The sequence below is a fragment of the Diospyros lotus genome, chromosome 1, assembly GCF_014633365.1.
Source record: "Diospyros lotus cultivar Yz01 chromosome 1, ASM1463336v1, whole genome shotgun sequence".
Classification (NCBI taxonomy): Eukaryota; Viridiplantae; Streptophyta; class Magnoliopsida; order Ericales; family Ebenaceae; genus Diospyros; species Diospyros lotus.
The window spans coordinates 31,134,719-31,203,173 of NC_068338.1; the positions used below are offsets into that span (position 1 = coordinate 31,134,719).

The 68,455-nt window shown below is 33.7% G+C and overlaps 6 protein-coding genes and 1 pseudogene across 17 annotated transcripts; 3 read left to right on the plus strand and 4 right to left on the minus strand.

Annotated features, from left to right (window-relative positions):
* Positions 1 to 12,054: 12,054 nt before the first annotated feature.
* LOC127788346 (scarecrow-like protein 33) lies at positions 12,055 to 15,100 on the plus strand. Its single transcript, XM_052316506.1, has 2 exons — positions 12,055 to 12,258; positions 12,408 to 15,100. The coding sequence occupies exon 2, from the start codon at positions 12,551 to 12,553 to the stop codon at positions 14,870 to 14,872; it is 2,322 nt and encodes a 773-aa protein (XP_052172466.1). The 5' UTR covers positions 12,055 to 12,258; positions 12,408 to 12,550; the 3' UTR covers positions 14,873 to 15,100.
* Positions 15,101 to 16,158: 1,058 nt separating this feature from the next.
* On the minus strand, positions 16,159 to 25,196 carry LOC127788356 (uncharacterized). Of its 3 annotated transcripts, XR_008020337.1 has the most exons (7): positions 24,958 to 25,196; positions 24,696 to 24,793; positions 21,405 to 21,486; positions 21,228 to 21,304; positions 20,060 to 20,302; positions 17,954 to 18,387; positions 16,159 to 17,851 (listed from the first exon to the last, which is right to left on the minus strand). XR_008020337.1 is itself a non-coding variant. In XM_052316534.1 (6 exons), the coding sequence occupies exons 1-6, from the start codon at positions 24,997 to 24,999 to the stop codon at positions 18,345 to 18,347; spliced, it is 585 nt and encodes a 194-aa protein (XP_052172494.1). In that variant the 5' UTR covers positions 25,000 to 25,196; the 3' UTR covers positions 16,159 to 18,344. The 3 variants fall into 3 exon arrangements, 1 of the variants encoding a protein (XP_052172494.1); XR_008020338.1 differs by having other exon boundaries at positions 17,954 to 20,302; positions 24,958 to 25,195; XM_052316534.1 differs by having other exon boundaries at positions 16,159 to 18,387.
* Positions 16,840 to 18,456, plus strand: LOC127788350 (scarecrow-like protein 14; annotated as a pseudogene).
* Positions 25,197 to 26,631: 1,435 nt separating the features above from the next.
* On the minus strand, positions 26,632 to 32,676 carry LOC127790035 (uncharacterized protein C24B11.05-like). Of its 2 annotated transcripts, none has more exons than XM_052319276.1 (9): positions 32,510 to 32,676; positions 30,831 to 30,967; positions 30,671 to 30,736; positions 30,478 to 30,575; positions 30,345 to 30,382; positions 30,077 to 30,164; positions 29,689 to 29,997; positions 27,110 to 27,175; positions 26,632 to 26,938 (listed from the first exon to the last, which is right to left on the minus strand). In XM_052319276.1, the coding sequence occupies exons 2-9, from the start codon at positions 30,889 to 30,891 to the stop codon at positions 26,780 to 26,782; spliced, it is 885 nt and encodes a 294-aa protein (XP_052175236.1). In that variant the 5' UTR covers positions 30,892 to 30,967; positions 32,510 to 32,676; the 3' UTR covers positions 26,632 to 26,779. The 2 variants fall into 2 exon arrangements, with proteins under 2 accessions (XP_052175236.1, XP_052175245.1); XM_052319285.1 differs by having other exon boundaries at positions 30,831 to 30,937; positions 32,510 to 32,674.
* Positions 32,677 to 34,211: 1,535 nt separating this feature from the next.
* Positions 34,212 to 36,371, minus strand: LOC127810594 (uncharacterized protein C24B11.05-like). Of its 3 annotated transcripts, none has more exons than XM_052350146.1 (9): positions 36,215 to 36,371; positions 35,907 to 35,973; positions 35,760 to 35,825; positions 35,566 to 35,663; positions 35,434 to 35,471; positions 35,265 to 35,355; positions 34,876 to 35,169; positions 34,679 to 34,744; positions 34,212 to 34,542 (listed from the first exon to the last, which is right to left on the minus strand). In XM_052350146.1, exons 2-9 carry the CDS (start codon positions 35,965 to 35,967, stop codon positions 34,387 to 34,389), a joined length of 870 nt encoding a protein of 289 aa, XP_052206106.1. In that variant the 5' UTR covers positions 35,968 to 35,973; positions 36,215 to 36,371; the 3' UTR covers positions 34,212 to 34,386. The 3 variants fall into 3 exon arrangements, with proteins under 3 accessions (XP_052206106.1, XP_052206115.1, XP_052206125.1); XM_052350155.1 differs by having other exon boundaries at positions 35,907 to 35,969; positions 36,215 to 36,363; XM_052350165.1 differs by lacking the exons at positions 35,907 to 35,973; positions 36,215 to 36,371 and having other exon boundaries at positions 35,434 to 35,484; positions 35,760 to 35,810.
* Positions 36,372 to 37,980: 1,609 nt separating this feature from the next.
* Positions 37,981 to 47,658, plus strand: LOC127811924 (uncharacterized). 5 transcript variants are annotated; one of them, XM_052352168.1, is made up of 2 exons: positions 37,981 to 39,358; positions 47,429 to 47,658. In XM_052352168.1, the coding sequence occupies exon 1, from the start codon at positions 38,115 to 38,117 to the stop codon at positions 39,345 to 39,347; it is 1,233 nt and encodes a 410-aa protein (XP_052208128.1). In that variant the 5' UTR covers positions 37,981 to 38,114; the 3' UTR covers positions 39,348 to 39,358; positions 47,429 to 47,658. The 5 variants fall into 5 exon arrangements, with proteins under 5 accessions (XP_052208128.1, XP_052208118.1, XP_052208102.1 ...); XM_052352158.1 differs by lacking the exon at positions 47,429 to 47,658 and adding an exon at positions 47,086 to 47,403; XM_052352142.1 differs by lacking the exon at positions 47,429 to 47,658 and adding an exon at positions 46,741 to 47,037.
* A 124-nt stretch (positions 47,659 to 47,782) lies between these two features.
* LOC127811908 (abscisic acid 8'-hydroxylase 2-like) lies at positions 47,783 to 51,766 on the minus strand. Of its 3 annotated transcripts, none has more exons than XM_052352108.1 (8): positions 51,442 to 51,764; positions 50,983 to 51,301; positions 50,738 to 50,887; positions 50,221 to 50,472; positions 50,011 to 50,127; positions 49,715 to 49,900; positions 49,218 to 49,336; positions 47,783 to 48,059 (listed from the first exon to the last, which is right to left on the minus strand). In XM_052352108.1, exons 1-8 carry the CDS (start codon positions 51,684 to 51,686, stop codon positions 47,945 to 47,947), a joined length of 1,503 nt encoding a protein of 500 aa, XP_052208068.1. In that variant the 5' UTR covers positions 51,687 to 51,764; the 3' UTR covers positions 47,783 to 47,944. The 3 variants fall into 3 exon arrangements, with proteins under 3 accessions (XP_052208068.1, XP_052208074.1, XP_052208083.1); XM_052352114.1 differs by having other exon boundaries at positions 50,011 to 50,100; positions 51,442 to 51,763; XM_052352123.1 differs by lacking the exons at positions 47,783 to 48,059; positions 49,218 to 49,336 and adding an exon at positions 49,345 to 49,545 and having other exon boundaries at positions 51,442 to 51,766.
* Positions 51,767 to 68,455: the final 16,689 nt, after the last annotated feature.

Consider the following 68,455-nt stretch of genomic DNA (forward strand, 5'->3'; position numbering starts at 1 on the left):
GTTTTACTAACTTGTTTATTAGGTTCATACTAGCATGCCCTAACCTATTATGCCACAGCCAAGAATATTGAGATGACTTTGTAACTAAACAGTTTTCCATTTTAGGAGATTCTAGGAATGTGAGATAGATGTTCCCTACTCTATTTCCTTTTAATTTTATTTCTTTTGACTTAGAGCACACAACTTTACAAGAGTTAGCATCAAAACAAACTTCATAGTTTAAATCACACAGTTGACTAATGCTAATCAAATTATGTTTAAGACCATCAACAAGAAACACATTCTCTAAAGTAATATTTTCAAAAGAAATAGAACCCATACCTATAATCTTACCTTGAGAATTATCACCATAGAAAACCTTACCTCCTTCCTTGAGAACAATATTGCTGAGAAGATCTTGATCTCCTGTCATGTGCCTTGAGCAGCCACTATCAAGGAACCACTTGCTCCTTGGATCATTTGAAACCAATGCAGCCTACACAAGAAATCATTCACGTTGTTCCCTTTGGTACCCACATCTTCTTGGGTCCATTCTTGTTAGAAGATACTACATCTTTAGGAACCCAAACTTGTTTGAATTTTTGAGGAAAATTTCGTATGAAACATTTGTTAATTGAGTGACCATCTTTTCCACAGTAATGACAGGTAATACCTCTTTTTGAAAACTTTGGTTTGAAAAATGGTTTTCTTTGAATAAATTTTTGGTTTACTGCTTTAACAAACACTGTTTTACTAGAGCTTACTTGGAATGGATCAAATCCAATTCCTTGTTTATTTCCAAAATTTCTTTGAGCTCCAAGTATCATTTCTAGTTTATTTTTACCTTCAACCAACTTTTCTAACGATTCCTTCATGTCTTTGTTTTCTTTCAAAAGATTTTCCTTTTCAGCACTTAAACTGTTTCTTTCATTTTCTAACAGTTCTATTTTAACATTCAGATTTTTTACCCCATTTTCTAAGGAATTTAATTCTCTTCTTAAATCAATATTTTTCTCATTCATATGCTCACATTCACATAGCAAGTCATTAAATGCATCATGAAGTTCTTCAAAAGTAAAGTCAGATGATAGATTAGGATGCTGAGAGTTTACCTCATCCTCAATATTGGCCATAAAGCAAATGTTGGCAACTTCATCATCTTGAGACTCATCACTTGATGAGAGATCTTCTTCACCCCATGCAGCTAGAGCCTTTTTCTTCATTTTCCTTTCCTTGCGATCCATCTTTTTCAGTTGGGGGCAGTCACTTCTAATGTGACCTAGCTTCTTACATTCAAAACATCGAAGCTCATTAGATGGATTAGACTCTTTTTGATCTTTTTCTTTCCGAAATGTCTTCCTTTGATTAAACCTACCTTTCTTCATAAATTTCTTAAATTTTCTAGCTAACAGAGCAAAATCATCATCTTCACTGTCCTGAGAGTCTTTTTCTTCCTTTTCAACTTTAAAGGCTACATTCTTATCTTTCTTTGGTTCAGCATTATCACTTCGTTTCATCATGATTTCATGAGTCATTAGTGATCCTAGTAGATTATCAAATTCAAGTTTGTCTAAATCTTTTGCCTCAGTAATAGCAGTGACTTTAGGATCCCATGATCTAGGTAAGCTTCTTAGAATCTTCCTAACTTTTTCACCATTTGTAAAAGTTTTTCCTAGAGACTCTAAAGTTGAAACAATATCATTAAATCTGGTGTACATGTCTTTAATGGATTCATCTTCTTTCATAGTAAATAATTCATAGTCATGAACCAGAATATTTATTTTTGTTTCTTTTACCTGGTTTGTACCCTCATGAGTTACCTCTAGTTTATCCCAAATTTCCTTTGCTGTTTTGCATGTTGATATTCGGTTGAATTCCTCTGGGCATAGTGCACAAATCAATGTGTTCATTGCTTTTGCATTTGTCTCCATGTTCATTCTCTCTTCAGCTGTCCATTTGTCCATCTTTTCCATGTCAGCCAAGGTGACTCCTTTCTTAATAGCTTGCATAAGACTTGAGTCCTGCATAAGATAGATATTCATTCTAGCTTTCCAGTAATTGTAGTTAGTACCATCAAAATAAGGTGGACGAGAAGTACTCTGTCCTTCATGATGAGAGGAGCTAGGAAAGTATGCCATTATGTGGATCTTGACCCTAGGTTGTTAGACCTAATTGAAAACAATGGGAACCACGCTCTGATACCAATTGATAGAATTGAGCTGATGTGATATCCACCAAGAGGGGGGGTGAATTGGTAAAAAAAATTTCTTTTGGAAAGTGAAAGTATTTATTTTTTTTTGTAAAGAGGAATAATAATGTGGTCTTATTGAAGAATACACAAAGTCAAAAGTGCAACGATGCAAGCTTAAAGGAGAAAGTATGAAGAGCAGTGAAGACACAGATTTATAGTGGTTCAGCCTTCCAAGCTTAATCCACTACCTTAGTTATCCACTAAGGATTTTTAAAACCAATATCACTATCAACCCCCTACTCAATATGAGTAGGTCCTCTAGTCCTTGACTAGGCAATGTACAACCTCCCAATTTAATGGGCCCTCTAGCTACTGCTAGGAAGAAATACAGACAATGAATTAGAGAGGCTAAGAGTACAACTCTTAGTTACAGATTTCTCTCTTTAAATAAATAAACGAGGCTTAAAAGAAATAGAACAGTATATATCAAAGCCTCTTAAATGAGAGTACAGAGAGAAAAGAAGTAAAAATCGATGTAACAGTGAAGGCACGATCGTTCAAGATATTCAATAGTTTCTCAACAGCCTTTAATGCATCTTCAACCACCTATTTATAGTTGATGGTGGGTATGTTTGAAATTTGGACCGTTGTGGGTGGTTGGCGAGCATTTAATGCACCAAAAACTAGCCGTTGTAAAATCTGAGAAACAAAATAGTCGACAGAAGAAAAGATTAGTCAACTATTTTTACAAGTAAAACTAAGAATAGTCGACAGACATATACTGATAGTCGACTATTTTTAATACAAAAATCCAATAGTCGACAGACATACTTGAATAGTCGACAGTTGCTGAAATGTGAAGAAATTTTTGAATTTCATGAACAAAAATAGTCGACAGATCAAAAGGCATAGTCGACTATTTTTACTCAATAGTCGACAGATGTTAAAATAGTCGACAGATACTTAAATAGTCGACAGAACAATAAAAACAGTCGACTATTTTGAAACATAGTCAACAGAATAAACCTGATAGTCGACTATTCTTTTAGAAAAACTTAATTTTCAAAACAACCTTATTCGATTCTTTAAAAACTCATTTTGATTATCTTTAAAACAAGTTGAGATTATCAAAAGTATGATTTTGAAACAAATCACTCTTAACAAATCAATCTTTCATCCATACTCAATATTTCATATCTTGCTTTAAGATTTATGTACTAAAAATGCATTTTCTCATTCACAAAATCCATATAGATTGATTTTCATATATTGATTTTCATATAGACATTCATCAAAACCATTTCATTACTCAAGAGTAAAATATCAGTAAGTTACCCTAATCTCGTCAGATTGCATTCTTCTTTCTCTCTGAAACCCTAAGTCGGCGATTTCTTGAAGCGAGACACATCCTGTGAATCCTTCATTCTGATTTCTGTTTCAATCGGTTGGTTGGTTGTTTCCATGGTAAGATCGTATGGTAAGTGGCTTTATTACTTAATCTCTATGTTGTTTTAAACGTCTGAGACGTGAGAAATTGGTTGACTGAAATAACAGATACTTAGCCTTGATCGCGAGATTGGTATAGAATAGATCTACTCTTGTTCTTGTTTTTGGTTTCTGTTTCAGTTGTATTTCTGCAATATTGTTTTACTTCCGTTTGATATCTTGTAACCGATTGTAAAACTTAAGATCTAGTGGATTGACTAGAAGCGGAGTTTCTGCCGTGAGTAGGATCTATTGACCCGAACACGTATATTGTTGTGTTTTTGTTTGTGTGTGTGAGTTGTGGTTGGAATTTTTCGTTTTTTGTTTACTGTGCTTGATCTGTGTTTGGCCGAGAAAATAGGTTGGTTAAAACCTACAAGGGTGTTTGGCTTCCCGATTTGATCACTTATAAGTTATTGATTTAGTTTATAAGTTATGTAATTTATTTTTTGAAATGTTTGACAATATCCAATAACTTAAAAACTATTAACCTTAAAAGCTAATACACCAACATTTGGCAAAAGCTTCCCTCCAACTATTCCAAAAACGATGCTAAGAGCTTTTTGAGCTGGTCGATTAAATTACTCATTTATCCTCAAACATTCTATACATCTACAACTCCTCCCATCTCTTTCTCTGCCTCCTCCACTATCGACATTATAGCAACGTCGCCTCTTACTTGCAGATTGGTCGTCTACCATCTCCTTGTCTGGATTTCTTCATACTTGCAAATTGCCCGTCGCGTAGATCATCATCACTGTCATCTCTTATCGCGTCCATTGCTGTCTCTTTCCGTCGCACATCTCCTTCTTTGTTGCCTCAATTGTCGACTCCTTTCATTGTCACAGACCACTCTTCACTATATATATAATATATATTGACTTTAATAAAATATTATATTAAAATATTTTTTTTAATTATTATATATAATTTATCAATATCTAATAGTAAAATTTTATCAATTAGATATTAATTTATAATTTATTTTTATTAAAAAATAATATTTTATATATTTTATTTATATTATTTAACAACATATCTATTTTTGTCTTTTTATTAATTTTCTGATAACTTATCAGCTCTTTCAAATCAAACACATAACTATTAACTAATATCTTAAAAATATATTTATCCAAATACGTTATTAGCTTAAATACTACATAACTTTTAAACTTTACACAACTTAAAAACTACTTTTAAAAACAATAAGCCAAGTACCCTCTTAATCTTATTATGCATAATCTCTCTTCCCTTCTCTATTTTCTAATTGCATAACTTTTCTTTTTTTACATTTTCTAATTGCATAACTTTTCTTTTTTTACATTGTCCTTTCTTTTATATGGTTATGGGTATACCATAATATCATATTTTAGTATACTCTTATGTTTTACATATATTAATATTTAATTATCCAACATTTTTAGACATCCAGTAAGGATATATATTGTTGTTATTTGATATAACTTTTCATTTAACTATAAAGAAATGGTTCTCCCTCCACTTGTCAATCTCTTTCTTCTTATAAATGAGAGACTCCTCTTCTAATAAATATACACTCATAACCCTAATCAGACTATAACTCTACTTATTTTTTGCATTCTACACACTCGTTCAAAAATTGATTTGAGCATCGAAGAACCCACGCGGGAGGTCACCCGCACCCCTAACCATTTTCTTCCTTGTAGGCCACTCACCCCTCACATATCACTCTCAAATATTAATTGAGACATTTTCTTGTATAAAAAAATATATTATTATATTTAGGTAACAATAAATGTATTAAAGTTATTTTAAATAGTTAATAAAAAAAGTTATTTTTAAATAAAATTTTATATTCAACTTTTTTATTATTTGTTTTTAAGGTTTTTTTTAGGACGAGATTATTTGAAATATTCATTTGTCAGTTAAATTTGAAACATCAAATCTAACTTTGACCCAAAATGAGAGGATTTTAAATAACTATAAAAATATATCATTTGGACTCAACTCAAGACACGCATATATATATGTATGTATATACATGTGTATGTAGAAATATACGTATCCCAACAACATAGGTAGGTACATATACTTACAGATATTAACATATATAGACATATATGTATATATATATACTTTTTATACATATATATTTTAGTTTTACTTTTTTCACATTTTTTACAATAATTAGAATGATTAAATTTAAAATTTCCATATACAATTTTTATTCAAACACTAATAAATGTGTTTTGAGTTTTGAGTTTGTTTTGAATAAAAACACTTAAAATAATTTTTTTTTGTTTTGAGTTTTCTTTACAATTTTTTTTTTTGTTTTCAAAAATACATTTTTAAAAACAGTAAAGAGAACGAGTTTTTATTATTTTAAAAAATTAAAAACTAAAAATGATTTGAAAACAACAAAGAGAACATAACCTTAAATTTTAAATAATATTAGTTTGAATAACATAATTCAAAATTATTTTTTTTCCAAACGTAACTTTAATGAACTTGATAAATTTTAATATAATGATAAAATTATTTAAAAAATAATTATTAGTCAGACACACGATGAGTTTAAATTTTTATTAATGTATTTTAATTTTTGTTTTTAAATAAAATACATAAAATATATATTTTTTAAAAAAATACTTTATTAAGAAGCACGTCAAACATGACACGAAATGCCTACTTATTATAGTAATAGTATAGATAAAATAAAGAAAATAAAGATTTAGAATGCTAGATTAAATAAATCCTTATAAGAAAGAAAGAAAGAAATCTATATCTATATCTATATATATATATATATATATTATAACAAAACAACCGTCAAATTTTTTTCCGCCCATCTCCAGTTACTATTTTGATATTTTATTATGTTTTTTAATTTTTTTTACTTACCTGAAATAGAATTTGTATAGGTCATTAATTAAGTTTTGAAGATGTAGTTCTTGGAACATATAATTCTTGAAACATGTAAATAGTTTTTTCATAACTAAATAGTGTTTGGAGAATGTGTAATCATGCTGGTATATGAAGAGCCAAGATAAATATTATTAATTTATTCATATTATTAATTTTTAAATATTAGCATAAAATTTTAATTGAAATAAATTACAGAAAAATGAGACTTTTTTAAATCGGGAGAAATCTGGAGATAATAGGTAATACTGTTGAATACCGACTGTCAAGTAAATTTTTTATTTTATTTTTATTTATATATAGTTTAATTAATTTAAATTTATTTTTTTATAATTTTAAATGTTATAATTTTATATATAAATTAAATGTTATAATTTTATTTTTTAACTTTATTTTTTTTGTTGCTTTTTAAAAAATGTGACATGTGTTAAATGTGATAATTGATTGCTAAGAGAAATATGTAAAGCCATGTATGGATAATTAATTTTAAAATTTTGATTATTATTATTTATATAATTAATTAATTATTTAAATTGTCTTTATTTTATATATAGTTTAATTATTTTAAATTTATTTTTTTATAATTTTAAATGTTATAATTTTATATATAACTTAAATGTTATAATTTTATTTTTTAACTTTATTTTTGTTTGTTGCTTTCTTAAAAATGTGACATGTCTTAAATGTAGTAATTGATTGCGAGGAGAAATATGTAAAGTCATATATGTATAATTAATTTTGAAAAATTGATTATTATTATTTATATAATTAATTAATTATTTAAATTATCTTTATTTTATATAGTTTAATTAATTTAAATTTAATTAAATTATAATTTTAAATGTTATAATTTTATATATAACTTAAATATTATAATTTTATTTTTTAACTTTATTTTTTTTGTTTTCTTAAAAATTTGATCTGTCTTAAATATGATAATTGATTGTTAGAAGAAATATGTAAAGTCATGTATGGATAATCAATTTTGAAATTTTGATTATTATCATTTATATAATTAATTGATTATTTAAATTATTTTTATTTTATATATAGTTTAATTAATTTAAATTTATTTTTTAAATTTTTAAATGTTATAATTTTATATATAATTTAAATATTATAATTTTATTTTTTTAAATTTTTTTTTTTTACTTTCTTAAAAATTTGATCTGTCTTAAATGTGGTAATTGATTGCCAGGAGAAATATGTAAAGTCATGGATAATCAATTTTGAAAATTTGATTATTATCATTTATATAATTAATTGATTATTTAAATTATCTTTATTTTATATATAGTTTAATTAATTTAAATTATTTTTCTTATAATTTTAAATATTATAATTTTATTTTTAAATTTTTTTTTTACTTAAAAATTTGACATGTCTTAAATGTGATAATTAATTGCTAGGAGAAATATGTAAATTCATGTATGGATAATCAATTTTGAAAATTTGATTATTATTATTTTATATAATTAATTGATTATTTAAATTATCTTTATTTTACATATAATTTAATTAATTTAAATTTATTTTTTATAATTTTAAATGTCATAATTTTATTTTTCAACTTAATTGATTATTGTCATTTATTTAATTTTCCTTTTTCCCATTAGTCTACACTAAAGATGTGTTATTTGTTGGACTTGGAGAAATTAAATACAAATTAAATTTGTGTTTTGAAAATTATGTTAAGTGAGTAAGATTCAAATTGTGTGGCAAAGCGAGGGAAAAAAAGAGAAACTTAATGGTGGCATGTGATTTGATAAATTGAGAGAAATAGGAGAATTTGAATGAAGAGAAATTAATAAAAGAAAGTAAATGTTTCTCTCTCTTCTTCATCTCCATTCTCATTCAACCCTTCAATTTCTTCTCTTCTCATTTATCGATTATTCTTCTCAAATTTTCTCTTCTTCTTTACTTTTATTTAGTAAATTTTAACCATATTTTTTATCCAGTTTGTTATTCTGGTATTACATAGCACCACTATTCTGTCAAGTGAGTGATGTGAATGCAACTAAGAAAAATTAGACCTTAAGAGTTCGTGTGATATGCATATATGAGACAAATACACATAAAAATCACCCCCAAAAAAGTCTACCCTCGAATGTATATTTCAAAATAAAGAAGTTGGTTATCGTTTATTTTTTTTCCTGTTATTGTGTAATTTTTTTTATTTTTTTACGCATTGTTTGTTGTATTACATATTAATTTAAGTTTATTTTTACATGGTTTCGGGATAGAGTTATGTACTTTTAATTGTTTGTCTATCCTTGAATGCATATAAGGAAATCTTTCAAAATCTATAATCTTTTTGTTGTATTTTCATGATTGTAACATGGTTATTTTATTTATTTTTTACTTCTTTATTGTGATTTTCATTTATTATAACTACTAAATTATATAATTTTTACTTTAATAATTTTTTTTTTTTTTACGATATCCATTCATCCACGCATCGCATGGGTGATCCACTAGTAAATAAATAAAATCCACTGAGTTGGCTGGCTTGAAAGTGACCTGATCACCTAAAATAAAAGGTTTTGACTTGTCACCCACTGCTCATATGGCGAGTGCTCCTAACACCTGAAAGATCATTAATTAAACTAATAAAGACAATTAATTAAAGACGCCTAAACGGATCATTGCCACAGAACAGATTATAATTGTCTTCTGGGGGAAGGGGGGGAAGAACGTGGTGGTGTATTGGGCGTAGCGTCAAATCTAACCAAGTTTACAAAATTAAATTAAAGATGGGTTGATTAATTAATGGTTACTTGGATTCATGTGACATAATTATTATTACCTTATTTTATATATTATTATTATTATTATTATCGGCAGTCACTCAGCAGCCTGGAGATTTCCTACAAGTTTTTAATAAAAATAAAAATATCTACCGGGGGGGGGGGGGGGGGTCCATTTTTAAGGGGACGAACGTGGTCCATTCCTTCCTCTGTCAAATCTTACAAAATAAAAATATTTTTCCTTGCGACATAATTATCCTTCCCCCATTTATGTCCTTTCTTAAAGTCCATTCTGCATCAATTACCATTACTTCTTTTTTATCATTATTATTATTATGAGCCGCCTAGATCATTAATAAATTTATATTAAAAAATTAAGTGTCTTCACAATAATTCAATAATAATAATAATAAAAAATTAATATTAGTGTAAGTAAAAAATTAAAATACAATAACTTAATAAATTAAGTAATAAAGAATATTATCTTAGTTTATTGACGACAAGAGTGAGGCTACGTTAGTTTCTTAGGTTGAGAGAATATCTTATTTGGACTTTTCTTAATATATAAATTATACAATTAGATAAAATAATATATATATATATAATTATATCAAAATAAGATAAGGGTAAGAGACCATGTTCGATATTTTTTTTATGGATATATTTAATACTTAAACCTTTTATTTCCAACCCTTAATAAAAGGCATCTATTGTAATCCTTATAAATAACAAAATTAACCCTATATTTTACTCATTAGACTAGGATTGGTGAGCATGTTCGTGTTAATCTTTTACTACAACCCAAATCTTATACATGAAATAAATAATAGCTATATTATTAAATTTTAATAACAATATCAAATTTTTATCTTAAAACCCAATTATCTATCGAACAAGTGAGGAATCAATTCAAAAATAAGCTTAGAATTTAAGACATTTTACTAAACAAAAATATTATTTAAATTTAACATTTACGATAATATTTTATAATAATATCTTATATTTCATGTCATACAAATACAAATATGTAAAATATTAATATAAAATATTAATTAAAATATAAAACTTTTTAAGTGTACAGTTAAACAGCGTCTCCGTTGTTAATTCTGATGCCATTGCAGCGGAAATGTCAAATAGCGAGGTGCAGTGGGCAGTGTGGTTCTCTTTCGGTGGCTGGGGCTGGGGATGGGGATGGGGATGGGGATGGGGTCCCCCAAAAAGGAAGGGAGAAACCTGCGGACTCTGTCGTTGACTAGGACATGGGGCCTTGTCCCTTTATCAATAATAGAGCCCGGAGTCACCTACTTTTTGCCCTCTTATCTTCCTTCTACATTCACGCAATAAATTTCCATGGGCTGCTGCTTACAAATTACAAAACGACAGAGAAAGGTCAGACCCATTAGCTTTATAACAAGTAATAACAATTGAGAATTTCCTCAATTTTCCTTCGACTATTTTGAATTTATGACCTATTTTATTCATTCTGTTTATAAATGAAGTCAGTTTTTATCTAAATAGAGGGTAAGTATCGGCTTGATGGAATCATGAGATTCGGTGAGATAATTAATAATTTTTGTAATTTACTATTTAAATAGTGAATTTTGTTTTATGTGCGTTTTACTGGTGGATGTATTTAATTAGGTAGTATTTATTAATTAAGATATAAATAATAAAAAAGTAAGATATAAAAAATATTTGTTTTGATAGGCATAGCATCTCTAGTTATTTGTTTTGAGTTTTTTTTTTTTTTTAAATTTTGTACTCTGCATGAAATAATATCAAATTAATTAGCAAAAAAAAAAAATGATATTAGACAAATATTGGTATTAGAGTTGTATAGGTAACAATGAATGACGAAAATATCCATGATCGATCCAAGATGACAAACACGACCAAGTTTTGAAATTTGTCTTTTATTCCGTCACCTCCTAATTTAATATAATAATAATAATAATAATCAACTCCCAATATTATCATGTGACTTGAGAATATGGGGGAAAGGGCTCTTTGGTGTGAGACATAATAATTCTAGTCAATAATGCTATTGATAAATATTTAAAAAAGTTGGGGTTTTGCAGTATGGAGCAAGAAAGAGTGTTCTAACCTTTGAGAGCAAGCAAGCAAGCAAGCACAAAGGGGTGTTTTTTTTTTTTTTTCTTTTTTTTTTTAATTTTCAAATTGAAGTGTACTCGGTCGGCTTTCCAATCCCAATACACTTGAGATTTCAAGCCTTTCCTAGTTTCCAACTGTCTTCATAAAATAGTAAAAAGACAAATAATAATAATAATAATAATAAAACATTATCATTCAATTCAAATTAAGCATTGCATAGCCATATTATTATTATTATTATTATTATAACTTTGGTTACCACTTACTACACTTATTTATTAGTTAAAATAATAAATAAGCACGAGGGTTGAAACTTGAAATTGATCCAACGGTGGTACAAGGAAGGGGGGACTTGGCTTTCTGAAGGCTGAAATGAAAGCTACGCCATGGCGAGAGGGTCCCATCGGAGCCCAGCCCAGGAGTCGGTCAGTCAAAGCCGATAAGATTCCAGTGTGTTGGAGAACGTAAAACTTGGGCACCACGATTCTACCTTTCAACTCTCACCGGCGGCTCCCTGTTAACCTCAGTCAAAGCAGCCACCGCACGAGCGGTTCACCGGTTGCCCGTGACCCATACGAACAAACTCTACTCCACGTGCTCGTTTATACACTTACACGTACCCCCGCATTTATGGTCGACAACCGCCCCCCCCCAAGTCACTCAGACGGACTGGCCACGGCGGTAGCCCGTGAGTACCGATCTTTGGCCATAGATTCTTCTCGACTGGCGTAGCTTCCAGGAACTCAACGACGGCAATAAAGAAATCCGCAAAAACACAGCCGCGTTCACGCCTTATAAGATGACAGCGTTGCCTGCGTTGCGCTACCCATTCTCGACTTCGAGGTACTCTTCCCCTTCCTTCCTTGTATATGTTCGATTCTTCTGATTACACCTGTATTTGTTTATCAATTTCGGTCCCTAGTATGCTTATCCTATTGATTTCACCGTTTTCCAGTTTGTTTATTTTTAATTCAGTATCTGTTGATCTTCAGATCGGATCGTTCTGAGCTTATTCTAGGGTTTCCTGGGTTTGAGATTATTCTCGTCTGCCTAATTCTTCAGCAGATTCCTGAGGCAGTTGAAAAGCCACATTTCTCTTCCGATAACCTAGGGTTTCTCTACCTGTGTTGTCTTCATGGAAATTCATCACTCGGAGTTTATCGACACCCTAATTCGGGAATACAAGTGTTCGGGATCAACGAAAGGGTTCAAACCAGATCCCAAGTCTATATCTGCTTTTCCGGAAAGAAATATGGTGAGTGACATCAAACACGGCGATCCTGTTTCAGATCGTTCAAGTGATGCATATCTTAGCAATGTTTCAGCTCAATCTCTTGGGAATCATGATTTGGGTGTTCTGTCAAATGGTCAAAACCTTAGTAATTTTACTCAGTCTTCAGGGGTGAGCTCCGAGGTGGAGCTCCCCGAAGAGTATGATGCCTCTGATGCAATTTTCAAGTACATAGGCCAGATGCTTATGGAAGAGGAGGACTTGGAGCATAAACCCTGCATGTTTCAGGATTGCTTGGCTCTCCAAGCCACAGAGAAATCGTTCTGTGATGTCCTATTGGGGAGGAACCTCTGTTCGCTCGATGATCAATCATCCCCTTCGTTTGTTCCTGATCAAAATGAAGATAGCCCGATTCACAACTTCAGTAGAACTTGCAGTAGTCAGAGTAGTAACAGCTCTGCCACTTTCGACAACTTCTTGGAGTTAGAACTGCCTCGTGACAGAGACAAATTTCAATCCTCTGTTACACGCTCTTCTCGTGTTGATTACCACTTTGATTCCTCTTGGCAGTCATTTGGCTCATCAAACAGCTTTTCTGAGGCTGCAGATGGGTCAGTGGACTCTTTTGTTAGTCCACTTGAGCTTTTTTATTCATCCAATAGGAGCCCAATTGTCTCACTGTCTGAAAGAGGGGTTCCTGAATTTTCCCAATTGCTTCAATATGCTGATCGCGTGAATCATGATGAAAAGAGCTTGAAGGCCGTGGTTGAAGCCGAGGAAAATGGGGGAGACCATTCACCATCTGGGCCAAGGGGAAAGAAAAGCCATTATCGCGAGGACGGTGATTATGTGGAAGATAGCCGGAGTAACAAGCAGTTCGCAAGTTATGCTGAGGAGTCGGATGAGCAAACAAAGATGTACGATGAGGTGTTGCTTTGTCCCCATTGGAATCCTCATTTGCGGCAGGAATCTGCAACACTTCCTGATGGTGTTGGACCCAGAAGTAAGCTGCAGCAGAATGGCCAGTTAAAAGGATCGAGTACAGGGAGGCTTCGTGGTAAGAAACAAGGGAACAAAAAGGAAGTGGTGGATTTCAGCACTCTCCTTACTCAGTGTGCCCAAGCCGTGGCAATCAATGATGGTAGAACCGCTAAAGAACTGCTCAAGAGGATTAGGCAACACTCTTCTCCTTATGGTGATGGTTATGAAAGGTTGGCACATTTCTTTGCTAATGCTCTCGAGGCGCGCTTGGCTGGTGTTGGGGCCTCATTGTATACAGCTTTTGTTTCTGCAGGGATATCAGCTGCTGATATTTTGAAAGGTTACCAATTATATATTAAAGCATGTCCTTTCAAGAAGCTGTCGAACTTCTACGCAAACCAATTGATTAAGAAACTATCGAGCAAAGCAACGAGCCTTCACATAATCGATTTTGGTATTCTTTATGGCTTCCAGTGGCCCTGCCTTATCCAGGTCCTTTCCAAGAGGCCTGATGGTCCTCCTAAGCTTCGTATCACTGGGATCGATTTTCCCCAACCTGGTCTGCGCCCAGCAGGAAGGGTTGAGGAGACAGGACGCCGGCTGGCAAAGTACTGTGATAGATTTAATGTTCCTTTTGAGTACAATGCCATAGCAAAGAAATGGGAAACCATCCAGCTTGAGGATCTCAAGATTCAGAGGGATGAGGTGCTTGTCGTTAATTGCTTGTACCGGCTAGGTAATGTTCCTGATGATACGGTAGTGGTGAGTAATCCACGGCATGAAGTTCTAAAATTAATCCAGAGGATTAATCCAGATGTATTTGTCCATGGAGTTGTTAACGGGACATACAATGCCCCCTTTTTCCTGACTCGATTCAGGGAGGCACTCTTTCACTTCTCGTCACTTTTTGATATGTTTGATGCTACTGTAGATCGTGAAGATCAGTACAGGATGCTCTTTGAGAGAGAATCCTTTGGAAGGGATTTGATGAATGTCATAGCGTGCGAGGGTACACAAAGGGTTGAAAGACCCGAAACATACAAGCAATGGCAAGTTCGGACTACAAGGGCTGGATTCAGGCAGCTGCCACTTGACAAGGAGATTGCCAAGGAACTAAGGGATAGGGTGAGAAAGAATTACAACAAGGACTTTGTGGTGGACGAGGACTGCAACTGGCTGTTGCAGGGTTGGAAAGGGCGAATCATCCATGCTATCTCCTGTTGGAAGTCTTGTAAAGAATTCTAAGTAGCAATAGTTCTTGTTCTTCTACTGCTCCGAATCTTCCTGCCCTGCCAATCAACAATTTGTGAGCCGGAGGAGAGGTACTATGTATACAATTGGCTCTCCTTTCAATCTTATGGCCAGTAGAATAAAATTGGTGTTTCCTTTTCTTTAAGAAAGGGAGTAGTGATGTGATATGATGTTCACCGCTGAACTTTGAGGCAATATAAATATGATCTTTGTTTGTCCACAGCTTATAGTTCCCAATTGATATCCAACTCTTAATTTCACGTTGTCTTCGCTTCCATTTCGTATACCCAAAGGCCAGGCTCTCCTGAGTACTGATGGTGGCTTTTCTTTTCTTCCTTGTATTGTAATTTTCTCGCAAATGCTCTAAGGAAAAGTGCCATCCCCGGTTCACAAAGTTGCAGCAGCAGCAGCAGAATTTATTTGTGCGAGCCGAACAAACAATCACCCACAATCCAGTTCTACTCAAAACCCTGATGAATTGGATAAGTCCCCGCGCTGATGTTATCATCAGTTTGGTTCTTGCATTTTGGAGATATTAACCACATTTACATATTTATATTTTCAAATAACCCACCCTTATGAATTTTCTTATGTTTTGATAGGGGATAATTGAGACCTCTGTTGAGGACCGTTTACATCCCATCCATTCCCTACTTGCATTTGCCTTATGTGTTTTTGTTCTTCGCCACCTGCTGTTCTGGGTTAACTTTAGGTTTTGGTGATAATTTTTTTTTATAGTTTTTCTTTGGATGTTTTTAACTAAACAGAAACCGCAGAGTTCCTGGATCAACTCTAGGGAGCCAATGATCCCAGTTGGTGCACTGGCACGGCTGTAAATTCATCCCCTCATTTGAGTTTCTCTGTGTCAAATCATTTCTTGCTGCCGGTGAATTCTTCTTTTTCCTGTATTGTCTGTCACCCCATTTTGGTTCGATCTAGATTTAGAAAAACAAAAGAAAATCATTGCGCTCAAGAAAACATTTGCTGTGTGTTTCCTCCACATTTCTGTAGTTTCTAGCCTCTGATGTTGATATTGCTATTGTAAATTTCAACTGTTCTACGCACCAATTAAATAACAAACGAATAAGTCAGAAAACAAATCCATGTTTGATTGTTTATCCAAGGCATCATACATCACGACACACTGAAGGGGGTGAGATTTAGGGATGGTTCTATTATTATGCACAATACAATATTCAGCCAAATGAGAGATTATTACGTGGCCAATAGCCAAAAATAAGAATATAATAATGAGTGATTAACCAGCCTTGCCTAGACTATTCTTTTTTTTTTTTCCTTTCATCTTTTTCTTGAGAAGGTAACGACATGACTAATCAAACAGACAACTGCTTTGATATCATAGAAGCATGGACAAATCTTTTTTTTCCTTTTTCTTTTGCTGTCTCTTCCATTAAGCATAAACTCCTCCATAAGATCCGTCCGCCGCCAACTTAAATTATTATTTATATTTTTTAATGGCTGGCACCATTTTCTTGCAAAACTTTCGTATAATCTGCTTGGTAGAGATCGTCTCTAGCTGTTTGATCAGGCGTCTCTCTTAATGTTATATAAATCCACACATCAACTCCATCACTTGCTTTGACGTAGATGGCTATGGAAGCCCTTGCCGAGGGACTTTGTTGTTCTTTTGTGCAGCGAAACCGAAATCACCATGGCTTCTTGGATTTTCCATTCCTCTCCGATCCACCGGAAGACGCAACCCTGAGGCTGATAAACCAGATGCTCATGGAAGAAGATGGATTGGAGGAAAAGCCCTGCATGTTCCAAGATCATGCTCAGCAACGACCGCTCCCGCCGCCACCACCGATCACGGTGCTCTGATTCCTCCCGACACCACTAGTTCTTCCACCAGTACCGAATGCAGTTACAGCTCCGCTTCTGTCAACTTCTACTTCTATGGTAATTCCACTTATGGAGAGAGACTTGAAAGCTGTGTATCTATGGACCCTCTTCTTGTTAGTCCATTTCAGGTTCCCCATTCATGCAATGGGAGCCAACCAGTGTGGCAGCTATTCAAGGGAAGAAACCCAGAAGAAGTTTCACAGTTTCTTCCAAGAACAGGTTATGCCAATGTTTCCAGTTCGGAAACTACAAGAAGAGCTTTTGTGGCAGATAATAACAGAAATTTAGAAACAAAGAAAACTCATGATCGGGAGGGTGGAGATTGTGTAGATGGTGGCCGGAGGAACAAAAAACTCGCTAATTCTGCTGAAGCGTACCAGAGCGACGTATCAGAAATGCTTGACAAGTTGTTACTCTGCCCTCGCTTGAGCCCTCATCTGAATCAGGAGCCTCCGGTGTGTCTTCATGATCATAATGATGAAACAATTCTGAAGCTGGAGGAGAAAGGGCTTAGAGGGGGATCAAATGGAGGAAAGACTCACAGAAAGAAACGAGGCAGCTGCAGGGAACTCGTTGATTTGACGAATGCCCTATCTCGGTGTGCAGAAGCTGTTGCAAATGCTGATACTAGGACAGCTCGCAAACTCTTGAAGCATATCAGGCAGCACTCTTCTCCAAATGGCAATGCTTCTGACAGACTGGCTTATTATTTTGCCAACGCCCTAGAAGCGAGGTTGGTAGGCACTGGGGCAGCGCTGTACACTGACTTCAATACTAAGAGGATATCAGTTGCTGATATTTTGAGAGCTCACCAGGCATATGTCAAGGCAATCCCTTTCAACAAGATCTCCAATTTGTTTGCCAATGGATCCATAGCAAAACTAGTTATTGAAGCAAAAAGCCTTCACATCATTCATTTTGGCATAACGTATGGCTTCCAGTGGCCCTGCCTTATCCAGCATCTTTCAGCCAGGCCCGGTGGTCCTCCCAAGCTTCAAATCACTGGAATAGACCTACCCCAACCAGGTTTTAGGCCAGCAGAAAGGGTTGAGGAGACAGGGCACAGGCTGGCAACTTACTGCCAGAGATTCGATGTTCCGTTCCAGTACACTGCAATTGCAAAGAAATAGGAGAGTATCAAACTAGCGGATCTCAATATTGACAGAGACGAGGTACTCGTTGTGAATTGTCTGTACCGTTTAAAGAACGTACCTGATGAGATAGGGGCAGCAAACAGCCCGAGGGAAGCAGTTCTCAACTTGGTGAGGAGGATCCATCCTGATATGTTTGTCCATGGAGTTCTCAACGGGACATACAGTCTTCCATTCTTCCTTGCGCGATTCAGGGAGGCACTTTTCCACTTCAATGCAGGATTTGATATGTGGGATGCTACTGTGCCACGTGAAGATGAGGACAGGATGCTGTTTGAGAAGGAGATCTTTGGAAGGGATATCATGAACATCATAGCCTGTGAGGGCACGGAGAGAGTAGAACGGCCCAATAAATACAAGCAATGGCAAGTCTGGAACACACGAGCTGGTCTCAGGCAGCTGCCACTGGACAAGGAAATCTTGAAGGATGCCAGGGCAAAGTTGAAGTCTTATTACCACAAGGATTTTTCAGTGAGCGAGGATGGCAATTGGATGCTGCAAGGATGGAAGGGTCGGATCATGTATACTATCTCCTGTTGGAAGCCTGTCACAGGGATACAGTAATCCATTCCCACTACTGTTTAGGACTGGTAAATATTATGTCAATTTGAATCTGCATAACTGAGAAGGTGCCACTTTTCTTCAATCAACTTTGTATAACCTTTGGCTTCGTCTTGGAAAGTTGAGTCAACTCATCATACCCGGGCATGTGTGCCCTGTACAGAGGGAGGACCCTTGGTGCCATTATTATACGGGGCTTGAGTATGAAAGGGGGCAAGGCTCTGGCTCTGACAGGTTTTCTTTGGCCTTTTGCAGCAGTTTTAAAAGCACTGTTGAGAGGATTATGATGGCAACGCTCTTTGCATTTTCTGATTCTAGGTGTTTTTGAGAATAGTTTAAATCCCTCTTTCATCGCTTTTATTCCTAAGAAAGGGGGGCAGTGGACCTTAAAAGATTTTAAGCCCATTAGTTTAGGGTGTAGTGTCTACAAAATCTGCTCTAAGATCCTTGCGATTCGGTTCAAGAAAGTGATGGGGCCTTGATTTCCAAATCCCATAATGCTTTTGGAGGGTCTATCCGATTCTCAATATTCTCTTCTTGGCCAATGAGACATGAGATTTAAAGGTGGCTGGCTCTAAAGGCCTCCTTTGCAAGTTGGAAATTGAGAAAACCTACAAACATGTTAATCAGGGATTTCTAGTTCTCATTGTTAATAACATTGGGTTTGGTCTTGAGTCATGAAAATGGATTGACTCTTGTATCTCTACGGTTAAGTTTTTGGTCCTTGTCAATGGCATTAGAGGCCTCCTTAATCGCTCTAGGGACCTTAGTCAGGGAGATCCCACTTTGCCAATTCCATCAATTTTTGTCATGGAGGTTATGAGACTGTCACGACCTAATCTAATATTATCAATTTACCAGGAGGTCTTGGATAAATTACTTGGTCCTATGAATTGAATAATCACCTTCAACTAGCACTTTCGAGTAAAGATCCGTGACATTACAATTGGTATTAAAGCCAATCAGGTATCACCACCGAGTGGGTGCGAACCAGGAAAAGTGTTTTGAGACCAACGGGGTTCAAATTGAGATGTGAGATTTTAGACTTGATGAGGATAAGGTATTAAAGGACGGAAGTTTATCACACCTCAATTCCACATCAATAGTTCATTGGAAAGGTTTTGGGTATACCACTCCGTCCCATGAACCTAGTAGGTCACCTTCAGCTAACATTTTTGACCAAAAGACTTATGGTGTCAAAACTGGTCTCTATTGTCTCACCTTTGTGCACGTGTGTGTGTTTGCATGTGATGTCTCGTTATTTTGTGATGTGTCAGAGAGAGGTGGGTTTTTCTAGGGGCGCCTTACTTGTTGTGAAGCAGTCTTAGGCTCAAAAGTCAATTTAGCCAAGTATCATGAATGGTCAAAGGGGATTCAATTTACCATTTCAGATGAAGTAAACAATATTTGAATGACAATTAAGAAAACTGATTAAATGCTAATAATATTCTTACAATCCAGTTAAAGGATAAAACTTTAGAACTTTTAAGTAAATAGAAACTAAATTCACATTACTCCAAAAGTAATCCCCTTTCAGCAAAAAAACAAAAGAAAAGAAAAGAAAAGGAAAGAAATGAAAGTAATTTAATTGCCTGATGGTACTCACTCTTGTTGCTTTTGACCTTTTGGAGGCCTAAGAACATTCCAATCCAGCTTTCCATGTTTTGGTTGCTTGTGAGAACTTTTACTATTATTTTGTGAAGATTCTTGACCACTCTGCCCATTTTTCTGTGATTTATTCGGATGTTTTGTTTCAGACAGCACTTCAGGTTGCTTCCTTTTAAGTTCTCCATCGGCCTCTTTGCTGAAACTGTCAATCTCCATTCCATCTTGAGTTGATCCAATTTCTCTGTAATAATGAAAAAGATAGAATACCCAGCTATAAGCAAAAGCTGGAATATTCAGATGAATCCAAAGCAGAAAAAATGGAACGTTCTAAGAATTTGGATTCATTTGCACATGAATTACACATCTATCTATAGTTTACCCTAAGTTGCTTCAGATAAGAGATTAATTGAAGAATATGAGGTCAGACTCTCAACAAGCCTCACGCCTACTAGAACTTGCCCACTCATGGACATTTTGTAACTCCTGATAAAGATTGTGGAATTGACTACAATAGTTAAATTAACCTAAATTCGGATTCAACTCAGCTGTACATGTTACTCCTCACAGACAAGCTAACTGACTGAGGTAACTTTCCACCAGTATGAATGTTGCCATTTCATATTCATTAGTGTCTCAGCTAGGAAATAGTTTGACCAATATCCCATGACCCCATAAATCAAAGACTGACCAGACAAATGGACAAGATTTCTAAATCAACTAACTCCTCATTAAAGGCAACATGCCAACAGATACTTGAAGTCTTGCTCTGCAATTGGTCTCGTCTATTCAACTCAATAATACCACCCCAATATATGCTGATGCAATTTTTTATTTTTTTTTAAGATCCTTTTGTCCCTTTGAGAGTGTTGTTTTTTTTAAATACAAATTCAAAACTCCGCCCTATTTACAACCTGTCCAAAGCCTAGATAAAGAAGGATTGCATTAGGTAGTTGAAAGTAAGCATAAAAGTCATCAGATCAAACATCATAAATTCCAGAGAATAAAAGCTGGAAATCTAGACTCATGCAGCCAAAACCACCTAGCAGGGCTAAGTCTTGTGATTGTCGTTGCTGTTTCACAAAATTTCAAACAAACTGTCAAATAGACAACTAGGCGAATGAAATACCTGAATAACTTGTGAAGATAACAAGGGATTAAGCACCAACCTATCAGAAGTCCTTCCATTTTGATTGCTGGTGGAGGTTTCTGGTTGACCAGGATTTGCTGCTTCACCATTCAATTTCTATCAAGATAAGGCTTCAAAATGAGAGACAAACCCACGAGAGCAAAAAACTTGTCCTAGACTCCAAAAACCTTTCAGGATGTTCAATTCTTATACTCACATCAATAGAAGGATTAAAACTTAGAAATGACATCCTGCCTTTTGTTGCCCCTGGGTGAGGATCACCCTCTACGATCACAATGCTGCATATATCAATAAGCATGGTTCAGAAAAACTCGGGAAAAAATAATCAAGGGAGAATAAATAAAATGAGCAGCCTAAATGTGGCAAGGAAATAGCAGCTATTCAACTATGGATACAACCCTTAAATGTTGTAGACAAAGGCATCATTACTAATCACATTACCATCAGTTAGCAGTTCCAATTGAGAAATAAACAGGACACCACAACAAGCAACAGTTACAGGATTAAGACATGCCAAAAGAAATTAGCTGGTCTCCATGTGCATGCTTGCAACGATTCATGAACATGAACCAAAGTTACAATCTTGGTCCAGGAAGACACAAAATTAACCGTGACAGTAATAAAAAGAAATGCTACCCATAAAAGACACCATTAAAAGGCAACAGTAATAGGATATATGGAAGCAGCATGCCTAATTATATTGTCCAAAAGCCATTGAAGGGATTACCTAGCTGGTTGTAGGGGAAAATGACTAATAACAATCCACATCATGCAAACCACCGCAAAAAGTTTCCAAACTCAACTGCCTTTAAACTTAATTGATGAAAAATGGGAAGCCAATGTTAATTTATAACATGAACTAGTCAAAGAAATAGATGAAGAAATTATACCATTATGAACTTTAGATTAATTAAAAGGGGAAGGAAGGCCATGTTGTTGATATACCCATAATTGCCAGTATTGCATCGGACAAGGTACTAATTTGTCATTAGTACGATATCAGGTATTGGTTCGGATATATTGCTATAACAAATTAATATATGTGATAAAAACAAACAATTAAAATAAAATTTTCCAAACAAAATGGCATTATAGAAACATATAAAACCACTACCATTATTGAGAGCACACACCTAAACAACAATTTAAGGAAACAATGTTCTTCAATGCTTCTATATTTATGACAAGGTAAGAACAAACACTTTGCATTGACCTTAGTCATGTTTAGCTGCAACACTTCTTTCAATTTGTGTCAATTTAAAAAATTAGGTTACAATCACAAGCCTTTATCTCGCTAGGTAGAATCAGCTACATGGATTCTAGATCTCCAACTATCTCCATCCATGGCTATATATAGCCCCAGCAAAACCATTATATCCTATGTCATATCCAAGGATTTGTTACCCTTCTTTTGTCTCTCTCCCCCTCTTAATTCTTCCTTTTCATCCACTTGCTTCACAAGTATTTCTATTGCTCTTCTTCCCACGCATTTAAACCATCTTAATCATGACTCCCTCATTTTATATTCAATAGGCACTAGGCCAGCCTTATTATGTACAATCTGATTCTTAAGGGTGTGCACGATGCAATTTGGTTGGTTTTTGGCATTTTGAATACGCCAAACCGTATGTGCGATTTTTCTGTCAAATCAAACCACGCGGTTTGGTTTGGTCTGCATAAACTACACTAAACCGCACCGCATTTTATGGTTCAGTTTCCGCAATTTGCCCAAGTCATGCCTAATATTAATCCACCCATTTTTGCAGTGCGGTCTCCAGCGAAGCGTCGACGAGAGAAGACAACGCGGAGGCAAAGGGAAATGAGAAAGGCCGAAAGGGGATCTCCTCCGACAACTTGGACACCTCCGACTTTGAGACGATGTCATCGACAACTTGGTGATTGGACTGCTTGGCGATCTCCTTGTGAGATCCTAATTTCTCAAAGTGCCTCAACCTCAAGTCCTGTAACAAGAAAGGGGAGGATGTCATCGGTCTCGAGAGTGTGGCGGCCAACAGGGGCTGGGTGTGGGTGTGAGAAATGAACAAAACAACGAAGGATTAGGGTTTGTTTTAATGTTTTATAATTTATTTTTTTAATTTTTATATTATTAGAATACTATGCGGGCGGTTCGGTTTTCAACCGAACCTATTTTTCTCAAATTGCTCAACTACTCCAACCATAACAGAACCACCTATCTCAAATCGTTCCCCAAAAAAATCGCACGGTGCGGTGCGATCGATTTTCACAGTTTGCTAGTTTTTTTGAATACCCCTATTGATTCCTTATTTTGTTTCTTCTTATATGACCACACCATCCACAATAACATTCCCATTTTAGCCACAGTAATATTTTGCATATATTGATGCTTAATTTAATTGTTCAAGACTATGAGCCATTCAATAAAACTTTTAAAGGGATTTTACAATCACATAAAATGCTAAAAACACTTCTCCATTTTAACTATCATGCTTTGATTTTATAAGTAAGATCCTCCACAATCTCCCCTTCTTTTTGAATAATTGATCCAAGACATTGAAATTTATCTTCTTCTTTTTTCTTTGGGGGGGGGGGGGGGGAATATCTTGATCTCTAAGTTTCACAACAACATCAAAACAAACATTTTTACTTTTAACCTATTTAGCACCTCCTTTCATAGAAACTAGAATGACAAAAGGAGAATTTCAGACCTTTTCAAACAAGCAATTATCAAACAATTCTTTGATTATCTCAAAAATATGAATGCCTAAAGTATCCCAAAAATGATGAAAGAAAGCTAGGGAGAAACCATCAAGGATGAGCTTTTTCCCATTCAAATCTTTCAGATCATCAAAAAACTCCTCAATCAAGAAAGACCATTCCCACCAAACCCTAGAATCCTCTTATAAACATTCTATAAACCAAGCCAACAAGGGTTTGCCTCCAACTTTCCTCTTCCAAATAAAAACCTGCCCTTTTATGCCTGGTTTATACCTAAAAAAAATGCAAATTTACAGATCCACTTGTTGTATTACATGTTTTAGAATTTGGCGTTTCAAGAAAACATGTAGTGTTATTTTTTATCTCAAGAGCTTGAAGACCAAGTGGTTTTTTTAATTTACTGTTTAATCTAGCGTTTTGACGTATTTCAAAACAGGTGAAAACGATTTTTCTTGCTTTCGCTTTTGAGTATTGACTAAAAACACATTTGCAAATCAAAAATGAAAACACGATTCTTTGTCTTTTCGCAAAGTTCCAGGGAAGAAGAACATAAACCATAGGCCCCTTATATTTCAGAAAACTTCTGCAGCCTGAGAATGGATTAAGAAAATCACCACCTAATAACATGCTTATACAAAGGCATGCAAACACAGATTACAATGTGAACTAACTCAAAATCAGGAAGAAAAATATTTTACAACATGCATTCAAATTTGAATTCAATAACCAAAAAAGTAAAGAACGCTGCATGAACCCAAAAAAAAAAACGGCAGATAACAAGAAGAATTACCATTTCTTTTTTATAGCAGTGGCTGGGAAGTTCCCATCAGGTATGACCTCTTCTACCTTCTTGGATTTCTCCTCTCTCTGAGCGGCCCTTTGCATGAACTAAGTAACCAAACAGAGCATCGAAGAATTCATTAAAGAAAATCCCCCCAAAAATTAAAGAACGCCCAGAAAAATTTAAGTAGAACCCAGTTCAAGTATCTGAGAATTAGGTCGATTTCAGATTCATATGAAAAGGAAAAGAAGGGCTGCGCTGATTCTTTTACCTTTAAGTTCCGTAAAGTGCTGGATATCTCGCGCTTGGCCATTCTGTATTCAGAGAACCACTTCCAAATCGACTGCGAAGCCCCAAACAAGATCCTTAATTTAGTCGCCCTGCGAGTGCCTTCGGACGAGAGAAGAAGATTTCTCTCTTCTACGAGACGAAACGGAAAAGATGAGACCGAGCAGCCGAGGGTTTTCGAGGATCAACCGACGCTCCGCTTGGACCCTAAATCCCTAGCCTGCCCCTGATGGTGATATTTGTTTGTTCCTTTTAGCCAATTTTTTTTTTTTTTTATAAAAAAAAAAAAAGAAGCTTTATGTATGTTTGCAGCCCTTTCAATTTTTCAGATATTAATTAATTTATATATTTCGTCTAAAGAATATATTTTTTTTATATAATTACTTGTTTTTCATTTGTGAGCCAGAATTCATGTATTTACTTTGTTTTATCATGAATTATGAGGAATTTTTCATAAAAAAATTGTTCAAACCCTTTTGTAGGAACGAATATTAATATTTTTACAAAAAAATGCTATTTATACTGTTTATTATTTTAATCAATTATTAACCGCTAAAAGTAAATTGTCAAAGCTTACTGCTGATTTAATTACTATTTAACTGATTTTTATAATTTATTTTATTTTGTTCAAACTGAATCGATTTCCCTTCTTGTTGATTCAGCTCGATTTTTAAAAATACTGACAAAATATTTTATCTAAGTTGGTCATTGTAAATGGAAGTTATATTTTGAGAAGAATGAATTCAAAAAAAAAAAGGGGGGGGGGGGGGGGGGGATTTGTATTACTTTTGAATCATCACTATAATAAATTAGTAATATTGTAAAAAAAAAAATTGTGTACAGTTAAAATTAAAAATTACATGCAAGATTAGATGGTAAAACTACCATACTAAATATGCTATAAATAAATAATTTAACATAAAACTATAAATATATGATAATTTTTCTATAATAATTATGACAAAATAGGCGAAGTTACTCTATTTAAATTATGACACTTATCATTCTAGATTTACAAATAAATTCAAACATGCTCCGAAATAACTCTTTTAGAAGGTCTATGATGCCCTGGTCTGGCTGCTCTTTGATTTCTTCAAGCTGATACCATCCCACTTTACCCACCTGACCCATTAGCCGAAACCATGGAGGGTGCCCTAAAACAAAACTGTCTTCATTCTAACATATTGTTGAGACTTAGTTTAGTTAATTTGTGCACATTTTATATTGGTCACATTTGGTTTTGACTCCTCATTTGGGTCAGATTTAGTCTCAACTCATTATCCGGGCCATAATCAACCTAGATTTGTAAAATTAGACTATTCTTGGCCTTGATACTTTACTTGAGCCTGACTCGACCAGAGGAAGGGAGCCTCCTACAAGACTCGGTGTGACTAGAAAAACCACATTATAGATTGGATTGTTGTTTAATGTGACTAGAAAAGACACATTATAGATTACTTCCTATAATCTAACAATTTATCCTATTTTGGATAAATATGAGATGACCTCTTCAATTAAATCTTAGAAAGATGATCAAAATGTATAATACTAATCCCTTCCAATTGTCTAGGATAATTGTTCCTAAGTAACTATCCAGGGTAGGGACCTAATGCTAAGTGAAAGGTTATTTCTAAATTATTATAGAGTAAAATCTCTCTTTCAAGATAACACAATTTCTTCAACAGTGTAAATGTCTGTTAACACATTCAAAAGAGGTCATTATTGCCTCCACATACATATCATTTTCCAGTTCAAGAAGAAACCAAGAGTTGTTCTACCAATTCCAGTAGGGACATTGGCATCAACTAAGCTCTCACTGATGTCTCAATCGCAACCGTTTCTGAGTAGACCACCTCTTCCGTCTTTTCGGCAGCAGTTTCCCAGAGCTCTGGTAATGCTTCCCTGATGTTGTGGATGCTCTCTAATGCATAATCCACGCCTTTTGCTCGGTGAGAAGAGCCAACCTGTTCGCACACAATAAAATCGACCAAGGGGGGTGGGGGGCGATGAAGTAGATAAGGTTCAGGAAATAACATTTGAAGAATAATGGATTAAAGAAAGGGAACGGAGGGAGACAGAGAGAGAGAGAGAGAAGATGACCGGTGTAACCAAGTCATTCCATATCATTCACTAACCCAGACAGTGTGGAGACCCGTAAGCTTCCCAGTCTGCAAATTACGGATGCTGTCGTCGAAGAACAACTGGCAAAGAGAAGAGTTCACAACAAATTCAATGGAACCAATAAGTAGAATACAGGGGATAAAGAAAGAAAACAAAAGAAAGTAGGATACAAAAGTAACATGCGGTCAAATTAAGGTCCAGACAGTAAAAAGATTCAGAATTATTTGAAAGAAAAAACAAGAAGCACAGTTGAAAACATTCAGAAGGTAAGATTCTAACTTCTATGGTGCACGAATATGGGCATGCAACATGAATGTGGGAGCCTCATGCACACGGGGCCACCATAAATTTATGCAAACACAAGGAGAATGCAAAATTACAAAGTCAACAAATCATTTTCATACTTCAAATGTCCAACATATATTTCACAAAATAATTACATGTCGTAAGAAATGATAAAACTAAGACAATATATTATCTAAAAAACAATCCATAAGACCTAGAGTAGACCAAGAATTTAAAATGTCATTACAATCCATCAAATCATCAACCATCATCTTATATAAGAAGAAGAAGAAGAACTAAAAGAACGGGGCAAAGAAAAGAAGAGCTATTGTAGCCGAAAAAAGAAAGAAGAAAAAGGGCAAAAGACATTATAACCATGATGTCCATGTTATCTTAAATGATCTTTTCATGCAACGACTGGATCTTCAAGTCTTATCACAACATCACCTATATACACTTTTATTTTTACTAAACTTAAATGCAAATAACATCACCAACAATGTCAAATGCAAATAACATACACCAAGGTACCTCTTCTTGGATGTCTGTCTTTAGTGAGCCCATCCATCACTAGAGTTAAAAGGTTAACAGTTCAGTACAAATTCTGATGTAATTCAATTATAATTGGAAAAATTTTAGGATCTCCACCATAAGTTCTGAAATATGTTTGTGTTCCTTGATAAATACCTTTAAACGTATTTATAAGCAACTTGGACTCACTTGTTCTCTACAACCCTTCATAATTTTTTTTAGAGATTTTGTAATGAGCTTTTTTTTAAATCTATAAACACCATACAACAACAACAACAACATATCTAGCCTTTATCCCATACATGAATTCTAGACTTCCATGTATTTCTATCTTTTTTCATATATTCATTTAGGCCCATACACTTCATATTAAACTTTAATGTCTCTCCCAAAGTCTTCTTGGGTCTGTCTCTACTTCTTTTTTTGATTAATTGTTTTATTTCATCAACTCTCCTCATAGGGGCGTCTTTTGGTCTTCTTCTCACATGACCAAACCATCTTAGTCTAGTCTCTCTCATCTTCTCCTCGATTGGCACAACTCCTACCTTATTATGAATAACCTCATTTCTAATTTTATCTTTTCTTGTATGGCTGCACATCCATCTTAGCATCCTCATCTCCGCTACGCTCGTCTTTTGCTCATATTGGTATTTAACTGCTCATTATTCTGAACCATACAACAAAACTGGTCTTATAGTTGTCCTATAGAATTTTCTTTTCAGTTTTAATGAGATTTTACCATCACATAACACCCCCGATGCATTTCTCCATTTTAGCCATATGCAATTTTTTTTATTTATCTCTAGATATTTTCCTTAGGCACCTTAAGAAGCATATATCTTCGATTTTCTTAATATATTAAGCATGAAAGCAAATTAATTTACAAACATCTCATTTTTTGTTCTTAACCTATACCCAGTCAACTTCTTCCAATATTTCAATGTCGCTCATTAGCTTCATCTCTCTGTAATTTTCACAAATTTGAATATCTCCTTTGTTCTTATAAATAAGTATTAAAGCGATTTTTCTCCATTCGTCAAGCATCCTCTTGATTTAAGGTCACATCAACTAGTTTCATTAACCATAAAATGTCTTATTCTCTCGTGCATTTTTATATTTCTATTGGATTAGTCAATCCAACCGATTTACCATTTTTCAAATAAGTACAAAAAAGAAGGGGAAAAAATGGGCAAGAAAAAAAAGTGTGTCAGGAGGAGGAGAAAAATTGGGTTGAGAAGAAAAATAGGAACCGATTAAGGGGAAAAAAAGAGAGGAAAAACATGGACAAACCAAATTCTTCTTTTTCTTCTATGCATACGTTGTTAGCAGGCTGCTTGTGTAATCATTAGGACTAAGAACAACAGGAAAAATTAAGACATAAAATACCAGTCGTTAAATATTATATTTAGCCTCTCATTTTTTAAATATTTTATATAATAACTCCTGAAAAAAAGTTTTCCAAGCATGTCTAGTGCATGTCCCCATAATACCAAGCTACAGAATAACTGAACACTACGTGTCACATGGATGTCTGCATCTATGGATTGTCTAGTACCAATATGTCACTAATAATGATATAATTATTTTACATATGTCAGATGTGTGCCCATGTCCATAGTGTGTAATACCTACCTGTACATCAACTTTAGTTAAGTATTGTTTCTATATTCTAAGCTTTTAACAATGATGACAACCTCATAAAAATGCATAGGTTTATGCCCCATCCACCTGTGAATCATTAGTACTAAATACATAGAAGAAGGTTAAGTTATCTTACAGTTTTCTGAGGGTTGATATCAGCTAGCTTGAGAGCTTTTTCAAAGGCATCCTCAAAAGGCTTACAAACAATTGGAGTATTAGGACGTACAGCATTAGGATGACAAGAATTGTCAGTAACATGGGTTTCTGGGCAAGAAATGGCACTTGGTTTTGGCCCTCTGAACACAGGATCGTCCTTAGCATCAGACTCATCTCTCTTGTTTACAGGATTCAGAGTATCAAAGCATATCACTCCTTCAAAACAGTCCTCTAGTCCAAGCCTTCCAAGAACTTTAGTGACATGTTCTTTGTTCGCATTGGAGAAGATCTATTGAACAAGCACAAAACTTTGTTAGCAAGCCTTATAACTAAACCATATTTATACACTGGTGAGATAAGAAACCTACAAATTTCCGAATAGGCAGGCTCTGTAGAAGACCTTTTAGAACTGGATCTGGTTTCAAAATCTCATAGGGTAATCGTCCATGAACAAAACTGTTAAGACATATAGTGTGCAATCAGAAATGGCCATGGATAAGATGATTGGAGAACTAGAATTCATGTAGCCCACCCCACTTAGTGGGATTAAGGCTTGTGATGATGATGATGATATATGTGAGATAATACAAGTCTTATATAACAAAATTACAGCACAAATACAAAGGGGAATTGCACCTGTGGTAATCATCATAATCAAAGTTATAGCCACTAGCCTGGGAGAGAAAACATCCAATGAATAAACTTGCATAACAGTATAATCTTCTTTCAATAAATCATATAGCTCTACAAGAAAAGTTAAAACATGTACCCTGAGACCAGCCATAGTTGTTCCATAATCTTTGTACAGTCGAACATTTATTTCAGGAGCTTCATTCTCCTCTATGCCAATCTTCTCAACCATATATCCTGGACAATGAAAAAAATGTAAGAAGTTAATTCCAAATGACCAAAAACTAAAATCTGAGATACAATATTTTAACAGAGAAGGAGAAGTGCATTACCAATTATATTCTTGGTGCACTCATGAGACAAACCAGAACTAAAGGGATAAAGTGTGTCATCAACATCTGAAAACAAATACAAAATGGTTATTAACAGTCACGGCAGTCCTAATTTACAGGGGGAGGTGGGGGAGGGAAAGATAGGAGCAGAAAGGTTTACCGAAGAGGAGGCACTCGTATTTTGCTTCTGGAACCTGGTGGTACCTGTCTCCATTCTCCATTTTTTCAACGAAACCTCTCACACTTCACAAAAGTGGATAACACCAACTGTACAGATTAACACAAACACTTCAAGGCCTGCAAGGGAGAGCCATTAAGAAAAAAAAGTGAAGCTTTCAAGTGAACTTTTTTCTAAAATTTAAATTGAATTCTGCATAAGCAAACTACTCATTGCTTCTATTCACATAAATTGGTCCAAACTAAAGGAAGTGATTCTAAGGTTGAAATTCCAAGTCAAATAATTCAAATAAATCCATTTGGTGTGAGAAAGGCAGGCATATTATATAATGACCCAGTAATTGGTACTTCCAGTTGGAATATTTTCAAAATTAATTACTTACAAAGTCATATCTATTAATGAAAAGATATGAATGGTTATTCATTAACTACTAACTACCAAAGTCACGATTCAAATAGTTACAACTTTCCATAAGGGTTAGTTAAGTTTGTTGAATAACCAAATACTAACTACTTTGGTGGTTATTTTTAAAAGTTACAACTCTTTATCAAAGATTAGTTACTTGGTGCCTATATATTCAGCAGTCATAATTCTTCATGAAATATACACTAAAAGTGTAGTTATATTGGTGACTATTCTAATAGTCACACCTTTTCATGAAAAGGTATCAAGGTAGTTATGATTGTGAATATTTAGAGAAGTCCACTTTTCGGAAAGGTTATGAAATCATTCTTAAAGACTTCTATACTGCAGAAATAATATTTAAGTTTGATAGTCTAGTTGTTATTGATGGATACTTTGTTATTTGAGTATGTTTTTTGCAAAACGCATTCAAACATAGGCTGCATACCAATTTATTTTATGGTGAGGGCAAATTAAGCCTTAAGGAACGTGAGCACACATGCCTAGAAGCCAAACTTAACATCTGCATCCAACACTTCCAAACAGCAGACAAACTTTGAAAATATCCTAATATTAAGTGTCCAAATTATTCTAAAACCCAGTAATTGTGTTCTTATTGACATCTTTTTACTTGTAATCTTGCCATAAATAGACCACAAGTTTTTTGCTGTTGAAAATAGCTCAAGTTCTATCTGTTATTCAGTAATAACTGTTACTCTAAAATCCAATAACAACTGTTATAGATCAAGTCCATATGTTTTCTTATAACCCAGTAATGCTCACCAATTAGGAGAAGTCATTCAAAAAGGTTCAAAAGAAAAGGAATAAACCCGACATTAAGCGTACAAAATCTTTTAAAAACCTCCATTTTGACACTCGAATTTCATGGAAGCAAACTCGATGATTCAGAAAATAAAAAAGATTTCACGAGTCATGAGCAAAAAGACCAATCCTTATCGAACTCATGGACTGAAATTGTCCAAAAACCCGTAACTCGAGAGATCGAGATCGACATCATCCAATAAATATACAAGAACTAAGAATGTGAATGCCTCTCATATGTTAAACAGTGAAGTAAAAGTAACCACAAGCAACTTCCGCAAGCCTTTATAGATCCATTCTAAGATCGACACCCCGCCACAGAAAAGTCACAGCCATCAAAGAACACTCATAACCAAACCAAAATCTAACCCAACGAAAGACTCCACATGAATCACCCAAGACGCTGCTGTAACTACAAGTGTAGAACAGAGAATTACCAGATGGGATGGGATCAGGCAAGATCTGCGGATCCGGAGAAAGCGATGTTGCAGAAAACGTGGTTGAAGGTTTTGATTTCTTTTCAGAAGGGAAAGTGTGAATGGCCATAAAACACAGCAACACACAGAAGCCAAGGAAGCTGATCGCCGACCCAAAAAGCATATTTTAGTTTTTTTCTACGATGCCGACACGTCCCGATCTTCTGTGACGCGAAAGATCTGCCGCGTAAATTGACAGCCACTCCCTTCAATTCGTACTTACTATTTATTATTATTAATTAAGTGGCAAATTCACACCCAGTAATGAAACTTGTGATGTGTTCAGGTAACATTTTTACACGTGTCAGAGTCGTACATGTCTTTGAAATGATGGTAGAGTCTATTAAAGAAAATTCTTTACGGCCACACATATTTACATACTTATAAAATGGGGTTAAAAAAATAAAATATCATCAGTCATGTTATAGTTCACTTTTTATAGAATGGGATTAAAAGAATAAAATACCATCACTTATATTATATTACACTTTTTTTAATGTAATATGGGTGACAACATTTTAATCTTTTAACTCTCATTTTATAAGCTTATCTGTCAATTTATTTGGCATCGTAGAAAGATTCATCCATTAATATAAGATTTACGTTAAAATAAACTCATTCATGAGAACTGTTTTTGTGTGAATTATTTAGGGGTAAAAATAAACATAATAAGGAACAAACGAGTTACTATTGTCTTTGAAAGTTTATTTTCTTATTTTGTTTTTCTTTAAAAAAAAAAGAAAAAAACAGTTTGGTGCATTATTTTTGCTTTAAAATTGAATGAAATTTTTATTTTTTAAAAAATAAGAACAAAAAAATTATGTCTCTCTATTCATAGTTTCATTTTTTCTCGGCCAATTGATTACTCCCTATATCTCCCCATAGCTCTTTTAGTGATTGATTTTTCATATTCTTTTTAACTTAATATTTGACAACCAACGAATTATTCTTTTATAAGCAATGATTATTTTTATATATTTAATTATTAGACAAGATATTTTTGAGCGAACTTCATTTTCAATTATTATTTTCAAAATTGAAAAATGATATTACCAAATGCAAGATTTAATTCTTATTTTTTAACATAAAATAAAAACAAACATTGAAAATGTTAGGTCTCTTTGTTGTTTTCAGATCATTTTCAATTTTTTCAAACAGTAAAAATATGTTTATTTTGGTATTTTCAAAAATAAGAAAAAAATTTATAAAAAAAACTCAAAATACCAAAAAGTTTTTTTAAATGTTTTTATCATAGACAAACTCAAAATTTTCAAAATGTAAAAAACGTTACAGACAAAAAGAACATTTTTTCAACAATTTTAAAACACGAAGAGAACAACCCTTTAGCCTTTGACTTTAGCAAGATAGGCTCGAGCCACACAATATATCTCCAAACTAATTACACTTTAATAACCTTTTCTACACCCTTTTTCACCAAGAAAAAACAAATAAATAAAATACTATATTGAGCCTTTATGCCTATATGTGGTTAGCTAAATTTAATAAAAATAACAATTACATATAATTTGTTTACAACACAATTTGCTGGCTAAGATATAAAATACACAACATTAACAATGAGAAAGAAAGACTTCCATTAGTACAACCCTAAATTTGTTTAGATCACAATTTTTCACCATACGAAGTAAGACAATATGTAACATTGAGTAGAAGGCAATTTCTCTTATTTGCAATGTCCATATCCACTGCACAGAATACAACCAGGGGTGGGAAAACACCAACCCACTTCAACTATTCCTTGTTAATTTGATCACCTCATGGTTATTGTAAGGGCTAGCTAGGCTCTTGAATTTTACTTAGCAAAAAAAAAAAGCTAGCTAGGCTCTTACTGATGTCTGAATCGCAACCTGTTCGGTGTAGTGTGCATCTTCTGTTTTCTCAATGGCTTCCCAGAGATCTGGCAATGCTTCCTTCATATTGTGAATGCTCTTCAGTGCATGATCCACGCCCTTTGTTCTGTGAGAAGACCCCACCTACCCAAATAGGATTAACGTAAATTAGGATTGTGATTATTATGAACCAAAATTCAAGCAATAATATTGAAGGAAAAAATGAAGAACTAAAATTTTTGTATTTGGTTGATTAAATAATCAAGGACTATCAACCTACCCAGACTGTCTGGAGGCCCATAAGCTTGCCGATCTGCAAATTACGGATGCTATCGTCGAAGAACAACTGGCAAAGCCAAGAAAGAATAGAACCAATAATAAGAGTTTAAGCTTTGCAGATAAATATAAGTTTACAAGATAACTAGATTCTAGTGGGAAAAATAAATAGTAACTGGTTAGGGAAGAAGATGATCTTACTGTCTTCTTAGGGTTGATTTGAGCCGTCTTGAGAGCTAGTTCAAAGGATACCTCAGAAGGTTTGCAAGCTACTAGAGGCTTTGGAGGTACTGTATTATGCTCAGAAGACTCGTTAACAAAATTAGTGTTGGTGCCGAGAATGGTACTTGGATTAGACTCATCTTCCTCGCCAATTCTATTTCTCTTGTTGATTGGATTCAAGGTCTCAAAGCATATAACTTGGTCAAAGCATTCCTTTAATCCAAGCCTCCCTAGAACTTGATCAACATGCTCCTTATTTGCGTTTGAGAATATCTGTTGCATGGAAAACAAACCGGATTTATGGGAAACAATCCTAATTGCCTAACCATAATAATTTTCTCTATTTAGGGGTGCCACAAGAAACCTACAACTTTCCTAATGGGCAGGGATTGCAGTAGATACTTGAGAACTGGATCCGGTTTTAAGATATCATCATAGGGTAATCTTCCATGAACATAACTGCAGAACAAAATAGTATGAGATCATACAAATTCCAAATAAAATTGCAAGGCAAATAGAGATTGGGAAAAAAGAAACCTGTGGTAGTCATCATAATCCAAATCATAACCAATAGCCTGGAAGACAGAACAAAAAACAATTACCTTGTGGAACATCATCTTTTTATTTAATATAGTAACTAGTAAATGATTTTCTCAGAGAAAACTGTACCAGTAGACCAGCCATTGTGGTTCCATAACCATTGTATAGTTGAGCATTCAATTCAGGAACTTTCTCCTCCTCTATGCCAAGCTTTGTAACCATATAATCTGGACAATGGCATGAATGAAACTCTGTTAATTCCAGTCAGAAAATGTGATGCAATATTTTGGCAGAGTGTAAACAAAATGGAAATATTGGGCTACCTCTGATATTCAAGGCGGTTTGCCTAGACAAGCCACAACTCAAGGGATAAAGGGTATCATCAACATCTGCAAACGATCAAAAGCTATTTAAGATCCATTCAATGGCAACCCTGTTAGTGTAAAAGTTGAAAGGAGTAGAAATCCTACCAAAGAGAAGGCATTCATATTTTCGTTCAGGTATCTGTTGATACTGCTGTCCATACTCCATTTCTATCTAGGAAATTCAATGTAAAGAAAGCGGAGATAGCATTCAGTACCAAAAAAAAAAATAAAAATCGCAGCACTCTAAATCAACCAATTTAATTTCTCTAGGGTATTAAAAATCTGATGTTTGGAATCAATTTGTCTAAAAACTTCAAAATCAATGCCTGCAACCAACAAAAGACTGAAAAGCTAAGAAACATCAAACAAGAACAGATCAAAGTTAGGCTAAAGCAGGAAACGGCCTCGATTACCTGGCGCGGATGAGCAATGTAGGCGAAACGGGCAGAGCGATGAATGAAGAAGGGCAAGGCGTGCGAAGGCGAAGACGTTTCTGGCGTTTAAATAAGGAGCTTTGCCTTTGATTTGATGCTCCAATTCTGGAGGGCCGAAAGAGAGGAACGCGTGATGCGTGTGAACAAGAAACCGGGAATCGCCATTAATATTCTATTCAGTTTTCTTCACGTTGGAATATTAAGAAGAATAGGAAAATGACGTTTACATTGGCGTTGGGATATATTATGGATTTCCCCGCGTGGAAGGTGTAACTAACGAACGGCTACATATTCCCGTGCTTTGACTTACCGTTAATTTTATATTCTATATTTGTTAATAACGTTCGTGTTATTATATTATAAAACAAACATATCAATTCAATTATATCAAATGCTAACTCAAAAAACAATTCAACAGAAAAACCTTTTCAAAAGTGAGTGAGTCCATACAGTTATAAAATTAAAGTCATGGGTTTAGGTTTAGGGTTTATTTTTAATTACTATTTGATGCTACATTGAACTTGAAGGATCTAGAATCAATTATAAAGTTTGAATTTGAATGTGTTAATTACGTGATTATGATTGACCAGCTTCTTATTATTTACTTTCTCTTTCTTATTATATTTTGTCTTGCTTTGAAAATACCTACTACTTGTCAAATTATTCTAGTCCTTGGTTTTTCCATGTAAATTCGGCCATGGGCTTAATTTAATTGTTAATTGATGTTACTGAAATTTGAAATTTATTAATTGGGTTGATGATATAGGAAACTTATTTAGGGATTTTAGCAGTTTGGAGAGTATTTTTCAAATCAAACCCTAATTGTGGTTTAGCTATTTTTGAAATTATAACTAAGTTATAGTGTGTTTTAAATCATAACTTAACGGTTTAGGTGATTTGAGAAATTTTAAAATAACGCTATTTATCTTGATTGAAAATCTTCAGTCTAATTGATATTTTTTATTAAAAAATAAAAAATGCCCGTGTAAACACAGACACATATATTTTTTTAATTTTTAATAAAAAAATATTAATTAAACTGGAGATATATCTTTAATTTAGATAAATGACATTACTTTTGAAGAAACTTAGCATTGAAATTCAATATTAGTGCAAACCTAACAAAATTAAAGTAATTTCATAAAATTATCAAAAATCACAAAATACATAAAATTCTAAGTTAAAAAATAATTATAGGTCAATACATCCAAACTACCACAACTATAGAGCTTCAGTTGAAGGGCATGAAGGTCAATTTACATATCAATTTTCTCCTAAATCAAAATTAATCACGGTGCCCTAAACAATTAATTCCATAATTTTAACTTGAAAAAATTAATTTTATTACTTAAAATTTTATACTTTATGAATTTTTTGCATTTAATTCTTTATATTTGGGAACAATAAAAATAATTTGAGATAAATTCATAATATTCAGTTATATAATTTAGTGTAATATATATTACGTGAAATGTCTAATATATTAGAGTATTATATGCAGGACCAAATAAATTATGCTTTTGAGATGTTATTCAGTACACAGGATTATGTCGATGTATTATTTTTAGATCTTGTAAATTCAAGATTTAATTTTATGATTTTTTATTTTCTCATATAAAAATAATACCCAAAAGAATAAAAAAAAAAAGCAGTTTGGTGGGTTGGCCCGTGAAAGCCCTGGCGGCCGGGCCCAAAAATGGAGCCCCGGTCCTGAAATTTTGGGCGGAATCCGAACAAGGCATCCATATTTCCAGCGTCAAACCGTTACTGGCACTCTCTCTTCTTCGTTTTTGGTTCTTATCCGTGGAGGAAACGGAAAGCATCCTCTGATCAGATTGATTTCATGTAAAAACCAGACTGCTTTGACGCTCATAGACTCATGGAATCGGCGTCCGCTTTCGGCTACTGGAAAGTGACTCCATTTGGTACGGCTCTCTCAACCAAATACAGGGTTTCTCTGAGGCCTTTTAACAAACACCTGGAAGGCCAGTTATCAATCAGGAACTCTCAGAACCATATAAGCCGCGGAACAATTCAAACCCAGACAAGATGCTCGTTGTTAGGCGCGTCAAATTATGGAGTCTCACTTTACTCGCGCACGCTGTCATCTTCGTCGGCGGTTAGGAAAACCCATTCTCGTCAGCCAATTAACTGCTCGTATTCAAGCACAACAAACTCAGAGCCGCAGAATCCGACGTTGAGAATTCTCAAAAATGTTTCATTTGATAATGTCAAGGCTACCGTTCATCGGTTAACTCCTATTGACATCTGCAAGTGGTCTTTGGTCTTCTCCCTCTCAGTTGCTGCCGCAAAATGGTCTGTGAATTTGCTGTTCAACCCGTTTTTCTGGATGTATTTTAGCTGGGCATGGTTGTTCTGGCCATGGTTTTTGGCCGTGGGTCTTGCAATCTACGGCTTCTATTGCCTCCGCAAGCATTTGCGCGGCGAAGCTAATGTATTTGAGCAACTTGCGCTTGTTACTTCAGCGTTTACTTGGTTGACTCTCGTCCCACCCGCCCATTTCAATGGCTACCTTGAAGGCTGGCCTTTTGTGTTCTTTTTCGTGTACCACTACTTCTTCTTTTTCAATGTGAGTGTTCGGAAGCGATTATACGGCGATTACTACCCTCGCCCGCACGACCCCAAGTGGGATGTTAACCCGCCCAATTGGCACCGTCTTCTGTTCTGTGTCGGAGTCATGGTTGCCCACTGGCTCGCGGCATTTGAAGGACCTGAGCTGCACCTTGTCGCGGGCGGGCGGAACAATTTGTGGGTTTGGGCTTTGATAATGTTAACTTTGTTCACACAGTATCACTCTACTTTGTATCTTGCCAAGTACTCGGAGAAGGTGGTTGTACCAACAGCGGTTGTGCAGTTTGGGCCATATCGGTGGGTGCGCCATCCCGTATATGCATCTACGATGCTTCTCTTTGTGACTTACTTCGCAGCATTACGGGCACCTATCAGCGCCCTATTTGTTGTTGCGGTCTGTTTGATGTATTATCAACAGAAGGCCAAGTTGGAGGAGGCTTTAATGATAGAAACTTTTGGCGCCGCATACTTGGAGTACATGAACAGAGTTCGGTACAAGTTCATCCCGTCTATTTATTAGTCGGCTTTGAGGTACGTTGTGCCTTTGTTGTGTAATCTAAACGACGTCTGGATTTCTGATGATTATTTCAAGGTTTGATTTTGTAGGACATATTTATAAATTATATCGTTAGAGATTCTTGCACTTCAAATTTTTGTAGGTTCATAGTTTCTTAACTTGACGGATGTGTTAGCCTTTAGTTCTAGATGAGTTTTGATAAAATTATTTTGAAAATTTGTGGCTAAGATGTGGAATTTGCTTGTGGTAACGTTCTTAAGATGATAGAGTTTGTCTTCCCTTGCTGGACTGTGATTGGTCTCCAATTAAATACAACTTTCTGTACATACTAGGTTTGTCTAATGCTGTTGCTTGCAAAGGTTTGTCATTATTTTCTGACAGCAACCTAGATGGGTTTCTGTGTATTCAATATTTATCTTGTTTTATATTCTAAACCAAACAAGATTTGCTCATCTCCCTTGTTTATTTGTATAGATCTTGTAATGTATACTCGTTATGGGAACTTGTTCTTCTCCCTTGTTTATTTGTATATTTCTTGGAATGTATACTTGTTACGGTGCTTGAATTATTGTCTGCATTTATCATGAGCAATGGCCAAAAAAACATGTTACTTAAAAGGGTTTTCCTTGTGGCATCAGCTCATTCAGATATATGGAATAATGTTAGAAATTTAAGCTTTACCAGGTCAGCCAGTTACAGTAGTTTCTCATGCCAATGCTTTTTGTCTTTAATTGATTTTCATGATCACTAGTACAATTTCTGGACCATGTGGAAATAATCTGAAATGATTGTTGAAAACATAGGCAATCATTCCAAGTCAAGCAGATGGGAAGAAATGTAAAGAATGAAAGTTGTTCAACTAGCATATTGGGATATCAATCAGCTAAAAAGATCACAACATTTGTAATAATAGAACTTTCTTCATCTTGATCAAATGTGGAAGCTTCGTTAGCAAATTTACTTTAGAAGTTTTCAAAAAATCATGCATTGTATTGAATAAGGAGCCATAAAATAAACGAGCTAAACCTAATACTGGAAATGAGTAGGCAGAATAATGCTCAATAGTTATGCTTAAATGCCTAACAAAAATTTATATATTAAAATTTAAAGCGTATTTTAGAATTTAAATTAACATATGAATCTTTGACACGCAAGTCTAAAAATTGGGATACAATCAAGTAATCATGAATAAAAAATACAATTACCTAGCAAAAAAGGATAAAGAATAAAAAACACTAATTTTTGTTAGTTATTTATGAGCCATAATTGCAGACAATACGAATATAAGATTATTTAATACATCAATTGTTATGGAAATAAAAATCATTTACAAAATCTTGTGATAAAATGCTATTATATAAACCAAAGGCCATTTGGAGGTCAGAAGCACCACAAAAAGTATCTTCCTTTAGTTGGAATGCATTGGCTCCATATTTTCTATTGAAGAGGATTGGAGGAGAAGATGATCTCTAACGGACTGATGCTTTTTTGCAAGAAAGACGGGGGGAGTCAGAGGATTACACTCTTCTGCATTGCTATATGGATTTTTTATATGTAGAGACTAACTTTTGGGTTGTTTAGAGTCAATTTAGTCAAGTTGTCCACCGTGATTGGTTTATTGCATTATTCAGGTCATAATTGCCCAAGAAGATGTGCCAAAAAATTTGGAATGTCACTTTCTATGTGTTTTTTGGAGTGAAAGGAATATTAAGGCTTTTGAGGGAATTGATAGGCCAGTACATCTCTTTAAGCGAATGCTTCCCCTTTCCCTGTTGGAGTGGTTAAAAGAGGAGATTTCTTTTGCTCAGTCTGCTTTTACCTTATTCTCAGATGAGTTAGAAATTTGGATTCTTAGTCCATGGTTATTTGATGGGATTCACCCCCTTTTATGGCAGCTTTTATTAATAGTTCCTTTTGTACTACTTATACACCATCACTAACAAATAATAACATATCAAACCCTTATCCCATTAGGTGGGGTTGGTTGCGTGAATTTTGCCCGTTAGTTGCTATTGATCATTTTATCTTGTTAAGGTCCCCTACTCATATCACATTTAAGTGTCTCTCATAAAGTTTTTCTTGATAAACCTCCTCTCTCCTCACATGTGATAAGCCTTTATTAGTCTTCTTTTTATATGATCAAATCACCTTAATCATGTCTTACACATCTTATCTTCAATAGGAATCTCTTTTCCCTTATTATGAAAAATATCTTTTCTAATTTTATCTTTTTTTGTATGTCTGCACATTCATCTTAGCATCTTCATCTCCTTGGGATGACCGCCCTTGCGTGGCCCCCGGTACTCGTGCCCTCGATTATGCCAGGGGAGGTAAATCGCAAGTTGAGCCTTTTGGCCCTTGCACAGGATGATGATCGAACTCGCAACCCATCGGATTGAGACCAACATATTGCTCATATGACCGCTCGACCTATGCCCTGGAGGCAACATCTTCATCTCCCTAATGCTTATAGTTTGCATATGTTGGTGCTTTATTGCCCAATATTTTGTACCATGCAACAAAATTGGTTTTATAGCTGCAATATAAAATCTTTCTTTTAATTTTTATGGAATCTTACTAACACATAAAACACCAATATACGCTTTTTCATTTTAACGATCATGTATTAATTATACGGGTAACATCCTATTAATCTTGCCATCTTTTTAGATGATTGATTTCGGATATCTAAATTGATCTTTTCTTGATATGACTTGATCTTTCAATTTACAGTAACATCATCTGAACTTACATTTTTACTGAACTTATATTTTAACATCATCCAGGTTGTGTCCCTCCCTGTTCCAATATGCTTTTGTACTGAGATCAAGATACCATGATCGGAAAGGCAGTTATGCCCCGGGGGGGGGGGGGGGGGGGGGTGAATTGTGTAACTATTTTCTCATCTTATTTTCTCAGCCTGTCAGCCAACACAAAATCTGCAAAATAGTATACAGCAACACCTCTTCTTTGGTATGTTTTGTGAGTTTATACTTTTAGGGCAAATAGGTAAGGGCTTAGAGCAGAAATGTAATCAAATTGTAATTGAAAAAATATCAGTATATCCTCCATATGTTTTGACACATGTTTTTTGCTCCACAATACATGCTTTGACACAATTTTCGATTTGATAATATTTTTAAAGTTTAGTGTAAATGTTATATAGATTTTTAAATTTTCTTAACGGACGTTAGATCCATAAATGGAATTAGACAGTGTTATAGAATTGAGGCATTTGTTCTTGTTCCCTCTTTACTTGATGTAATTTCTAAGTGTAAATTTATTGCTAAATTATTTTGAAAGAAACATCAGAGACCCAACAACGTATTAAGCCTTAATCCCCACTAGGTGGAATTTGCTACATGAGTTCTACCTTGCTAATTATCTTGAAAGAATATTTAGTGCAAGAAAAAGAAATGTGGAAATGAAAGTAAAGTTTTACACAATTCATTATGAGTTAAATTCCCCTAAACGTTTTACTGAAGAATGAATTTTACATCATGAAGATGTATTAGTTAAATTAGAGTACCAAACTACTAGTCAAGAGTCAAGACCAAAGTTTTCTTTTGAGGGGATTGTTTTTGGTCTGGGAAAGACGAAGGATTTTTTTGGTTTTTGGATGTGGGGTGGGTGGGAGTAGGATAGCCAAATGGATGGTCACCCCTGGCTCCATGCATGATCAATTCCAGTAATACAGGCAAAAGGATGGTGCTTGAAATCACAGTCCAATGTTATTTTTTCAAGTATTATTTCTATTCATTGCATCTCTCCTTTTCTCATCAAAAAGTTAATTCTCATTGTTGCAATCTGATGGTCATGATCTTAGTGCACCAATATTATTGAAGTATTACATCAGGTTTGATATAGAACAGAAAAATCTGGGCTGCACTTTGTGATACTCAATATGATTTCTTGACATGTAAGAAAGATACAGATGCATGCCAGTTACTGTTGATAGTTTGAGTGGAATTCTTCAAAAATAGCACCCAAGTCCTATTTTGTCTCTTGCGTTGGGGTTCTGTAAATTATTGGAAGTTGGAGCTTCACTGATGGGTTTGAGAGACATTTTCTGCAACTACAGATATAAGTGGATGCTGAATGCTTTGAGTTGGCTGAAATTTTCTTCAGTTTATGTTTGTTTCACCTCCCTGTGTCATTCTTTTGATCATGGTTGCCTAAGGATCGAAATTCTGTGTCTATATATGGTCTTCTGAATTTAAAAATAGGAACGTTTAAGACTTCTTTTTGTAGTTTGTGTCATTTGTTAACTTTCAACCTAAACCTTAGACATGATACAAGGAAAAGTGAAAATCGTGGTTATAAAAACTATGCTATTTCTTTTTACTATTGTAGTGCCTTCTCAAACTTGGTTCCATTATCTGTTGGAAAAGCCTAGAGGACTGAGTTTTTCTTAATGCAGTAAAACAAGTAAGTCGATAAGGCAGTATATTGTCTTACATGTTTCCTTCTCAAACTTCCTTGCGGTGCACTATTCTTACATGAAGGGCTATCTGTTGGAAATGCCTACATGACTAGGGTTGTTATTGTTGTAAAACAAGATATGGATACTTTTTGTGGTGAATATAGTGACAATCTCAACTGCCTTGTTAAGCTAAGATTTAGAATTTTGCTACAGAACAGAAGGATTGACCAGACTTATTTGCTGTGAGCTTAAATTGATGTATCTGTTTTCTTCAATTTTTCATGTATAAGGTGGTTTTTGCCTGGGGCCTGCCTGTTTTGAGTGGCAATTATGTTGCAAGCATCAGTTCCTATTTCTCCTGTTGCTGTGATGCTGCCTTTGTATAGATTTCAGGCTATGGTTACCATAATGATGCTATATTCATTCTTGTTAAAATCGTGAGTTGACTCGTGCAATTTTACGAGTTTACAAGTCACTAGGTATAAAGCGAGTCAACTCGCTTGTAGGATCGGTTTTGTGGCAGAATCGCAGCAACTCACGAGTTTAGGGCGTAAACTCGGTTTCCGAGTTTACCGAGTTCACGTTTGGCCCAATTTCCAGGCATATATATATATATACACATATACATGACACTACGTGGTATCTTTTCTCCTGCAAACCCTAATCGCCCGCTAAACCCCTGCAATTGACGCTCCCTCTTCATTCGTTCACGGGTTCACCCAAACAACTGCTCTGTTTCTTCGTTCAGTGGTGCTTGCTGCATGCAATGCTGTGTGTGTGCTGTGCTAAGCTATGTGCTGCGTCCGAAGTCTGATTGCTGTGTGTGTGCTGTGCTGAGTGAGTGATACATATATATTATGTATTTTGGGGTGCATATTCTGTGCCTACATTTTATTCTGTGCATACATTTTGTGCATATATTATGTATTTTTGGGTGCATATTCTGTGCATACATATATATATTGTGTATTTCTGGGTGCATATTTTTGTGCATGTATTTTATTTATAATAAGGATTATGTCATTACATATATTTACATAAATTAAAGGATATTTTTAATTATCCGTAAAATTTTACGATTTTATGATCTAATTTTATAGACCCTCTTACGATCCCACTTAAAATCTCGATTTTAATAACCTTGGCTATATCTCACCATTACATCTGATGCCCAAAAGAAATTCTACCCCAGATTTATAGTTTTTGGGTATCATTCTGTTTCTCTACCATTGAATTGAATACGCTTGATTTTTGGATTCAACGTTTTTTTTTTCCTTCAGTCAAATATGTTGTTCGTAATTATTTTCTTTCTCTATTTTCTTTTTATTTAGTATTTTATTCCTTTGTTATTTTCCTTTTGAAATTGAATATTGACTACCAAGCATATGGTAATTCATCTGTTTATCTTTCTCTAGTAGTCCTTTTGTTTTGGAGCAGTTCAATAAAGGAATTTTACATATATCATGTGTCCTTGTGACAAAAAGTATCGGAAACATACTTTTGCAGCAATGATATTGACAACACTCTAGTATAGGATATCATGGTCACAAATTTTACCAATTAGTTCTCGGCCTGCTTGGAAGCAATTTGATTGTTATTATGGACAGACATGAACTTGCAGTACTTCAATGGACAATACATGTAGGTCCATTGAACTGGCGTACTATTTGTAAAAGTAAGGTTACCTCCTACAATATTGAATTACTGTTGTACTTTTGAAGATTGTCACGGCCCTAGGTTTTCCTAGGGCTTAGAATGGGATTTTGGAGGAATTTGAAGAAGAAAGAACAGAATGGAGGGAGAAAACAGAACAGAAAGGGGGAGAAATTGAGAAGAAAAGGGGAAGGGTTCAGACAAACAGAGAGAGAGATAAGAGTGAGAGGGAAAACAGAATGGTTTCATTCAATTCATTCCTGCCCTATTCTCTATTCAACAGCCTATTTATTGGTTGTTTACATCCTTGTAGTTCTTACCAAACTAATTGTACAAAATAAAGATTTGGAGAAGCCAAGAAACCAGAAATCATATTAACAGAGAAGAAGACTGACTGAATGAATGAATAACTTCTCTCTTATTCATCAATCTGGTACAAAAAAACTATCACGCCTATTTACATTATATACATCTTATCCCTGATCCTCTACAACTGTTCTCACTTTAGATATATACTACCACTATATAAATACAAGCATTTAACTGTTCTGCTCTGCCTAATATAACCAAGACTAATCAAACTAATGCACTAACAAACTCCAATACAATTGCAACTACTGCCCTTTGGGTCATGACAAAGATCAATGAAGTTAATACTATCAAGGTCCAGGAATGCTTTACCTTTTTTTAACACCAAAATTTTAGGAAATAGAAGCATTTTGTTTTGCATGTTAATTATTTAAAAGTTGTATTGGATCACGTATAAACTTTTCCTGTTTAACAGTATGAAAATGGCTTTTACCGTGACTTGTTTGAGAATGAATTTTGATGCTTAATTATAAATGTAATTTTCTATCGATGTCTTTCACTGTACTTGAAGATGTGACGTCATCAGTTATGGTATAGGTTCTTGTTTCTCCTTTCAGTTATGCCAATTCCAGTTAAATTGACTACAACAAGATATGATTGTCTTAGTCATCATTTGTTCTAGTTCTCAGAGTACTTCTTTTGCATAAGATGAAGCTAAATATAATACAGTGAGACTGATATTACATTTTATTGAGGACGACAGTATTGAGTATGATTGGATGAGTTTGACCTTTGGATAAGGATTTTCACTCAATTCCTGTTTTCTTTTGTTCTGTGGTTCAATTCATTCCACTGCCTGGAGAATGACAAATACTTCACCATGTGCATGTATTCTTATTTATGGATTATCACCTGATTTTTAGTTTGTTTGGATGACCCCTAGAATGACAGAAAGATAAGATACTTCACTGAAATGCATGTATCTTTACTTGGTTGGCTTGCAAATTGCAGAAATTTGTGCAGAAACTTTGTACACGTATTTACATGTTCTCCACATTATTGAAGCATCAAGAGTAGATGGCATAATGACAAAATTTTCCATCAGTGTGTCAATGTGATGGCCAATCTCTTCTTGTAACCATTCTTAGCATCTGAGGATATGCCTCGTCTAGTTTCTGATACTGATTGAGGATTTGTAGTTTCCTTGATCTGTAACCATACGGTTGGGATTCTTTGACTGGAATCCAGAGCTTTAGAATTGATTTTGAATAAAAATGATAATCATTTCTGGGTTGGTGACATGCAAAAATGACTGATATTTAACAGCTTTTGACAATGGCTTCTTGTGTTCCTCAGAAATCACATATCTCCTCTCTCCTTCCTTCATTTTGTGTTGAAGAATGCTTCTCATTTTTGGCGTATCATTGGGCCTTTCCCGTGCTGTCAAAATTATGCAACTTGTGCCTCGGTACCATCATTGGCTGCATATGCATTCTGTGGACAAGCTCTGATCAAATACCATTGATTTTGAGATTCATATGTGCACAAATTGATTTGACTTGCTGATATTTATTTAAAAAAAGAATTTATCTTATGGTTATAAAAAATATATATATATATATCAGTGGAAATAGTGATGCTTCCTGTCCATATGACTTACTGTGCCATGGCCCTACTAAAATTGTTTGTGCTTGACAAGGTACGTGGCATCACAGTGAGCGCTGCTCTCTCATCCAAATTTCTTCCCACCACCAACAAGACCATTAATTAATTTGGCATTCTTGCTCTGCTCTGCACTGCCCCGCCCCGAAAAGTCTCAGCACTCGCAGGGTGAAAGAACCCTTTGCTTTTGTCCAACCCGTGTTCAATCAAAACTTATTGATTTTTGTCCTAACTTAATTGTAGAACATTTTAGTTATGTTGCTTGCTCTTGTCACCTTATTACTCAACTCATTAGAGTTTGTGGTAATCTAATTTAAAATTGACAGTTCTACTACATTACGTGCCATTATTATATTATCTATTCGAAACATATATAAATACCATAACCGTATATGAAAACGTACATTATAATGAAGCACATATTATCGTCAACAACAACGTAGTCTGAAAAAATTTGACAAAAATTAAAACATGAAAAGGGATATGGATAGGGTGACGCATGCTTTCGGCCTTCCCCTCCCTCCGCTTGACAAAAAAAGGAAAAAGAAAGAAACTAACAGATCAATGATGGAGTACCAGCTCTTTGATGTACCCTGATGGGCAGCCCTCCTTTGGGCACCGGAAAAGGGCCGTATTGTACGCCGTCGTCGTCTCCGATCACTTCCCATCTGAGGTGCAAAACAACGATCAATCACATAACAATTACACTCTTAACTATACATATGCGAATTAAAGCTTTTTGTTATATTATTTGGATAATATTGCATTAATTAAAAAATAAAATATAAAACACCATTTGCTAACTTAAGTCGTGTGATATATATTATCATGTATGCATATGTAGGGGGGAGAGGGGAATCTGAATTCTGAAGCCCACCAAGACAAAAGGGGCCGTCTTGTTGTCAAATTGAACAGAACCTCACGTGCAGTATTTGGTGGGCCTCCATGATTGAGATTGTACGCCTGTGTGTGAATATGAATATGTATATGTACGTATAACCGAGAAGAAAGAAATTTATGTACGAGGGCTTAGGATTCTATGTCTATTCCAAACGTCACCTCCGAATTAACCCAAATAATATAAAATGTACAATGTATGATTGAAGACCTTAATTATCAGCTAGCTTCATTCTCTCTCTCTCTCTCTCTCTCTATATATATATACACTATAAATAAAATATATATTAAATTTGTGTGGACATACATAATTATTTAAGAAGAGTAGAGTATAACGTTATTGACTTAAATTGTTTCCCACTTATGGCCTCAAATATGGCAGCTGAGAGTTGTGGTGCGTGGTTAAACACAAGGCTGTTTGTTACATTAATTTTCTTTTGTAGAGCTGGCAATGGTTTTGTCGGATTAGGCATGATGGAGACTGCACAGCTGGTAACATTGTCTAACGATTTTTTCCCATCTTAAAATTGGCCAAAAAGTTAATTTATTATATCACAATGATTAATAATAAAAATATGATCGATAAAACCAATAGACAGAAGCTGGGATATTCATCATAATTAATTAATAATATAAGTTGTTACAGTAAATTAATGATTTTACTCTTGCAGTAAATGTAGTAGAAAATTCTTAGATATTGGGAAGGACGGATGCATGAGAGTCATGCGAGGATGGGAAACAATAATTGTGCCTACGCTGCATGCATGGATGCCGCGTCTCTACATACATGGCTTCTACGTACGTAGACAATTCGTGGCTATCCTCTAACTTCACCGTATATATATATATATATATATATATTCACACATCTATGGAAATTATTAGTATTTTATTAAAGTAAAATGAGAGAGAGAGAGAGAGAGAGAGACCTGTAGGAGGTGGAGAGGTGGTGGAGGAGGACGAGCATCTCAAGCTTGGCGAGGTGACTGCCGGGGCAGGAGTGCAGGCCATTGCCAAATGGCATGAAGGTGTTCGGTCTGGGTGGCACCTGCACCATCTCACAATCATTATCATCTTCTTCCTTCTTCCCCCTTTATTAATTTCTCATCATATTCATGCGTCTATATATATATATATATATATATATACCCTCAACCCTCTGCTCACGTGATCTTTTTTTGTAGTTCAAAAGATTTCCCTATATGTCTACGATCTGATCTGACCCTTTAAATGCAGGCAAGATTCATTCCCAGCAAACTGAAAAAGACCGTACCAACAAGCTATATCAAAACACACACACACATCATTTATTAATGATGATGAAGATCTTGCGGCCAGTCGATCACTGCTTGCCTGACAAGTAAATATATTGCAGCAAAATTAATTAATTAAATTCATTATGACTTTTGGGGGTGGTGGGTCTGACCTCAAATCTGGAGGGGTCGAATCTTTCAGGCTGAGGGAAGAAATCTTCACAGTGATGAATGCTTCTGAAGAGAGGAAGAACCTTCCAGCCTCTTGGGATAATGTAGCCTCCCAATTCAATGTCTTCCACTGCCTCTCTGAACGTAAATGACAGAATACTCGCGCTTCTCAGAGTCTCTTGTATCACCTACATCCCAGCCCCCTTATTAATTATTTTAAATTCATCACATCCCCCACAATAAACATATATATATATATATAATCAACATTTGAATCAAAGAAATATATATCTAGTACCCGGCTGGTCAAAGGCATCTGCCTTGTATCATCCCACGTAAGTCCTCGTTTGGCTTCCACTGTTCTAGACCTTATCTCCTCCTGCTCCTTCTGCAACAAGTTATGAATATTCAGAAACTGTGGAAGGAAATTAATTAATCAGCATGAATGGAGTGGAGGGTTTAATTTGTGATTAATAATATCTATAATAAATAAAATATTAATGATTACAGTGACGGCTTCTAAGAGGTCTCTGTTGTCGTGTAAGTACTTGAGAAGCCAAGTTAGGACACTGGCAGTGGTGTCATGAGCAGCAAATATGACTCCGATTATATTATCAGCAATTTGAGAGTCGGTGAGCTGATGCACCTCCCCCTGATCCTTGGCACCCAGCAACACTCCCAATAGCCCTCCACCCTCTGTCTTGCTTTCCCTTTTTCTTTGTATCAGCTTCCTCAGAGTCTCATTCAGTTTCTTCCTTGCCTATCAAAATCCATATCATCATGCATGCCAGATTAATTAACTAAACATCCCATTTCAGATTACAATTTTATTATATTACTATTATGTATACATATTTATTATATATGTGAGGCGTTTGAAGACAAAAATACTCCTAGCTGGTGATATTTGTTCAAAAAACGTATGTGGGGCTTAAAAGTACTACTTCAACAACGACGACAACATAGCAACATGGATTTTAGGTTTTCAGATCTTTTGAAATGCTCGTAATTATGTGTATATGTACCTTCATGGCTCTGTGAAAGGGTGTTCCCGGGAAATCCAAGGGCATGGAATTGTATCCCTTCTCGAGGCAATGATAAAAGCGTTTGATTCCTTCTATTTCTGAGTCTCGATTATGGCCCAAGGCTGATATCAATGCCACATCAAAAGCATACTATGACAGACCAAAATAGTACTTGATTAATCTTTTAGAATTCTTCTTGAATTTATATAATTAATTAATTAATTATTCAAAATCTAATTAAGTACCTTCTTCATCTCTTGCAGAGTGTTGATGGTGGTATTGCTCCAAGCTGGAAGAAACTGGAGAACAATTTGCTCAATCTCCGGCACTAATGCTCTTAGAGAAGAGGGCAGAAAGGAGGCCTGAACCAGCTTCTTAAGCCGAGAGTGGTACGGTCCTTGGTGAAAGAATAGAGCTTCTGGGCCTATCATCTTCTCTTTGCTTGGCGGATAGGTTGGCTTGAACAGATGAGCTTGCCTCACTAGAACCAGCTTTGCTGCTTCTGGGCTTGACATCATCACACATGGGCATCCCAGAATATGGGTCTTGAATATATCTCCATACCTAGAATTAGAAAACATCAAACCTTGACGAATTCAATAATAATTCACATCTCCCAATAGAATAGTAGCATTTCACCTTCAAACATAAAGGAACTGAATAAAGTATATATATATATATATATATATATAGATTTGGTGTACCGTTTTTGCCTGTTGGAGAAGAAAGAATTTGGGTTTTCAGTGTAGAGCTTGAGGGTCTCTCCTATGTAAGGCCAGCCCATTGAACCAGGGGGCAAGCGTCTGTGTTTGGGGTGCCGCCATTTAAGGAAGAAGAAGAAGAAGAAGAGCAAGAGGGAGCAGAATAGAAGGGCTTCTAGAAGAGCAAAGACGGTGGTGGCCGGAGCTGCGGCTGCGGCTGCGGTTGGTGGTGGAAAGAGAGGCTGCATGGTAGTGGCTGAAGCTACAGCTTAATTAGATATAAGAAGATGGTGTGGTGGCAAAGGCTAAGTTGGACATGTAATGGCAAGCGATTGGGGGGTTTTATATAGAGGAGATGGGTGCGAATCTGAGAGCATTAAATTTAAAAAAAAAACAAACAAACAAAGACAAATTGAGAGAGAATCGGTTCTTCAATTAATGAGGCAATCCAATCCCTATATTTAATTAAGGCCATAATTAATAGGTGAACAGCAAGGCCACCAAGAGCACGAGGTTTAAAAGAAAGTTTCATTCATACACACACACACACACACACACACACACACACACTTAGTCATCCAAAACAAAAAATTAAAGAGAGTCTGCCTATGTATGAGTCGCACAAATTATCCAAAAAGAAATTAAAATGAAATTTGGGTTCATGTGAAAAACAAGATTATTATGCCTCCTCCGATCCTCGTGGCCTCCAAAACTGCTAAATGCAAGTATATATATAATGTTGATATTGTGAATAGTGTTGTAATTATAAAGATACTATTCTTTTCTTTTCTTTTCTTTTTTTATCGAAATGAGGCATTCGACTTAATATATATTTTATTATTTCAAATTAGTGATGCATCAATATAGTCATACATTTGAAACAACCATGATCACAATATTCTAAAATATTTTTGTTAATATAAATTTATGATAAAATAACGTTCCTATGATGAAAACATGAAACAACTTTTGAAAATGTGAATGAAAGGAATAATAACAATAAAGACAAATATAAAGATACCTTAATTACAAGGGAATCCCTAACCTAGACCACAGTCCTCTCTCATAGATAGGGTAACCCCACCCTCTGCTTGTGACACTATCTATATTTTAGAAATTCTTCCTTTAGATCCTTTCACATACCATTGTTATGGAAATAATAATGTTGGTATTCATATTATCGTCAAAAATAAAATAATAGTTATTAGATTTTTATTATTTTAAAAATATAATGAGTTCAAATACATATTCTTCTATCTAAAATCTTTTAACTTTTAAACTATCGATCGATCGATCTTTTTGGTTTTGCGTGGCACAGAATGGGCCGACAGCCCAGCCTGGCCCAAAAGCGACCGGCAGCTAGAGCGCTGAATTTTGTGAGTGGCAATTGCGTACGGTGCGCGTTAGGCAATCACAGGTAGACCCCCACCCCCCCTGGGAGCCACTTGGCCTCCTCCAGTCTTACACGTGTCCAATGATTGTCCCACCGTTTCTTTCCGTACTTGTTCTGAGCATCAAGCATCAAAGCAAAGGTGGACCAAAACGCGCGACCTGTCGTTGCTCTACCCGGCCCATCCCATCCCATCCCATCCCATCTTAATTGCTTTCCTCCATTTTTGGAGTATACTGTTCGTCCCTGCTTGCTTCTAAAGCAGAAGCTGCTGCTTTCGATGCAATGGAATTCTCACGTGGTGGCGCCACCCTGTCACCGCCAGAATCCCCGGGGGAGGATACAGGTGTGGCGTTCAGAGGCCGTGGAGATGGATGGGATGGGATGGGATGGGATGGGAATTTGATTGCGGCAAGCAAGAAGGAAGGAAATATCAGAGGGCGCGATGCCGGGTCAAAGCTTATCGATCGGAAGAGGCCACGACGGCAGCCTTGATTTGGCCACGTGGACGACAATCCTCAGACGCCGGCAGCTTAATCTGGAGGAAAATAGAAAGACGAGATCTCCTCTACGGCGATGTTGTCAACGCACACGTGGCAGGGCCTTGAATGTGCGTGCCATCATCTGTGATGAATGCGCAGCATAACAATTCTTTCGTATAATAGTAATAATTACACTAATAATAACTTAATTTTACATTATATTATTATTTGGTCACTAAATTTTAAAATATTACCTATTAATCATTGATATTTTAAAATACTTACTGTCTAATTACTGAACTTTAAAATGTTAACTGTTAGTCACTGATATTTCAAAACTGTTACTGTTTAATTATTAAACTTTAAAATGTTATCTATTAGTCAGTAATATTTCAAAATTGTTATACTAAACTTTAAAATATTATCTATTAGAGCATCTCCAATGTTGGACACCAAATTGGACTCCAATTTGGTGTCCAACAGTGATTTACGCTAATTTGGGGTCCATCATTTTGGTGTTCTCTCCAATGTATAACACCAAATTGGTGTAAAAGGAAATTTTTAAAGAATATTTTATAAATAAATATTAATAGTATAATATAATTAAAAATAATTAGTCATATTTTATAAAAAAAATTAAAAATTACAGTCATAATTTTTTTATATTTTTTTCAAAATATGTTATTCTAATTAATTTTTTTACTAAATTTTTAATTAATTATTTTTGCCTAATTTTTAGCAAACTAATTGTTTATCCACCTAATTATTTATCCATCTCATTTCTCAACTAATATTTTAAATCAAAGAAACTATTTTTCCAATAAATGTTTTTTTCACTTAATATTTCAATTAATTTTCTTATCTTCTTTTTTTCACTATTTTTCCAATAAATGTTTTTTATTTTTAAGTCATGTTGTTGTTGTTGTTTTTATTTTAAGCTTTTTTTTCTATTTTCATCATGTATTTTTAATTTAAGTTAATGGAAATGTTATTGCTTTTTATTATATTATTGAATTTTTACATTAAAAATATTTTCTTTATATTAAGTAATTATTAAAATAAAAAAATTCATATACATAAACAAAAATAGTTCATTTTATATTAACATAGTATTTATAAAATATATTAAATATTTTAAAATATATTCAATATTATACTCATTTTATAGATATTAATAGAATATTTCCATCGATATATATTTTTTGTAATAATTTAATTTATATTTTTAATTATGAATCAAAATATACAAATGTATTAAAAGTGATAAAGGATATAAAAGGAATAACTTATTTTAAAGTTATACAAAGAGGGGTAAAATAGGAAATAAAATAAAAAAGAAAATTTGGTGTTGATGAATAGTATAACACCAAATTTGGTGTTACACTATTCACTCAACACCAAATTTTGTTATGAAAAATTGTGCCAACACCATTTTGGTGTATACGTTGGAGCCGTTTTCAGCGCCAATTTGGAGTTGGCGCTGCATTTGCCGCTCCATTGGAGCTGCTCTTAGTCACTAATATTTCAAAATTGTTTCTCATTTGTCACTCGTGAACTTAAAGTTCAGTAACTATCGAGTGACGGATGAAAAATGATTTTGAAATATCAATAACTAGTAGGTAATATTTTAAAGTTCAGTGTAACAGTTTTGAAATATCAGTGACTAATAGGTACTATTTTAAAGTTCAGTAACTAAACAATAACCGTTTTAAAATATCAATGACTAACATGTAACATTTTAAAATTTAATGACCAAACAATAATAGAATATAAAATTAAATTATTCTTAGTATAATTAACCCAAACACAAAGCGTGTTGCAAACTTAGAAAGAAAAGTGAGCGCTACAATATAAAAAATATATAATAACAATAATAATAATAACATTTGTCCAAGTAACAGTGTAGTGTAAGTGTGTTATTGGAGATTGTAACATTGGCTTCATATTTGTCAGATTTAGTGACGTGCCACATGAGATAACAGCCACTTGACCCGACGCGGAACGTTAAAAAGTGTGCAATTTATGATGGTTGTTTTTGAAATAGTTATATTAACGGTGTTGTTTCGGCACGGCAACATATTTATTAATTAAAAATATTTTTATTAAATTATTTAAACTCTACAAAAAAAAAAAAGAACGATCAAAGGATGATTGTTTTTGAAATAGTTATATTAATATTGTTGTTCGGGCACCGCAATACATTTATTAATTAGAAATATCTTTATCAAGTTATTTAAATTTCGTAAAAAATAAAATGATTAAAAGATGCAGGTCAATCTATGTATAAATATTTTAATACTTAAACTAGATACAATAAATTTAAATATAATATTAAAAATAATATCAGAATTATATAGACATATTTTTTTTAGAATCAGAGCTAATCTATTTATAGAGAAATATAAACTTTTTTGATATTTATTAAAATTATGATTTTTACGAATAAAGTCTATTATAATATTTTGATATTTACAACGATTAGAATTTTTATGATTAACGTCTATCATTTTCGTAGAATTCTCGAAAGAATTTTTTGATATCAGAATTATTTTGTTTACTTTTTATTCGAGATCACCATTGAGGGGAATTTTTATAGTACAAGCTTAAGATGAAGCTTGATTATAGTCTCAGGGAGGGGGGACAATATATAATAGTCCCCCAGTGTAAGTCTCTAAGAGACTGCATTAGTCTTTTGGCCTTCCATTTCTAAGAAATCGTAATGGTCTCCTAGCCATTTATTATTAGGAGACCAATATGGTCTCTTGGCTTTTTGATTTTCCAGTCTCCTGGCAATTTGATCTTTGGGAGACTCTAATGGTCATTCAGTCCTTACACATGATACCATTTTTTAACCCCAAAAGTTTTTTTGAATTTTTTTTTTTTGTCTTTTGATGAATTTTTTTCTCTATCATATCAATTAGAAAATATCGTCTAGGTATACAAAGTTTGAATATAATTAGTGTGTAATTTTTTTTTCTTAAATGTGTTAAAGTATATATATATAGATACAGTTGTACCACCAATTTTTAAGTGGGTCTATAATTTTTTACTTTTTCTAGAATCGTCCCTCTAAATATCTATCTTCTAGAAATGATCATTTCTAGATTTTTCTTCTATTCTAAACTATTCTAGAATATATTTTTTAATTATGAAGGTGTTTGGCTAAGTGGTTTGACCGTTTATAAGCTCTCTAGTGTTTTCTTGTTAAATGTTTGACAATATTAATTAGCTTAAAAGCTATGTACCTTAAATACTACAACAATAGCGTTTTGCAAAAATTGGTGCCCCTAACTTTTGCAAAAATACTGGTAGTAGGTTATTAGGTTGATCGATTAATTTATTATTTTACCTTCAAATACTTTCAATATTTCTAGCCTTGTCCTTGTTATTAACGTTGCATGTTCTCTCCATTGTCCCTTTCTCCCATCTTCCCCTGCCTTCTAGCCATTACTGTCGCTGCCATCGTCGCCCTTCCTCTAGATTCGCTACAGCCGTCGCCCCTTCTCCATATCCACCATTATCGTTGTCCAACTAGGTTGCCACAAGCCGCCGTTGGGTTGGTGGGTCACACCATTACCGCAAGATGCCGTCGGGTTCATTTCAACCTCTTTTGGCCACCACTATCGACCATTGCCATCGCCCTCATCGACTGCTTTCCGTTGGCCATCGCTCCCATCAGTCGTTGCCGTCATCGTCGACCATAGGCTGTTGTGCTTTTCGCTACTTATATATATAACACATAATAATATATATATTATTGTTATATATAACATATATAATACATATAGTAATATTGTATTAATATATTTTTAATAATTATATATAATTTATCAATATCTAATGGTAAAATTTTACATAATTCAATATCATGTTTATTTTGGTCTTTTTATCAAGTTTTAATAATTTATCAACTCTTTCAAACCAAACACATAAATATTTATTGATAGCTTAAAAGCACATTTATCCAAACACATTATTAGTTTAAATGCTACCCAACTTTTAATTTAAAAGCTAAACAGCTTAAAAGTTATGGAAAAAAAAACAGTAAGCCAAACACCCCCTATATCATTCTAGAAAGTACATTAATTCAACACTCCTCCTTAGTGCATCTCTTCATTTACTTTGAGTAGTTCATTGAGTAGCTTGAATTTCGATCGCAATAAAGATTTAATGAAAATATTTGCAAGTTATTCTTCTATTTTACATTGTTAGAGATCAAACTATTCACTCATTGTGGCTTCTTGTAGGAAGTGATATTTGATCACAATATGTTTAGTTTTGCTATGATATATTGCATTCTTCACCATAACTATTGATGACTTATTGTCACAAAAGATGTAGTTGGTTCTTGTTAGCATCCTTCCATGTCTTTGAGTATTTTTCTTAGTCAAATTGCTTGACTTACTATTGCATCTGTTGCTACAAATTCTACTTTGGCTGATGATTGCATAACTTCTTCTTGCTTCTTTGATGCTCACGAAAATACTCCTTATTCCAAAGTGAAGACATAGCCTAAAGTGCTCTCCATATCATCGATTGATCTTGACTAGTCATTATTAGTATAGCCAATCAATCTTGACTTGTCACTTGGTTGATAGAGTATCTCATAGTTCTTCATTCCTCGTAGATATTTGTGGATTCTCTTTGCAATCTGAGGATGAATTAGGCCTGAACTTTGCATGAATCTTGATAATAAGACTTGTCGCATACATTATGCTAGTCTATGTAGTTGTGTTGTATGGCAACAAGTCCTGCCACTGGAGCAAACATCTTATTGTAATTAATCCCCAGAAGTTGTCAGTATCTTTTTGCTACTAACCTTGGTTTGTGCTTTTGAATTGTCTCATCAGGATTTAGCTTTGTCTTGTAAACTCATTTCACTCTAGTTATATATTTGATTTCAGGTCAAACTACCAATTCTCAGGTTTCATTTCAATCATCTTGATTTCTTTCTCCATTGCTTTTGATATTTTACTCTTGTGTTTAGCTTTGATGATAAAAAATATCAAATTGTTTTATACTCTAAGTCAAAGTATATGATTTAGAAACAAAAATCAATTTCAAGTGCTTCGTTAAAATGAAAATTAAATGATCTATAATTTTCTATAAATAGAGATTTGCACAAATAAGTATTATGATAAATCCCCTAAATGATCTTCATAAATTATTTTTGAACTATTGGATAAATGAAGTAAAACTTTTTCAAAGGCAAAAGACTGCATGCTCTTTATAAATTGATATTTTTGTCTTTGACATGATTTTAATGATGAAATTCAATTGTATTTTATGATGGAATTACTTTATTAATTTTCATTCACTTTGTGCTCTAAATTTATTTTATATGATTTATTAAGCATCAAAATTAATTTTATCATACAATTAAATGCCAAAAATCTTATTATAAATTTTTTTATGACAATTGAAATATTATGTTTCTATTTGATCAAAATTGTTGAATGAAAATTAAATCTAATACCAAAATATCTTGTGATAAATTTTTTATGGTATTTTGGAATATTATGTTTTTAATTGATTAAAATGTTAAATCACTACAACAAAAATGATTTGTTGAGGCATCTTTTTTAGGGCATTTTTTAGAAAGTGTCATCTAAAATACCATTTTAAGGCACAATCTAAAAAAGTGCCCCAATACAATAACTTTAATGGAGCACAACAATTAAGTGCCTTATAAAATATCATTTTAAGGCACAATTTAATAAAGTGCCTCAATATAACAATTCTAATGAGGCACAACAATGAAATGCCCTAATAGACAAATATAAGTGTCTTAATAGATAAATCTAATAGGGCATAATTTTTGAAATGCTCCATTAAAATAATTCTAACAAGACACTCTGATGAAGTGCCCTAATAGACAAATCTTAAGTGCCCCAATAGAATAATTCTAATGAAACTTAGATATACGATAAAATAAACATAGACACATATATTAATAAGATGATGTGCAGATTAGGTGGTCACGCATGTGCAAGAAGAAGGAAATGTTTAGGGTTCGAGTCGAGGGAGAAGTAAGTTAGAATTAAGAGAAGGCCTTGTGGAGGATATGAAAAATAAATTTACAGTAATTTTTGAGGCATTTTTAAGTGTCGCAACAAACTTAAATTTATAATTGTTTTTAAGGCATTTGTAAGTGCGTCAATACGTTTTTGGGGCACAGTTACATGTGGCATTATTATTAATGCCCTAATAGTTAAAATGCCTCAAGAAACTATCTATTGAGGCATTTTTAAATTCCTCATAATCCAAAATTTGTTGTAGTGAATAAAAATTACTTTAAGCAATTTAATGCTAAAAAACTTGTGATAAATTTCTTGATGATATTTGAAGTGTTGTATTTTTATGTGATTAAAAATGTTGTACCAAAATTTTTTAAAGGGTTAAAAATAAAACAAATGTAGTTCTTGACCCAAGTTTTGAACCCTTGTTACTAGCCAAACCCAAGACTTAAACAAAAACAAAGAACCATTTCTTTAGGAAGTTAGCTTGTTTATTTATGTGCACGAACTTATATCTCTTTCAATCAGTCAACTAACTTATTTACATCTGTCAACTAACCATTGAATCTGTCGACTAAGTCATTCAATTTGTCGATCAATTCTCTTCATTTGTCGATTGAATTCGTCTCTAAAAGCTTGCAACGACTAATTTTTCAAATCCCAACAACTATAAACAACTAGTTTTCTCTTGAACCTTTTGAGATACCTATAAATACAACTCATGAATAAAGTTGAAGATGATAATGGATGAAAATGAAGTGAAGTGAGTTTATAAATTATTTTCACACTTCTCAAGTGTATTTATGCTCTCATAATTTTCTCTCAAAAGTTTTAATCTTCATTTGTATTTATTTATTTCAAGTCTTGTATTATTTTGAGAGACTTTGTAATTAAGAGTAATAACTCTTAGATCCTCTCTTATCTTTTATCTATTTGTATATTTCCTAACTTGTTGTGCTAGATGACTTGCTTATTGAAGCAAGGGTTGAAATACGTAGTTTGGTGCTAGAGGGGTTGCTTATCCAAGTAAGAGATTGTATTTTCCTAGTATTAGACTAGAGGGTTTACTTGGAATCAAGTAGGAGGTTTAGTGAATTGGTTTCAAATGCTCAGTGAGAAACTAAGATAGTAAATTAGGATTGATTTAAAACCAAACCACTATAAATTATGTGTTCTTTATCTTTCTTGCTTTTTATTCCTTAAGCATTGCAGTTGTCATTCTATACATATTGTATGTGTTAACTCACTAAAACCTCATTTGTATTAAAAAGATTTTAAGTTTTATCATATTTTTAAATTACCCAATTCATCACCCCTCTTGGATGTATGCCATAACATTTCAAACCTATTAGCTTTAACCCATACTTCTTCTTTTGCAACTTCTTCAAATGATGTTGGCTCCACCATCACAATTAATGTACATTAGCATACTTAGCATTTGGTTTGCTTGGACAACTTGATTTTCTTAACAATCATACATGCTGTGGCATTTCGATATCTTCTTGTGTTGACTCATCTTCTTCCATTTTGCCTTTAATAGCTTATGGGATTGTTGGTGCCTGTGAAGATTTGATAATCAGAAACCTCATACTTGACTCTTCTCTCATTTCTTCTCACTTCGAAACTTCATATGTTGGAATCATGACACTATTTTTCTCAACTTTGTGTTCTTCTTAATTCAGAAAGCATTTTCGCTAACCTTTACATCAAAGTTCTTAAACTTCAAATTGTAGATCTGGAAGCCTTTTGATTAAGTGTTGTAGTTCAAGAAAATTCCTTTTTCTATTTCCTCATCAATCTTGCTTCTCTCCTCTGTTGGAATGTGAACATAGTAGAGACTTCCAAAAACTCTTAACTACTTATCTAACAACTTTTGTCTGCTCTTTGCTTCGGTTTGTGTGACATCATGAACAACTTTAGTTAGACATTTGTCAAGTTGATAAATTGTTGTGCATACAGTTGCAATCCAAAATTTCTTATGCATGTGTTTACCTTCAAGCATAGATCTTGCCATCTTCACGATGATTCTATTCTTTCGTTTTGAGATTCCATTATGCTTAGAAGCGTAGCTAATGGTCATCTTTGCAAAATTTGTCAAACTCTTTAGAGTTGTACTCTTTGCCTCGATCACTTTTTAACACTTTGATGTGCTAGCCACTTTGTTTCTCCACGTTCTTAAATTTCTTGAAAATACTGAAGACTTTTAACTTTTCATGCCTAAAGTATACCCAACTCATTCTAGTAATTAAAGTCATCAATGAAAAGATAAAGTACTTGCAATTATAGATGGATGACGTCTTCATTGAGCCGCATACATCAGTGTGAACTAACTACAATTTAGCTTTCATTTTCCATGAGTTGCTGGAAGGAAATGTGTAATACCCCAAGACTCCAAAGAAAGGTAGTATATATCGAGGATAAGTAAGGAATGAAACATCACCACCTAGATACCTTTTGAGTTAAATGTAGACAAACAACTTTCGAGTTGGTGTATTTGAGCTGGGGAAGCTTAAGGATGGATGACCCCTGGAAAGTTCGCGTAGGTCCATTAGGGTAAGTTGTTCTCAGGGCCGACTCTGAGATTTTAGGGGATCTAAGCGAAATTTGATTTTAGGGGCCCTAAATGAATTTTTATATGAGATCCTCTACATTTAAAAATAAAATTACATTTAACAAATACAAATAAAAAAATTTATTATATAAAAACATTCAAAATTATCACAATAATAATTTAAAATTCATAATATTTCACTTTAAATTTACTCTTCTAACATTTTTAGATGAAAAATCAACAATTAAACTATTACAATCAATTTATTCCAACATATATTTTTCAATAGACACCATCACCAATCCATTCAACATTTCTTATGACATTGTTGATCAAATGTAAGATTTTTATCAACTTCAACTTTGAGAAACTTCGTTCTGCAGAAGCAACTGTAACTGGTATGGTCAGAAGTATTCTATATGCGATCCACACATTCGAAAACAACAATCCATTGTCTTCATGTAGTCTAACACTTCAAATGCCTTCTTGGTCTCTTTTGACAAACATCTCACAACTTTCAACTCAGAGAATAACTCTTGTCTATCAATCTCTAAATCCGTCTTGTATCTCAAAAATTCTTCTAACTTATCACACGATCTCTTTAAACAATCATCATCTATAGAATATAATTTTTTTTCAAATCAAATAGAAATCTAAAAATATTTTCATATTCTTGAAGTTGTTCAAACCTACGCTTAAGCAAAAAAAGAGCTTGATCAACTATATATAAGAAATAATTAACTCTAAAAGATTCTTCAACTGAATGTGTTATCTCATCATTGGCATTTTTATCAAATTGCTTCTTTCTACGAATAATATGTTTTTCTTGAAAAGCAGATTCAATTTCCATTTGAGTAGTAATTTTTTTAGCAATAATCATATCAGATTCAAATCCAGTTTCTTTATAGGTTTCAAAAAAAGAAATTAGTGCTTTCAAGTAACTTATAGCAACATCAATGACCATGTATTGTGTTTTTAAAATTATGTTAAGTGAGTAAGATTCAAATTGTGTGGCGAAGCGTGGGAAAAAAGAAAAACTTAATGATGGCATGTGATTTGATAAATTGAGAGAAATAGGAGAATTTGAAGGAAGATAAATTAATAAAAGAAAGCAAATATCTCTATCTATTCTTCCTTTCCATTCCTTTTCAACCCTTCCATTTCCTCTCTTCTCCTTTCTCGATTCTTCTTCTCAAATTTTTTTTTCTTCTTTACTTTTATTTAGTAAATTTTAAATGTATTTTTTTACCCAGTTTGGTCTTCTAGTGTAACATAGCACCACTATTCTGTCAAGTAAGTGATGTGAATGCAACTAAGAAAAATTAGGTCTTGAGGGTTCGTGTGGTACGCACAAATAAGACAAATAAAAGTGAAAATCCAAAAAAAAAAAAAAAAGGTCTACCTTTGAAAGCATATTTTAGAATAAAGAGGTTGATTATAGTTTATGCTTTTTTTTTTCTTGTGTAATTTTTGTATTTTTTACGCATTGTTTATTGTATTACATGTTAATTTAGGTTTATTTTTTATATAGTTTCAGGATAGAGTTATGTGCTTTTAATTGTTCGTCTACCATTGAATGCATATAAAGAAATCTTTCAAAATCTATAATCCTTTTGTTGTATTTTCATGATTGTAATACGATTATTTTATTTATTTTTTATTTCTTTATTGTAATTTTTATTTATTATAACTACTAAATTATATAACTTTCACTTTAACAATTTTTTTTTTTTACACGATATCCACGCATGGGTGATCCACTAGTGTATATATATATATATACTAATACTACCAGATTCAACCTAAACACTTAACTGATACATAAATAATCTTCCAACTTAAAATCATTTTAATAACATTAATTATTATAATATGAATAAGCCGGAACGGGCCCATATCACCCAAGATAAGGGGAAATTGTTGAATTAATGCACTTTCTATAATGATATAACTGGAGAAGATAATATTCTAGAATAGTCTAGAATAATCTAGAAATATGATCATTTTCTGAAGATAAATATTTAACGGAACTATTCTAGAAATAGTAACAAAAATATATAATTGTAAATCGACTTGGATAGTCGGTGGTGCAGTCTATATGTATGCTTAAAGAGTTCAACATATTTAAGAAAAAAAAAAAAAACTACAAATTAATTTTGTATAAAGCTTTTTGTTTACCCAAGCAATTCTTTCTAAAGCTATTCCAAAACACCATTAGTTGTATGTTGGATTTGGATCATATTCATACTCCTCCCCCCCCAACACACACACACACACTATGTCCACTATTAAATTAGTTATAAGTCAAATGCTACTCATAATAGGATAATTATGGAAGAGGAGAAATTTCTAAAAATGGAGGAGACGTAGAAGGAAGATATCAACCATGTCACATTTGCAACAAAATAAGCCATTTGGAGAAGGATTGTTAACGCCAAGGAAAGTCGTAATGTTAAAAATGTAAGAGCTAGGTTTGGGCACACGTAGGTAAAAGATTGTCGCTTGACAAAAAGATATCAAGCAAACTACACGTAAGAAAATAAAGGAAGGGACTACCTATTCTATGTCTGTCATGCATGCAACAACTGAAGAGAAAAATAACACGTGGTATCTTAACAGCGACACAAAACAACCATATGACCAGCAACAAAGACATATTCAAGGAGAAGGACAATAACATGAATTCAATGGTGCAACTGGCCGGCAACAATGTGTACCTTGATGTCGAAGGCATTGATTGGCACAGTTTATTTGCAAACAAAAGAAAGGTACGCCAGTGATCTAAGATGTTGTACTAGTTCCTAATTTGAAGTCTACTTTGTTGAGTTTCGATTAGATGATAGAGAAAGGATATGCCCTACATTTCGAAGGAGACTCCCCTACATGTACCATTTATGATAAAGAAGATAAAAACCTGGCACTAGCAAAAGTAAAAATGCAACAACTTAGAATCTTTCCAATTTAAAGAAGCCGCACAAAAAATATATATATATTAATGAAAGCTCAACAAATTGACTCTTGGCTATGGCTTAAGAGATTTGGTCAATTTAATTTTCATGGGTTGAAACTACTACACTAGAAAATGATGATGAAGGATCTGTAGGAAGTACATGTAATGGACGATGTCCGTGAAGGGTGCATGCTCGGAAAGTAACATTGGCAATCATTTTCTAGCATTCAGTACCGAACTATAGGAAGGAGCGAAAAATTTACATCCCTGATGGGTCTAAGCGAACTTTTTAGGGGTCACCCATTCTTAAGCTTTCCCAATTCAAATACGTTTAATCCGAAAGTTCTTTGTCTACATTCAATCCAAAAGGTATCCAACTAGTATTATTTCTTTCCTTACTTATTCTCGATATATACTATTATTCTCTAGGTTCTTGGGATATTACATTCTCCCTCTCTTGAGCACATAATTCTCGTCATATGACCTTACAATTAGTTCCAGATCTTCTCCCATTTTGGGGCTGTCATCCTAGAAACCCGCCAGAAACTGCTCTTTGTACAAGTATTCTAGCCTCGGCGTCACTACCAGCCCTCATCGAACCGCCTTCACCAAGGTTTGGCTCTGATACAACCTATAATATCTCGAATCGAGTGATAAGAAGGACCAGAATAACCAGTGTCAGCCCTTGGCATAGGCTGTCTAGGCAACGGCCTAGGGCCCTCCTCTTCAAATCCAATGGTCAGGGGCATTTTCAGATTTAACAGATAAACTCAAATTCAATTAATATAAAAAATTAACAATAAAAGATTGTTTTGGTAGGGGAAAGTGACAATTAATGCATTGCAGTGGACTATACATACGGCAGTGTGTTACAAGTGTACAAGAAAGAAATTTAAAATTGAACTGGGAGTTGGCCATCTCGGAGTGGGATGCTTGCTTATGTACATATATATATATATTTTATAATTAAAGTAAAAAAGCAAGCATTGCAATAAAAGCCCACTTTTCCTTCAGGCTCCAGTGCTCTTATCTGCATGCGTTCCTCTCGTCTTCTTCTTATTTTGTGACTTTTGTCTGTTTGTGTGGTCCCTTTTGAGTCTCAACTCTCTTATTCTTCTATCAATAGCACACAACAGCTACCAAGCACTCGCGCCTCATTTATTTTACAGAAAAGGGAGTCAAAATAATCTGATTATATATATATATATATATATATAAATTGATGCATTGAATATTTACATATTATTTCTTGAACTCTTCTCTTGTGTTTTTCTATTAATTTGTTTTATAAATTTCAATTTGAATATCAAATCTAATCAGATTCTATTGTTTCTCGTTCAATTACATTTGAATTTGATATTATATTAATTTTCATATTTAAATTGCTCAGTTTCTTTTGAATTTGATATTATATTAATTTTCACATTTAAATTGATTTATTATGTCCATTAAAAAATATTTGTCTGGAAATGAAAAGAGAAAAAAACAAAAAAAAAAACTTAGAAGTTTATTCTATTTGAAGCAGGAACGTTGGATAAGTTTGTTATTAGGAAATTAGAAATACAATAATAAATGAAGAGTGTGATAATTTAATAAATAAAGAGATTTAAAATGACATGTAGAAATAACATGAATTTAGAGATGCTAAAAATATAAATAAGCAAGAATATAAAAATTTAAATAGAGAATGCTCAACTTACCCTTTGGACATAACTGATCCAAAAAATTGAAAAAATATTGATCAAAATTTTATAGACTTGTTGGTAGAAAAATGTCCTATAAGAGGTAATATATTTGATTTTTCTAAAAATTCAAAAAATAGGCATTTCTCTTCTACATATTAAACTCGTCATTTATCAAATGGTGAGAAGAGTGATAGAAAATAGTTGATTTACTCTATTTCATTGGATAAAATATTTTGTTTTTGTTACAAATTATTTAAACAAGAACAAAACAATATTTAATTAACTAATGAAGGGACAAGTGATTGGAAAAATCTTAGTTCTAAACTGAAAAACCATGAAACAAGTAGTGGATATATGGATAATATGAGAAAATTGATTGAATTAGAAAGACGATTACAAAATAATTTAACAATTGATAAAGTTTTGCAAGATCAAATCAACAAAGATATAAACATTGGAGAGAAGTTTTTGTGAGAATAGTTTCAATTATTAGCTTTCTCAGTAAGAATAATTTGATATTTCGTGGAAGTAATGAAAAATAATATGAAGAAGATAATGAAAATTTTCTAGATTTGATTAAAATGATCACTAAATTTGATCCAATTATGAAAGAACACGTTCGACATGTTCAAGACAAGTAAATTCACTATCATTATCTAAGTCACAAAATTCAAAATGAATTCATACTTATGTTGGCAGGTGAGATCAAAAGTGCAATAATTAAAACAGTTAAAGAAGCAAAATATTTTTCAGTGATACTTGACTGTACACCTGATATAAGTCATGAAGAATAGATGTCTCTAATCGTACGATGTGTAAATGTCTCAACAAGTCCAGTTAAGGTAGAAGAGTTTTTTTTTAGGATTCCTTAAGGTAGACAATACTTCAGAGCAATGACTGTTTGAGGAATTGACAAATGCTCTACAAACACTTGAAGTTGATATTGGTGACTTAAGAGGTCAAGATTATGATAATGGTTCTAATATGAAAGGAAAGCATAAAAGTGTACAGAAAAGAGTATTAGAAGTAAATCCAATGGCTTTTTACACTCTGTGTAGTTGTCATAGTCTTAACCTTACACTATGTGATACGGTAAATTCATGCATAGAGGCTAAATCTTTTTTTGGAATTGTATAATATTTATATATATTGTTTTCATCTTCTACAAAGCGATGAAAAGTTTTGCAAGATAATGTGGAAAGCCTAACATTAAGCTATTATCACAAACTCGTTGGAAAAGGTTGAGTTGAAAGTATTAAAGAAATAAGATTCCAAACTCTACAAATAAAAGTTGTTTTAACTTGCTTGATGTCAACATGTGATGACCCTAAGGCATTTTGAAATGCTAAAAGTCTATTACAAGACATTATGGATTTTGAATTCTTGTTTAGCATGGTTATTTGGTATAATATATTATCTGCTATTAATATAAAATAAAGATAATTTAAATAATTAATTAATTATATAAATGATAATAATCAAATTTTCAAAATTGATTATCCATGACTTTACATATTTTTCCTGACAATCAATTATCACATTTAAGACAGATCAAATTTTTAAGAAAGTAACAAAAAACAAAGCTAAAAAATAAAATTATAATATTTAAATTATATATAAAATTATAACATTTAAAAATATAAAAAATAAATTTAAATTAATTAAACTATATATAAAATAAGAATAATTTAAATAATCAATTAATTATATAAATGATAAATGATAATAACCAAATTTTCAAAATTGATTATCCATACATGACTTTATATATTTCTCCTAACAATCAATTACCATATTTAAGACAGATCAAATTTTTAAGAAAGTAATAAAAATTAAATTTAAAAAATAAAATTATAACATTTAAGTTATATATAAAATTATAACATTTAAAATTATAGTAAAATAAATTTAAATTAATTAAACTATATAAAATAAAAATAAT

Bases quoted from the DNA above. Each gene is read 5' to 3' on its own strand.
- LOC127788346 (XM_052316506.1), top strand. From the start codon at position 12,551: ATGGAAATTCATCACTCGGAGTTTATCGACACCCTAATTCGGGAATAC.
- LOC127788356 (XM_052316534.1), bottom strand. From the start codon at position 24,999: ATGGCCAAGCGCGAGATATCCAGCACTTTACGGAACTTAAAG. The intron at 21,305-21,404 runs GTGAGTATAAGA...TTATCTTGATAG, and splicing joins GTTTTAATCCTTCTATTGAT to AAATTGAATGGTGAAGCAGC. The intron at 20,303-21,227 runs GTTGGTGCTTAA...TCATTATTACAG, and splicing joins AATGGAAGGACTTCTGATAG to AGAAATTGGATCAACTCAAG.
- LOC127790035 (XM_052319276.1), bottom strand. From the start codon at position 30,891: ATGGAGAATGGAGACAGGTACCACCAGGTTCCAGAAGCAAAATACGAG. The intron at 30,165-30,344 runs GTGCAATTCCCC...ATGTCTTAACAG, and splicing joins GATTATGATGATTACCACAG to TTTTGTTCATGGACGATTAC. The intron at 26,939-27,109 runs GTTAGTGAATGA...GTGTGCGAACAG, and splicing joins CGGGTCTCCACACTGTCTGG to GTTGGCTCTTCTCACCGAGC.
- LOC127810594 (XM_052350146.1), bottom strand. From the start codon at position 35,967: ATGGAGTATGGACAGCAGTATCAACAGATACCTGAACGAAAATATGAA. The intron at 34,745-34,875 runs GTAAGATCATCT...TGGCTTTGCCAG, and splicing joins AAATCAACCCTAAGAAGACA to TTGTTCTTCGACGATAGCAT. The intron at 34,543-34,678 runs GTAGGTTGATAG...CTATTTGGGTAG, and splicing joins TGGGCCTCCAGACAGTCTGG to GTGGGGTCTTCTCACAGAAC.
- LOC127811924 (XM_052352168.1), top strand. From the start codon at position 38,115: ATGGAATCGGCGTCCGCTTTCGGCTACTGGAAAGTGACTCCATTTGGT.
- LOC127811908 (XM_052352108.1), bottom strand. From the start codon at position 51,686: ATGCAGCCTCTCTTTCCACCACCAACCGCAGCCGCAGCCGCAGCTCCG. The intron at 50,128-50,220 runs GTAATCATTAAT...TTCCTTCCACAG, and splicing joins ACCTCTTAGAAGCCGTCACT to TTTCTGAATATTCATAACTT. The intron at 49,337-49,714 runs GTCAGACCCACC...GAGATGGTGCAG, and splicing joins TCGACCCCTCCAGATTTGAG to GTGCCACCCAGACCGAACAC.